The sequence below is a fragment of the Silene latifolia genome, chromosome X (genome assembly GCF_048544455.1).
Source record: "Silene latifolia isolate original U9 population chromosome X, ASM4854445v1, whole genome shotgun sequence".
NCBI lineage: Eukaryota > Viridiplantae > Streptophyta > Magnoliopsida > Caryophyllales > Caryophyllaceae > Silene > Silene latifolia.
The window spans coordinates 155,059,678-155,131,766 of NC_133537.1; the positions used below are offsets into that span (position 1 = coordinate 155,059,678).

The following is a 72,089-nucleotide window of genomic DNA, read 5'->3' on the forward strand; positions in this document are numbered from 1 at the left end:
GAAACCCCGCAAAATCAGCAAGTGTCAGAGAGTAATTGACATTAAAAAGTCGAAAAGAAATGCAAGGTTTAGTAGAATCAGCCAAGAAAGTTTCCGAGTCGAAAGCATAAGACGAAAAGAATTCAAGGGTCAAAACATAATAAGTGAACTCAGCCATGTCCACAAGACCCATCATACCCGTCCCGTTTAGCAGGGACACAACCGACTCATAACAGCCTAATTTCTCCAAGGTATCTTTATGGAGAAATCGGGTAGCTGTGACCTTAATCTTCGAAACAAACAAGGAAAATTTAGCGTGTTGCGTAGAGTCAGCAAAGATAACCTGCGGATAGTCAGGTAGACTATCCGTGGTGGCCTCTATCATCAGTGGCGGTCCCCGTTGCCGCTTAGCTGGCCCTTGGCTCGATTGTCCCTCTTGCATTGGCGCCTTTCCTTTTGTCATTTTTAATACCTGCAAATAATGCATTAGTAACAAGAATCCCCAAACAATGTAAATTGAAGAAAACCCGAATCACAATCAAAGCTGAAAGCAGATTAGGGTTTCGAAAAAAATTGGGGGAAACGGCTTTAACCACATCCTAGCTGCTTATTTGCTTTGAAAATCGAGGGGGAAAGGATAGATTAGGCAATTAAAGTATAAACAAGGCAAGAAATCATCCCAAAAGTCGATTTCCCCAAATCGATTTTTTCATCTCACAAGCATAAAACTCAGAAAGTTTCGCATAACAACCACAATAAAATCGAGAATAGAGCATGGGAATGAGATTAGAGACTTACCTTGAAGAAACTTTGAAGATTAAAGCAGGAAAAATCGAGTGAAAGACGGGATTGCAGGTGAACAATCGCTAAAAGGGATGAACTTAGGGTTTGTCTATTTTCTGAGTTTGTGAGAAAAGAAGAGTAAATGAATGAATAAGGAGAGAAAACTTCCTTAATAGAACGGTTTCTGAACCCGCGAATTGGTCGATCGACCACTTTACTTTGTCGATCGACCGGTCTGTCACTAAATCAGCTTCTGGAGTCTCCGCTTCAGTCGATCGACTGAACCACCTAGTCGATCGACTGCTAGACCTGGCAATTTAGCTCAAATTCGTCAAACTTGTTTCCCGACTTAATTTCCGTCTTTCTCACAACAACCAGTAAACCACTTACGCACTTTGCATAAAATAAATTCCTGCAGAAATTATCAAAGGCGTACAATTTTCCCAAACCAAGAAATTGCAAAATGCATGAAATTAAAAAAAACTCAAAAGAAAAGCGAATAAAATCAAAAAACAAAATAAAATTCCTAAATTACAAATAATTACAACCTGGGTTGCCTCCCGATTAAGCTGGGTTTAAGAGGTCCCGCACGACCTTTTTACCTCACTTTTCATCATCTGATAGCGGGTCGAAGTACAATACCTCGACTTTCCCAACATATGTATCTGATCCATGATAGTGCTTCACATATTGGCCATTAACCTTGAACCTTTCTCCAGAAGAGGTCTCCAATTCAACTGATCCGAACTTTGTGACAGCTGTGACCATATAGGGGCCGGTCCACCTGGATTTCAGCTTACAAGGAAATAAACGGATACGAGCGTTAAAAAGAAGTACCTTATCGCCAATATGGAACTCGCGCTTGATGATTCTCTTGTCGTGCCAGCGCTTTGATTTCTCCTTGTAGATCCTTGCATTGTCATAGGCTAGCAGCCTAAATTCTTCTAGCTCATTCAGCTGTGTCATGCGTTTCTCACGAGAGAGGTTAGGATCCAAATTCAAATCACAAATAGCCCACCAAGACTTACGTTCTAACTCAACAGGTAAATGACATGTCTTACCATAAATCAATCGGTATGGTGACATCCCGATTGGCGTTTTAAACGCAGTTCTATAAGCCCATAAGACATCATCCAACTTAAGACTCCAATCTTTCCGTGATTTAGAAACAACTTTAGCTAAGACTTCCTTCAATTCTCTGTTAGAAACCTCAACCTGACCACTAGTTTGGGGATGATACCCCAAACCTCTACGATGTTGGACACCGAATTTAGTCAATAAAGCACTAAGTTGTTTCTCTTTAAAATGCATTCCCCCATCGCTAATGACAACCCGAGGGACACCAAAATGAGGGAAAATGAACTTTTTAAACAGTTTAATCACGGCCTTTGCATCGCAATGGGGGGTAGCAATAGCTTCCACCCATTTGGATACATAATCTACAGCTACGAGGATATATTTATTACCTTGACTGCTCGGAAAAGGTCCTTGATAATCAATGCCCCAGACATCGAAAATCTCGACCTCAAGAATGCCTACCGTGGCATCTCATGTCTCTTGAAATATTCCCGATCTTTGACAAGCATCGCACTCAAGAACAAAATTGCGACATACCGCATGCAAAGTTGGCCAATAGAAACCAGATTGAGTATTTAGCTACGGTCCCGGACGGACCGTGATGACCACCATAAGCATAAGAGTGGCAAGCCTCTAGGATATCCTTCACCTCCCACTGAGGTACGCATCTCCGGATGAGACCGTCTGCGCATTCCTTGAAAACATAAGGATCATCCCAAAAATATTGTCTAGCATCATAGGCAAACCGCTTCTTTCTTCACGCCATGAAAGCTCGGGTGGTATCCTACTGTCACAAAGAAAGTTAGCAAAATCAAGCAAACCACGGAGGTGGATAAGACCCCAAGTAGTAATAGCTAACAAACTCTCATCAGAAAAGAATCATTAATAGGCAACGAATCCTCCCTTTCGTCACCGTAGACGAGATAAGTGGTCACTAATACATTCTCTCGCTCCTTTCTTGTCTTTGATCTCCAAATCAAACTCCCGCAAAAGGAGTATCCACCTCAAAAGCCCGGCTTCGCATCTTTCTTAATAAAGAGAGTCTTCAACGCCGCATGGTCGTATAAACAATAACCTTAGAACCTAACAAATAAGACCGAAATTTGTCTAAGGCAAAAAAAATAGCTAGAAACTCTTTCTCAGTGGTGAAATAATTAATTTGAGCCTCATCCGCAGTTCGGCTCGCGTAATATATGGCATTCGAGCTTTATTCTTCCATTGTCCCAAAACCGCACCGACCGCATAATCGCGGCATCACACATGATCTCAAATGGGAGGTCCCAATCAAATTTGAATGATTGGCGCCGAAACTAAGGCCTCCTTTAACCTCGTTAAAAGCGGTAAGGCACTCATCAAGTAAATTCAAAGACAAAGATCCTTAAGGAGCAAATGTGTAAGTGGTTTAGCAATTTTTGAAAAATCCTTAATGAAACGCCGATAGAAACCAGCGTGACCAAGGAAACTCCTCACTCCTTTAACGTTCACGGGAGGAGGTAATTGCTCAATCACTTGAACCTTTGCCTTATCAACATGTATACCTTTATCAGAAATCAGATGCCCTAACACAACTCCCTCATTGACCATAAACTGACACTTTTCCCAGTTTAAAACAAGATTAACATCTATACAACGCTGCATGACTTTATCAAGGTTAGCTAAACAACGATCAAAGTTACTACCATAAACTGAGAAATCATCCATGAATACTTCCATAATATTTTCTATATAGTCAGAAAAAATCCCCATCATGCACCTCTGAAAGGTAGCAGGGGCGTTACACAGTCCGAAAGGCATTCTACGATATGCAAAAACACCCTGTGGACAGGTAAAAGTAGTCTTACTCTGATCGTCCGGATGAATAGGGATCTGAAAGAACCCTGAATATCCGTCTAGAAAACAGAAAAATTTGTTAGAAGCAAGTCTTTCAGTCATTTGGTAAACAAAAGGGAGGGGGAAATGGTCTTTCTTGGTGGCGGCATTCAACTGTCTATAATCAATGCACATCCGCCACCCTGTCACTACTCGAGTTGGTATTAATTCATTTTTATCATTTTTAACCACGGTAGTCCCTCCTTTCTTCGGGATTACCTGAACTAGGCTAACCCACTTGAGTTGCCAATGTATAAATAATACCGCATCAAGTAGTTTCATCACCTCACCCATAACAACTTCCTCGCATCTTCGGGTTCAACTTGCGTTGACCCGTCTCGTAAGGCTTGTGGCCTTCTTCCACTCTATCCTATGCATACAAACATCGGGCTTATGCCCTTAATGTCATCCAAGGAATAACCCAAAGCCTTCCTATTTTTCTTAAGTACACACATCAAAGCGGCATAGTGGTCATCGTTAAGCTTAGAGCTAACAATAGCGGGTACCGCTCCGTATCATCTAGAAAAACATACTTAAGATTAGGAGGAAGTGGCTTACGCTCCGGCACCTTTACCTCTACAAAGATAGACAGAATCGCTTCAATGGTGTAGCAAGTGTTCACCAAGTTATCGTTGGCCAGGCCCAAAAGCATCTCATCTTCTTCTTCATTGAGCTCGTAGCTCTCCATTGAGGCAACCAAAGCATCCGGCTCCTCAAAGATTCTCCATCAGATTACCCGCACACTCATCTAAATGTGTTAGATCGCCTAAGGGATCCTTGGCTAAGGATTCCCTCCAATTACAAGTAACAACCCACAACAATATCAATGGAATAACACGTATCCTCATCGCAGGTTCGGTTGCCTTGTGAGCAAGATGAACTCAATGGTGTCATCCCCTACCTCTAAGGTGATGGTTCCGCATTTGACATCTATCACACCCCAGTTTGTATGTAAGAACGGTCCGCCTAAAATAATAGGTATCCGATGTCTCTCCGCAATGTCCAAAACAACGAAATCGACAGAATAAAAACTTACCCACTCGAACGGGTACATCCTCTAAAACACCTATAGGTCTCTGAGTCGATCTATTTGCCATTTGAACGGTAATATCGGTTACCTTGAGTCTACCAATGTTTAACCTTTCACAAACAGAATACGGCTCTGGGTATCTGTCAGGATGACTTGTGTCTGCTCTGTGGCAGTGCCTCTGAGTCTCATCAGCACCTGTTTGAAGAGTGTATCTACAACAAGCGTATCCTGATGGGGATGGCACAACGTTGCAAGATATCTTTGCCTACTGGTGATATTTTGCACTGGATTTGGCAGCAACCGTGGTCACAGGTTAAGAAGGCTATTCTCATTTGCTCTTTTATGGCTTGTCACTACTTTATATTGAAGCAAAGGAATAGAGTAAGGTGTGAGCACGTCCTTGAACACCCTAATATTGTCTGTAAACAGGTTTATCAGGTTGTAAAGTTGAGGATTAATGTATTTAGCAACTCCATTCTAGGTAGGGATAGGATGTGGTTGTCTAGTACTGAGTTATGTAAGTAGAACTCTTGTTCTCATAAACTGTTTGTACGAAAAAGTAGGTTGTAATAGCCTTGTTTGAGCTTAATGGAAACTTACATTTCATCAAAAAAAAAAAAACAAGCAACGTCTTAAGAAGAAAAAGCATCTACTAGGGCCTATATACACTTGTCAAGCTTGCCAAGTAGACGGTTTCGCAAAATTTTTTGAACATGCAAACTACATGCCATGATGAAACTAGCATATAAACATCCTAATGCGAATGATTCTACCAACTAATATGCTATATAAACTAAATGCAAGTCCTAAATTGACATTGTAATACCGCATCAATCAAAATAAAGCCACATAGTCATTAACATAAAGAGGAAAAAGGAGATTGGAAAGGTCATACCATGCGGTCTTCAATATCCTCATATCTCGGATGTGGCGTAGTCATTCAATGTGAACAACGATAAAGCAAATACAATAAATACAACAATATATACAAGTCTACACTACAAAGGAAATGAACTTCTTTTTGGATTTTCAAATTTTTTCAATTTTTTTGATTTTTTCGAAACTTTTTGATTTTTTTTTTGGGTTTTTGAATATAAGTTAAGTTAGAATTCCCCATCCCCACACTAATATGGGCATTGTCCTCAATGGCCAAAATGATGGGAAATTATGCAAGCATGATGCATGAATTCTACACTAAATGCAAGCAACACTAATCTACATTACATGATGCACGAGTTTTTGTTTATGACGGAGAGCGTAATTTAGATTACCTCCCATTGCGTATGGATGTACTTCCCCAAACCGAGATAGACATTATTTCTAATGTCCTAAAGTATGAGGTAGTTCATGCACACAAGATGCAATGCATGAAACTAAATTGTCATTTTGGATTTTCAAAAGTGGGAACAATGAAATAAGAACACCTCAATGGGGCCGAGGTGTTAGTCCTCTATGTTGCTAGGACTCTCCAACTATGATCAAGATAAAACTAAATAAAATAAAGAAAGAAGTAGACAAACCTCAAGAGGGTAGGAGCCTCCAAAACTTGCTAGTCTTCCACCATATCATCATTGTCATCATCTTCCTCAATAGAAGTGGACTCATCACCACTCCCCTCTTCACTTCCTTGCTCACTTCCTTCATCACTTTCTTCATCATCTTCATTAGCCTCTTCTTCTTCATTTACCTCTTCAACAATGCCCTCATCATCAACAACCTCATCACCGACAACCTCATTGTCACCCGGTCTTTGACCCCTAGATGCACTTGGAAAGAAAACTTCCCTATCCGCCCAACTAGGCAAAGGACACGAAGGATCAAGTAGTCCTTGCCTACCAAAATGAAGGAGGTGTGGATATTGGGCCAAGTATGCATCTTCCCGATCCTCATAAGCTTGTTTATGCATCCCTTGCATAAGTAGAGTCATGTAGTGATGTGAACATTATTTGCGCACATTTAGTCCCCTAATTAAGCCTATTTTGCATACTTTTATAACATTTCATGACCATTTTATCCGTCAAATCCTTCCTATTTGCTTTCCTAGTGCATTTTACATGTTTTGTAGGAAAGAAGATAATAAGGCGGAAATTCCCGTCTTTCGTGCATATTTGGAAGCTTATTGACGATATTTGATGGACTAAGTATGAAGAGGAAGCAAGAATGATGACCAAGGAAGAAGAAATAAAGAGTATATAGAGGCATCTTAGGCTTAGAAGCAAAAATAAAGGGAATAGCAGCTCAACCCGCGAGGGTCAAGCCTATCTGGAGCAGGATACTGATGAACCCTTTCGGGTCAATTTCAACCCACTCGGGTTGAGGCTCAGGACGCCCATATTTCGCTCGGGACGGGCGTATTCCTGGACAGGAAACTTTTCCTTGCTACGTGAACTACAATCCGCCCGTCTTCACCCTTGGACGCCCGGATTCGGCTCCAGCACGAATTGTCTTCTTCAAGCTCCAAAGAAAGAAGCCATTCCTTCGAAAAATACCGGCTCCTCCCTGCTCAAATCTCAAAAGTGTAATTACTAGTTTAGCCCTTAGTTAACCCTAATGCATCCACCTAATTTCCACTATAAATACCCCATTTGTAATAATCAAACCATCAAGTTTTCATTAGATTAAATCAATCCTTCCTTAGATTAGATTAGTAGTAGATTAGAATAGATTATCATTTAATCTTTCCACAAAGTATACATTAATCTTTCCTTTAATCATTGTTCAAGTTTATTATTGAGTAATTCAAGTTTATTATTGGGTAATTAGAAGATTATTGGGTTTATTGGGAGATTGACAACCTTCCATCAATCATCAAGCTCTTCTATTATTCTTTGCATTATTATTTTGGAATCTCCATAGGTATAATTCTCTTAATCCTTGTTTTAATTATTGTTAATCTTTCTTACTTGTTCATCATGTTTGGCTTTATTAGTATGATTGACAACCTTATTAACATGTTAAACTTGATCATGAGTGAGTAGTTACTTAGCTAGGATTAATGGGTAATTAGGGGAAACCAACATGGGGAATGATTCATGCTTAAATTAATATGCTTTCATGGTTTATTTGCTTGCTTGTTTTGATCTCAACTCATGCACATGTTATGTTTGATGAAATGCTAAGCCTATGAATCCTTGCATTTACTACCATCTCTTATCTTTTCAATGAGACTTGTAAGACATAAACCAACTCGAGTCTCATTAGACCATGCATGTTGTTGAGTAGGGAATATTAAGTCGACTTATAGGTGTTGTACAATCTAATCGATTCGGCTCCGGGACCCAAACTTTCCTAGGATTGTAAGATATAACCCAACTCAATCCATCACAACAATAATTGCTTGCTTATAATTTGAGAACATGTTTGTATGATCAATTCCCATGATTCCCCTATGACCCCATGATATCCTAGTGCTTTTTAATCAATTGTTTACATCTTTCCTTTTGTTGCTTGTTTATTGCCTTTATTAGATTAGAATCATCAACCCATTATAATTGTGACAACCCCAAGCATAACCATAATTAGATTGAATAATTTGAGTAACCACCGTCCCATGGATCGACCTCGACTTACCACTAGCTAGTTGTATGTTGAGTATTATAAATGTGTTTGATTGGATGAGTGACGACATCACCCACATAAAAATGGCGCCGTTGCCGGGGACGGTGTTGTTTATTTGAATTGTTCTTTTGTCTAGTTTTAGTTGTGCTTCTTCTTGAGGAATTTTGGTTCCTTGGGAATTTATTTCTTGTACTTGTTCTTTTTCACATGCTCAACATGTCTACATTCACTTTTTGGCAATATGAAAATGAATCATTTGATAAATATGTTGCAAGATTTGAAGATTATATGACTCATGCTTGGCATCATGGTTTTACTATTTCAAATTATGAAGCATGTTGTGTTGTTTATAATGGCATGAACCTTGAAACCCGCAACTTGGCATTTCACTTGAGTGGTGGTAGGATATGTAAGATGAGTTGTGAGGAATTTTGGGAATTTGTTGAGTTCATGACCACCCATTGTCTTAACCAAACTATATAGGACATCTTTGAGAATGCCAAGGAAGGTATGGAAGTGATAAAAGCCACATTTCAAAAATTCATTGAGGAAAACTATGATGAAAATGAGATTTGTGAGGATGAGAAACCTTCCTATAACCTTGAGTCAACCCACTTTGTCCACAAAATTACTCCACCTTGGGAAGATGGAGTGCTAGATGAGGAGAGTGATGATGAGGAGTAGTACATTCTTGATTGTGAAACTAATGCTTGGATGCCGTCATCCTACTCTTCTTGTGTTTCAATGAAATCAACCTCCATGGAATTTGATGTTAATGGGCAAAATGAGAATGATATGGATGTGAGCTTGAGTAAAAACTCACCCTTTGAGGATGATATATTTGAGGGAGACAATTGTGTTGAACTTGGTGAGCCTTGTTACGACAACCCCTTTGATAATGGACCTTGTTGGGATGAGGAATATTATGAGGACATTTGGGAACCTCAATTAGACACTCTTGAAATCACCTTGGATGATAATGAGAGCACTTGCATTGAATGTGGTGATTTTGACTATTTGGAGGATGAGTTGAGTGAATTGCCAACCAACTACCCATTTCATGTTCCTTCCGTCCATTTTTCTTATGATTTTTGTCATAATATTCTTGACATGCTTGTTCGGTCTTTTACTTGGGCATTATTTCATTGCATAATCTTGTGTTGCTATGCATGCCTATTCATGTCCCACTCCCAAGAATTTGACCGACTTCTACGTGCTTTGGGTGCTAGTGATAATTTTCTATGAAATTGTTAATTGATAGTCCTTGGTTTGATGGAGTTCCTCAATAACCATTAATTTGTATATATGCATTTAGTGTAGTTTTACATTCATTTAATTGCATGAGAGATGAAAGGGAGGGATCTCATATTTTTAATTGAGTTTTTGAAGGAAATTCATAAAAATGAGAAGATGAAAAATGTCAAGAAATGAAGAAAATGGAAAAATTGGGCTTACGAGTAAGTGTGTTATCAAGGGAAAGGTGTTGGGCCATAATTTCAAAAAAAGACGCCCATCCCGAGATAAATCTGGGCGGGTTGAAGTCCAAGAAAAGAAGAAAAATTCCCTGCCCAAGAATCCGAGCGGATTTTAAGAAATACGCCCTTCTTTGCTGTCAACCCGAGCGGGTTGAAACTATCTGGAGCGGGTTCCCAGCCAACCCGAGCGGGTTAATTCTGTCCCGAGCGGGTCCACCCTCTGATTGCTGAAATTTCACAGAATCACGCGCAGAATAATAATACCCCACCCGTGTTCAGCCTTTGACTCGTGAATGCATTGATTTTCAGCTATAAAATTCACTCTACACTCAAGCTCACCTACCATCTTCATCTTCTACCTTCAAACTCAACCTCAACTCACAAAACTCACCCAAATAACCATAAAAGCCAACCAAATCACCATCTAATTACTCTCTACACAATAAAAACCAACTTTCCAACCTTCTATTTGCTCAAAATCACCCATTTTCATCATTTCAAAAATTGGAGCTCCAAAAATCCGTGAGCAACAATTGATTTTCGGGTTTGATTTTTGCCTTCTAGCTTCACTACATTGCTTTTAGTGTTCTAGTAAGGCATTTTCAAGGTTGTTTGGCTCTTATTTGTGAAGATTTGTGGCATTCTTGGGTAGTGATACTTGGTGCATTTCAAGACTACAACAATGAATTTTTGGGGCAAGAGTAAGGCTACTACTTCTAAGGGATCAAAAAGAAGAAAAGGAAGCAATTCTAATGCTCCACCGGAGTACCAAATGCAAGAAGAGGAGTTAGTGCCGGAGATTGAGCAACTTGATGATTTCCCGGAGGTAGTATTCATCAAAAATGAGCATAGGAGGCGATTTTTGAAACTACTTGGTAAGGAGTTCGAACCCACTCGTTTCATTTGTCGTCAGACTTTGGATAAACTTGGTATTGAAGGACGAACCGAGTCCTTATTTAGAGAAATGGGTCTTGAGACTTTATTTAATATGCATGAGGAAACATACCTTAGCCTCACCTTGGAATTCTTGTCTAGTCTCAAAGTATTTGAAGGAGAGACATATGGGGTGTCTTTGGAATTTAGGTTGTGTAATGAGACCCATCAAATGCATTTGGGTACCTTTGGTGAAATCTTTGGGCTTGCGATACCCGAGACCGACCTTGAAAAGCCCGTGGGGTTCACGGAGTCACATTTGTGGAGAGCAATCATCGGGTTGGAATCAGAGGGTTTTAAGAGGTGTCATGCCTTTTGCATTCATCACCCGGTTATTAGGATGTGGCATCAATTTATAGCGGGGACTATTCATGGTAGAAGTGACACGGGATGTGTGAGTCAACTTGACATGACTTTTCTTGAGTCATATTTGAATGTCCAAGGTTTGCCAAAGTACAACTTTAATCCCGTTCTTGAATTACTTGTCCGATTTCGAAATCTATCAAGGGGTGCGACAAAATCAAAGGGAATTGTGATGGGTGGTCTTGTGACTAGGATGGCCGATGCTTTATGTCCGGGGTTTAATGATGATGGGAGATATGAGCCTCTACCCGGAGATACTTTACTTAATGAGAGGGTCATCTTTAGGCATCACAAATGTTGCAAACATAATGATTTGGGAGGTATTGATTGGTACACCAAGGGAAGCACTACATTCACCCTTCCTTGTTGGGACCTTCCTCCTATCACACCTAGGTCGAGTTACCTTCACCCATGCCGAGCTACCTCCTCCCCATTGAGGGGATTAGGGTTCCACCACCTAGGAGACGTGAGGAGGCACCTTCTACTCCTTCCCATGCACCACCACCGTCCCAAGGTCCAACCCTTGGATTTCCACCATTCCTTCGTGATGTTCGGCCCTCATATGCGGAGATACCTACATACCCCCATGTCTACCGACCCTTTTCACGTTCTCCCCCTCGCCCGAGTAGCCCACCATCGGCCATGGATATATTGATGGGTATGATAAGCAACATGGATGTTAGGATGCACCGAGGGCAAGAAGATAACTATTTGGCCCTCTATCCTCAATATTATCATATGGCACAACAAGGGTTTATTGATCCTAATGGTCCTAGGCCTTCTTGGTTGCAACCGCACCTTGTGTTCCCAAACCAAGGCTTGAATGAAGATGACCAAAGAGGAGGAGAGGAAGAAGAAGAAGAAAGTAATGAAGATGATGATAGCCTTAATGATAGAGGCTTTGATTGAGATCGTGATTGTGAGACCTTTATTTCCCTATTTCTCATGTATAGTTTGCATTGTATTATACCTCACATGATTAGATTAGTTTGCATTGTATTTATCCCACCTGATTCATGTAGATAGTTGCATATAGACTAGAATTCATGCTTAGTTACTAATGGCCAAACCTATTCATTTCTACACTAGAAATAGTGTTTAAATCGGTTTGGGGAGGTTTGATCATAGGTGACTTAATCATTTATCATGCATCATATAGTATAGTTTAGATTGCATTCACTTGTTATATATGTCATATAGAATTGCATTTAGTTAGAGCATGCATTCATTCATATCATATCATTGCATTTGTACTTCAATTTCCATAAAATCAAAATTCCAAAAACATGTATTTCCTTTTTATTCCTACTCCTACATGTACATTGAGGACAATGTCCAAAATAAAGTGGGGGATGGGAATTTATATTCCAAAAAATGAATAAAATTGAAATTTTTTGAAAAATCCCAAAAATATGTCTTTTAATTTCATAAAAACAAAACCCATAAAAATTTGAAAAATTTAAAAATCCAAAAACAAGTTCATTTCCTTTGTAGTGTAGTCATGTATATATTATTGTATATATTGTGTTTGTTCATCCTTATTCGCATTGATTGACTACACCACATCCGAGACATGAGGATATTGAAGACCGCATGGTATGATCTTTCCAATCTCCTTTTTCCTCTTTATGTTAATGACTATGTGGCTTTATTTTGATTGATGCGGTAAAAACAATGTGAATTTAGGATTGCATTTAGTTTATTTGGCATATTAGTTGGTAGAATCATATGCATTAGGATGTTTATATGTTAGTTGCATCATGGCATGTAGTTGCATGTTAAAAAAATTTTGCGAAACCGTCTACTTGGGAAGCTTGACAAGTGTATATAGGCCCTAGTAGATGCTTTTTCGTCTTAAGACTTTGCTTGTTAGAATACTTGTAAAACACCCTAGGATGTGTCATGCTAGTATCCTTTGACCCATGGATTAAGGCCTAGTCAAGAGTACCTTGTGGTGTGATAACTCCTTGGCTACCGTTTATTCTAAGGTGACCCTTGAAACCATGCATCCATCATTCATCCATGTTCTACCATACATTTTGTCATCAAAAAGGGAATGGGCACAAAAAAAGAAATCAATTTGAGTTCAATGAAATGAAAAATGAAAGAAAGTTTGCAAAATTGCATCAAATGAAAAGAGGAGCAAAAATAGACTCCTAAAAGCTTCAAATATAAGGCACCCTCACTACATATGGGGTGACTTTGAAAATGTTCAAAAGAAAATGCAAAAAGTTGAAAGTTGTCAAGTGTTGAAATGCCAAAAATCAAAAAGAAATGGCAAAGAAAGTGTTCTCAAATGTCAAATGCCACAAGAAATTGGGGGGAAAAACAAAAACAAACGCAAACTCCCAAAGTGAAACTCAAATATCTATTGATCCCTTTATCCATCGTATCCATTTTTGTGCACGGTAGAGAGGGGACGACCCTTCTTCTTGTCTAGGCAAGAGGGGGAATTCCGCGATCCTCCAGTGTTTCTAACACCATAGGGAGTCTACTCTTGACAAAAGCATTTAACGATTGAGGACAAAGGTACCCTAGCTTGACACATTTTGGAGGTGATTTATTGGTATCCTTCTAGGCTTAGTAGTTTGAACAAATTGCATCTATGAAGGATTGTGTACCCTTGAATTGCTTCCCTTGTAGATAATTTCCGCCACTTAGATGAGGAAAGTGACTATTCTTTTGTAGATGCATCCATTACTTGATTTTGTGTGCTTAATGTTTGGATGTGTCGCCATTTTGGCAAGACCCATCTTGCCTTGCAAGAAGGCATCCTAACTCATGGTTGTCTTGTTGTGAGTTGAAGAGGCGGAGTGAGACCCGCTAATTGTCTCATATCGGCTTTGTTATTAGGATAGTTTAAATAAAGGTCTAGTTTTTGTCACCTCTTTACTCGGGACGAGTAAAGGTTCGGTTTGGGGATATTTGATGTGAACATTATTTGCGCACATTTAGTCCCCTATCTAAGCCTATTTTGCATACTTTTATAACATTTCATGACCATTTTATCCGTCAAATCCTTCCTATTTGCTTTCCTAGTGCATTTTACATGATTTGTAGGAAAGAAGATAATAAGGCAGAAATTCCCGTCTTTCGTGCATATTTGGAAGCTTATTGACGATATTTGATGGACTAAGTATGAAGAGGAAGCAAGAATGATGACCAAGGAAGAAGAAATAAAGAGTATATAGAGGCATCTTAGGCTTAGAAGCAAAAAGAAAGGGAATAGAAGCTCAACCCGCGCGGGTCAAGCCTATCTGGAGCAAGATACTGATGAACCCGCTCGGGTCAATTTCAACCCGCTCGGGTTGAGGCTCTGGACGCCCATATTTCGCTCGGGACGGGCGTATTCCTGGACAGGAAACTTTTCCTTGCTACGTGAACTACAATCCGCCCGTCTTCACCCTTGGACGCCCGGATTCGGCACCAGCACGAATTGTCTTCTTCAAGCTCCAAAGAAAGAAGCCCTTCCTTCGAAAAATAGCGGCTCCTCCCTGCTCAAATCTCAAAAGTGTAATTACTAGTTTAGCCCTTAGTTAACCCTAATGCATCCACCAAATTTCCACTATAAATACCCCATTTGTAATAATCAAACCATTAAATTTTCATTAGATTAAATTAATCCTTCCTTAGATTAGATTAGTAGTAGATTAGAATAGATTATCATTTAATCTTTCCACAAATTATACATTAATCTTTCCTTTAATCATTGTTCAAGTTTATTATTGAGTAATTCATGTTTATTATTGGGTAATTAGAAGATTATTGGGTTTATTGGGAGATTGACAACCTTCCATCAATCATCAAGTTCTTCTATTATTCTTTGCATTATTATTTTGGAATCTCCATAGGTATAATTCTCTTAATCCTTGTTTTAATTATTGTTAATCTTTCTTACTTGTTCATCATGTTTGGCTTTGTTAGTATGATTGACAACCTTATTAACATGTTGATCGGAGCCATTTCGTGTTCACAATTAAGCATATGTGGTCGTTGGTCAATGGTCGATACAAAACACAATTTATACTTCACAAACAACTCTACAATTAGTAAAGAGGCAAGTAAAGGTCGGATCCCAAAGGACGGGTATTGAAATGAAGATTCTATTGTAACTAGCGGTGTCTAGGGGTGTCACAAATTGGGTTGATGTAGAAGGTTACTAAACTAAGATAGCAATGAAAATAAACTAACAAGATAAATAAAATAAGGGTGTAAACAATTGATTAAAAGCACTAGGGTGTCATGGGTTCATAGGGGAATCATGGGATATGATCATACAAACATGTTCTCAAATTATAAGCAAGCAATTATTGTTGTGATGGATTGAGTTGGGTTATATCTTACAATCCTAGGAAAGTTTGGGTCCCGGAGCCGAATCTCTTGGATTGTACAACACCTACAAGTCGACTTAATCTTCCCTACTTAACACATGCATGGTCTAACAAGACTCGAGTTGGGTTATGTCTTACAAGTCAAGTTGAAAGGATAGAAGATGATAGTAAATGCAAGGATTCATAGGCTTAGCATTTCATCAAATATAACATGTGCATGTATTAAGATCAAAACAAGCAAGCAAATAAGATATGAAAGCATATTAATTTAAGCATGAATCATTCCCATGTTGGTTTCCCCTAATCACCCATTAAACCCTAGCTAAGAGACTACTCACTCATTATCATATTGATCATGCTAGAAAGGTTGTCAATCATACTAACATAATGAAACATGATGAATAAATGAAAGTAATTAGCAATAATTAAAAAGGGATTAAGAGATTATACCTACTAATGATTCCAATAATAAAGCAAGAATAATAGAAGTACTTGAATCCTAGATTGAGAGGTTGTCAATCTCCCAATAATAACCCAAATAATCTTCAATTACCCAAAATAAAGTAAGAACAAGAGAGAGATTAAAGAACTAAAACTTGGATTAAAACTTGATTAATATTTGATTACAATATTGAAGAGAGATTTGATTGATATTAACTACACTCATTATTGATAAGAAGAACATGCTCCTCTAATTAGACTAATGGGGTATTTATAGTGAAAATTAGGAAGGATGCATTAGGGTTAACTAAGGGCTAAACTAGTAATTACACTTTTTAAGTTGAGCAAGGAGCCTCCGGGATTATCCGAGAGAAGGGCTTCTCTTATCGATGCTTGAGGAATGAAAACGTCTTTGTCTTTGCGATCCGTGCGGATGGGAGTCGGGACGGCCGGATCTGGACTGAGGGATCCGAGCGGATTCTTGGGCAAGACGCTCGGATCGGGCGAGGGGGAATCCGAGCGGATTCCTTTGCGGGGACGCTCGGATTGGCGAGGACGGACGGATTCTCTACAATCCGTTCGGATTGTAGTTCAAAGAACTTTCCTTCTTCTTTTTCTTCCCTTTTCTTCATGAATTCCTTGGGGATTTCCTTGGGGACTCAAGGATCCTTTTCTCAACAATGCTCTTCTACTATGCTATGTACAAAGGCCTTCTAGTCTTGTCTCTCCTTGATGCTTGGTCATTGAATATGATCAATTTAGCCTTGTTTTGCCATGAAAATGCAAGATTCTTACTCCTTTCCTACCAAGGGATCAAAATCTCAAAGAATATGCAAAACAAAGAACTAAAGATAAGAAATGACCCAAATAGGCACTAAAAAGCATAGAAACAATGGTAATTCGGGGGCTAAATATGCGCCAATTATGGTCACATCAAATATCCCCAAATCGAACCTTTGCTCGTCCCGAGTAAAGAGGTGACAAAGACTAGGACCAAAACTAACCTAACCTAATAATAATAGCCGATATGAGACAATTAGCGGGTCTCACTCCGCCCCTTCAACTCACAACAAGACAACCATGAGGTAGGATGCCTTCTTGCAAGGCAAGGTGGGTCTTGCCAAAATGGCGACACATCCAATCATTAAGCACACAAAAACACATAATGGATGCATCTACAAAAAGAATAGCCACTTTCCTCATCTAAGTGGCGGAAATTATCTACAAGGGAAGCAATTCAAGGGTACACAATCCTTCATAGATGCAATTTGTTCAAACTACTAAGCCTAGAAGGATACCAATAAATCACCTCCAAAATGTGTCAAGCTAGGGTACCTTTGTCCTCAATCGTTAAATGCTTTTGTCAAGAGTAGACTCCCTATGGTGTTAGAAACACTGGAGGATCGCGGAATTCCCCCTCTTGCCTAGACAAGAAGAAGGGTCGTCCCCTCTCTACCATGCACAAAAATGGATACGGTGGATAAAGGGATCAATAGATATTTGAGTTTCATTTTGGGAGTTTGCTTTCATTTTTGTTTTCCCCCCAATTTCGTTGGCATTTGACTTTTGAGAACACTTTCTTTGCCATTTCTTTTGATTTTTGGCATTTCAATACTTGACAACTTTTTGCATTTCTTTTGAACATTTTCAAAGTCACCCCAATTAGTAACGAGGGTGCCTTGTATTTGAAGTTTTAGGAGTTCTATTTTTGCTCCTCTTTTCATTTGATGCATTTTTGCAAACTTTCTTTCACTTTTCATTTCTTTGAACTCAAATTGATTTCTTTTTTTGTGCCCATTCCCTTTGATGACAAAAATATGGTAGAACATGGATGAATTGGTAGAAGTATGCATGGTTTCAAGGGTCACCTTGGAATAAACGGTAGCCAAGGAGTTATCACACCACAAGGTACTCTTGACTAGGCCTTAAACCATGGGTCAAAGGATACTAGCATGACACATCCTAGGGTGTTTTACAAGTATTCTAACAAGCAAAGTCTTAAGAATAAAAAAGCATCTACTAGGGCCTATATACATTTGTCAAGCTTCCCAAATAGACGGTTTCGCAAAATTTTTCTATCATGCAACTAAATGCCATGATGCAACTAACATATAAACATCCTAATGCATATGATTCTACCAACTAATATGCCAAATAATTCTAAATGCAATCCTAAGTTCACATTGTTTTACCGCATCGATCAAAATAAAGCCACATAGTCATTAACATAAAGAGGAAAAAGGAGATTGGAAAGATCATACCATGCGGTCTTCAATATCCTCATGTCTCGGATGTGGCGTAGTCAATCAAAGTGAACAAGGATGAACAAACACAATATATACAAGACAATATATACAAATGAAATGAACTTGTTTTTGGTTTTTCAATTTTTCAAATTTTTATGATTTTTGAAATTTTTCAATTTTTATGGTTTTTGAATAAAAGTTAAGTGTTAGAATTCCCATCCCCACACTAATATGGGCATTGTCCTCAATGGCCAAAATGATGGAAATTATGCAAAGATGATGCATGATTTCTATACTAAATGCAATTCTACACTAAGCTATACTACATGATGCATGGTTTTTGTTATGACGGAGAGGATAATTTAAATTACCTCCCGTTGCGTATGCATTAACTTCCCCAAACCAAGTAAGACATTATTGCTAATGTCAAAGCATGGGGGAGTTCATGCACACACTATGTTATGCATGAAACTAGATTGTCATTTTGGATTTTCAAAAATGGGAACAATAAAGAACACCTCAAAGGAACCGAGGTGTGAGTCCTTTGATGTTGCTAGGACTAAACCAACAATGATCAAAATGAAATAAAATACAAAGAGATATAGACAAACCGTGGGAGTGTAGGAGTCTCCAAGGCTAGTCTTCCATCAAGCTATTATCATCACCACTTCCCTCATGAGAAGTGGTCACATTGCCACTTTCCTTGGCACTTTCTTCTTTGCTTTCTTCACCATCATCTTCCTCATCATTATCTTCACCATCTCTTTCTTCATCTCCACTTGCTTCTTCCTCAATGTTGTCATCAATCTCCTCATCATTTCCAACAACCTCATTGTCTTCCACCACGTCCCTTGATGCACCCGGAAATAAGGCTTCTCTATCCGCCCAACTAGGCAAAGGACAAGATGGATCGAGGAGTCCTTGCCTAGCTAGATGTAGGAGGGGAGGATATTGAGCCAAATATGCATTCTTCCGATCTTCATAAGCTTGCTTGTGCATGGCTTGCATAAGAAGAGTTACATAGTCTTTCCCAATTTCAACTCCTTGCGGTTTGAACTCTTCATAATCATAGGGGTAAGGTGGTATAACAATGGAAGAGGAGGGAGTTTCATGATCACCCTTTTGTTGTTGAATGATGTACTCGGCTTCCTTGGATAGGGGAAGTAAATAGTTGGTCCGGTGGACACTAAGACGGCAAATCTTTGCGGGTAGAGTGAATGATCGAGCCTCACTTGTAAGCCACCCATACTTGGTATCAAGGGGATTGTGAGCAACCCACTTAAACTTGTTAATCAAGATGGACATATCAATAAGATGGCCACCATCCTTAGCCGTGTACTTGCTATACTTATTGAAATTAGGATCAAAGTGCTTGGCTAGGACCGTGACAAGGCCGCCATTAACAATTACGGTTTGACCCTTCTTCCCACTATCTACATGGAGCCATCTATCAACCAATAGCCTCAAAGAATTGTAAGGCTTGGTGTGAATTCTTCCAATATTCAAAGTTGATTCAAGGAGAATAAAATCGAGTCCCGTGAAATGATTGGTGTCTTTCCTAGCAATTATGGTATTTCCCACAACTTTGTGCCATATTCTTATGCCCGGATGATGGACCAAAAGAGCACGACAAGCTTTAAAATCTTCAAATTTCTTCCCGGAGATTGCCTCCCAAAGAGGCTCGGGATCATACTTCCCATATTGCTTATAAAATTTATATGTTCATCGCTAAGACCCAAAATTGCACCCAATTCCGGAAAGGTAATGCGTCTACTAGTGTTAGCTAGACGAAACTCAATATTTTCCCTATTCTCAACTTTTGTCACTTTTAAAGAACTTAAGAATTCCAAGACAAGGGAGGGGTATGTTACTTCCTTCATTTCAAACAATTTCTTTAAACCCATGGCATTGAAAAAGACTCTTGTTTGTTCAAGAACACCCAACTTCTCTAAAGCATCTTGGCATATGAATTTGGTGGATTGAATTTGTTTCATAGCAAACTTGACAAATGTATTTCTATGGGAATCGGAAATGAATGTTACCTCCGGATAATGCAAGAGTTGATTAATTACCGGAGTAGAGGGTGATGCTTCCATAGAAATTTGTTGAGGTTGTTGCACTTCCAAGCTTGGTGTTGATACCACCATTGCCAAAGCCTTCTTCATTTGTAGAGCTTTTTGCCTTTGAGAGAGAGTTGTAGCCTTTGGTGCCTTTGTTGCCTTTGCTTTTGCTTTTGTTGCTCCCTTTGTTCTTGCCATTTGATGAGATAACCAAGAAAAAGATCAAAAATCTTCAATTTGTAGAATGCCCAAATCGATTTTGAAGGTGAAAGGCTTTGCCTTTATGAGAACAAAAATCGATTCAAAGGTGAAGATTTTGTTCTTGGTTTTGATTGTTAATGAAGATGGAGTGATTGATTTGTTATTTGAAAGATGGTTTGATTTGATTTTGGTGAGTTTTGTTGAGGGTTTTTGTTTTTGAGATGGAGAGGATGAGGGTTTTGATGTTGTGGGTAGTGTTTATGAGTGAATGAATGAATGAATGAAGGTGGGATGGGTATTTAAAGAACTCGACAATATTAGGACGCAGGGGCAATCCGTGCGGATTAGGCGCAATCCGCTCGGATTCTTCAGCTTCAAATTTTCAAAAATCACGCCTAGAGACGGGCTGATTCTGGGGAATCCGCTCGGATTCTTCTGAGATGAGACGGGCGGAGTTCGTGCAGGACGGACGGATTCTTGTCCAGAGATTTTTCTTTGTTTTTCTTCAGCTGCAAGACGGGCGTCTTTTTCAAAAGACGGACGGATTCTGTGAGACGGGCGTCTTTCCAGGAATCCGCTCGGATTCTTCAACAGTCAAGAATTTTTGCAATTTCAGCTCAGCCCAAGACGGGCGTCTTCTCAGCAGGACGCTCGGATCCTCTGCAGACGGGCGGATTCTCAGGAATCCGCTCGGATTGGTCCTTGTGTACACGGATTCAGTTCCATCCGTGCACCAACGCATTCCCTTATCATTCTTTCTTTCTTTCTAATCTTGTGTTCTTCATTCATGGGGCACTACTAAGGCATGAATAGCCTAGGCAATTGCCATCCCCACACTAAGGTAAAGCACTACACATCAATTAAAATCATTAGTCCCTCCCTCACTTCTCTCTTACATGACAATTATTTTGATCAAAGTAAAAATAAATCCAAAAATGACAAAAATGCAATACAAAAATTGAAAAGTAAGTTAGGGAGTTAGAAATATTTACAAGCGGTGGTTTAGGGAGGACTCCACCAAACTCTCATTCTTGATGAGATGTCAAGGAGGCATGTTCAAGGTGTTGTTGATGTTGCTCAACACCTTGAAGAAGTAATCAAAAGCTTGTTCATTGTTATGGTAGAGGTCCTCAATAGACCGTGGCCCTTGTTGTTGATCATGATCGATGGCATGCCCAATGTAGGGATTAAAGATCCCTTCAAATTCGTCGTCCCAAAGACCACAAACTTCATTGAGTTGATCATTGAAAATCTCTTGCTTGGATGGAGACAACTCTCCCAATTTCTTTTCTTGGCCAATGAGGCCATCATCTTCTTCCTTGGTTGATTTTGATGAGCCTTGTAAGCTTTCCTTGTCAAAATTCACTTGCTCTTTGAATGGAGCATCTTCAACTTTCTTCCTCCATTGGAATTCCGATTTCTTCTTCTCATCTTTCCGGCTATAATGATCAATCATGAAACATGGCTCATGCAAACGAGGAGCTCTCATGGTCTTGTCAAGATTAAAAGTTATACTTTCATCTCCCACTTCTAGAGTGAGCTCTCCATGTTTCACATCAATCACCGCACCCGCGGTGTGTAGGAAAGGTCTTCCTTAGATGATTGGAATGTTGGAATCTTCCTCCATATCAACAATGACAAAGTCCACCGGGATGAAAAACTTCCCAATTCGCACGGGGACATCTTCCCATATCCCTAGCGGTGTCTTCGTCGATCTATCGGCCATTTGAAGAGTGATATTGGTACATTTAAGCTCTCCCATTCCCAACCTTTTACTTACCGAGTACGGCATGACACTCACACTAGCCCCTAGATCACATAAGGCTTTGTTGATCGTTGTGTCGCCAATGGTACACGGTATTGAGAAGCTTCCCGGATCCTTTAACTTTGGAGGTGAACTCCCTTGAAGTATTGCACTACTCACCTTAGTGAAGGCGATAGTCTCAAGTTTCCGGATCGACTTCTTCTTTGTGAGGATATCTTTCATGTACTTTGCATAGGCCGGAACGTGATTGATTAATTCCGTGAAAGGAATTGAGACTTCTAAGTTCTTCACAATCTCCATGAACTTCCCAAGTTGATCATCAAATTTAGGCTTGGCTTGACGACTTGGAAAAGGAAGTCTAATCACAATGGGCTCCTTTTCTTTGGCTTTGTCTTCATTTTTCTTTGAGCTTTCTTCTTTTGATGATTCCCCTTCTTTGGGACCTTGCACCACAACTTCATTCTCACTAGCTCTCACAACTTCATCCTCAACTTGCTCCTTCGGTGCTTCATACCTTGTACCACTTCTCAAGTGAATGGCCCTAACCGTTTCATGTCTAGGGGATTACTTTGAGGTGGTAATTGCCCCTTTTGTCTTTGTGAGCTCGAAGATGCTAGTTGGGTCAATTGTGTTTCCAACATCTTGGTGTGAGCTAGAATGTTGTTGATGGTGGTGTCTTTTGCTTGGCTATATTTTTGCATTTGGGTGAAAAATTCTTGTTGATTCTTTTGCATTTGGAGGACCGCTTTTTGGACATCAAAACTTTGGTCATTGTGGTGATTATATGGATTTTGATTTTGGTAACCTTGGTTTTGATTGTAAAAGGGTCTTTGATTTTGATTTCTTATGGGTGGTGAAGTGTATGTTGTTTGAGGGTTTTGAACATTTTGGCTTTTGTATGAGAGATTTGGATGGAACTTGGTGTTTTCATTGTAAAAATTTGAATAAGGGGTACCACTTTTGTAAGCTTGGAAAGCATTAACTTGTTCGGTTGTTCCCCTACACTCACTTGAGTCATGACCCAAGGTTCCACAATTCTCACATATCCCGCTTGGGATTGATGAGGATGCCGTCATGGCATTGACATGATGCTTTGATGATTTTGAGTTTTCCTCAAGTCTAGCCATAGCTTGTTCAAATTTCAAGTTGATTGTGTCAATGTGAGCACTAAGTTGAGCACCCAATTGAGTAACGGTGTCCACTTCATACTTTCCTCCTCTAGTAGCCTTGCGAGGCCTACTATATTGCGAATTATGGACCGCCATTTCCTCAATCTTGTTCCATGTTTGATTGTCATCAACTTCGGTGAACATTCCATTTGATCCCATATTGAGAATGTTCCTTGAATCTTCATATAAACCATTCCAAAATTGTTGCACTAAAAACCATTCGCTAAGTCCATGGTGAGGACATGAGCGACAAATACCTTTGAACCGCTCCCAAGCTTCATACAAAGACTCTTCATCCCTTTGCTTAAAACCCGTAATTTGAGCTCTTAGCATATTGGTCTTTTCCGGTGGGTAGAATTTTTTGTAGAAAGCTAGAGCTAGCTTCTTCCAAGAATCTATTCCAAGGGTGGCCTTATCAAGGCCCTTTAACCATTGCTTTGCGGTGCCGATTAACGAAAAAGGAAATAAGACCCATCTTATTTGGTCTTGAGTCACGCCCGTTTGAGAGATAGCTTCACAATAATCACAAAATGTTTCCATATGAGAATGAGGGTCCTCACTAGGCATTCCCCCGAATTGGCTCCTCTCAACTAGTTGGATGAAGGCGGACTTGGCAATAAAGTTTCCGGTAAGATGTTGTGGGGTAGGAGTACCATTTGGTAGATCCTCCTCGGTGGGTATAGAGTGTGACGAGAATTTAGGCATTGTAGGTGAATTTTGTGTGGTATTGTTTAATGGGTTTTCTTCTCCTTCTATTGCGAAAGGATTGACAAACTCACTAGTGGGTTGAACAACTTCACCAACACCTCCCAAATTCCTCCTAACAAGTCTCCTATTATTCGTCAAGGTTCTTTCGATTTCACGGTCAAAAGGTAACAAATCTCTTTGTAACCTTCTAGACATGCAAAATATCAAACAACTAGAAAACAATTAGAACAAACCTTGAGGAGTTTTACTTCCCAAGGTGAAAAAGACACAACTAAAAACAATAAAAGAAATCTTAAATCAATTAAACACCGTCCCCGGCAACGGCGCCATTTTTGATCGGAGCCATTTCGTGTTCACAATTAAGCATATGTGGTCGTTGGTCAATGGTCGATACAAAACACAATTTATACTTCACAAACAACTCTACAATTAGTAAAGAGGCAAGTAAAGGTCGGATCCCAAGGGACGGGTATTGAAATGAAGATTCTATTGTAACTAGCGGTGTCTAGGGGTGTCACAAATTGGGTTGATGTAGAAGGTTACTAAACTAAGATAGCAATGAAAATAAACTAACAAGATAAATAAAATAAGGGTGTAAACAATTGATTAAAAGCACTAGGGTGTCATGGGTTCATAGGGGAATCATGGGATATGATCATACAAACATGTTCTCAAATTATAAGCAAGCAATTATTGTTGTGATGGATTGAGTTGGGTTATATCTTACAATCCTAGGAAAGTTTGGGTCCCGAGCCGAATCGATTAGAATGTACAACACCTACAAGTCGACTTAATCTTCCCTACTTAACACATGCATGGTCTAACAAGACTCGAGTTGGGTTATGTCTTACAAGTCAAGTTGAAAGGATAGAAGATGATAGTAAATGCAAGGATTCATAGGCTTAGCATTTCATCAAATATAACATGTGCATGTATTAAGATCAAAACAAGCAAGCAAATAAGATATGAAAGCATATTAATTTAAGCATGAATCATTCCCCATGTTGGTTTCCCCTAATCACCCATTAAACCCTAGCTAAGAGACTACTCACTCATTATCATATTGATCATGCTAGAGAGGTTGTCAATCATACTAACATAATGAAACATGATGAATAAATGAAAGTAATTAGCAATAATTAAAAAGGGATTAAGAGATTATACCTACTAATGATTCCAATAATAAAGCAAGAATAATAGAAGTACTTGAATCCTAGATTGAGAGGTTGTCAATCTCCCAATAATAACCCAAATAATCTTCAATTACCCAAAATAAAGTAAGAACAAGAGAGAGATTAAAGAACTAAAACTTGGATTAAAACTTGATTAATATTTGATTACAATATTGAAGAGAGATTTGATTGATATTAACTACACTCATTATTGATAAGAAGAACATGCTCCTCTAATTAGACTAATGGGGTATTTATAGTGAAAATTAGGGAGGATGCATTAGGGTTAACTAAGGGCTAAACTAGTAATTACACTTTTTAAGTTGAGCAAGGAGCCTCCGGAATTATCCGAGAGAAGGGCTTCTCTTATCGATGCTTGAGGAATGAAAACGTTTGCGGCCGCGATCCGTGCGGATGGGAGTCGGGACGGCCGGATCTGGCTGAGGAATCCGAGCGGATTCTTGGGCAAGACGCTCGGATGGCGAGGGGAATCCGAGCGGATTCCTTTGCGGGACGCTCGGATTGGCGAGGACGGACGGATTCTCTACAATCCGTTCGGATTGTAGTTCAGCAACTTTCCTTCTTCTTTTTCTTCCCTTTTCTTCATGAATTCCTTGGGGATTTCCTTGGGGACTCAAGGATCCTTTTCTCAACAATGCTCTTCTACTATGCTATGTACAAAGGCCTTCTAGTCTTGTCTCTCCTTGATGCTTGGTCATTGAATATGATCAATTTAGCCTTGTTTTGCCATGAAAATGCAAGATTCTTACTCCTTTCCTACCAAGGGATCAAAATCTCAAAGAATATGCAAAACAAAGAACTAAAGATAAGAAATGACCCAAATAGGCACTAAAAAGCATAGAAACAATGGTAATTCGGGGGCTAAATATGCGCCAATTATGGTCACATCACATGTTAAACTTGATCATGAGTGAGTAGTTACTTAGCTAGGATTAATGGGTAATTAGGGGAAACCAACATGGGGAATGATTCATGCTTAAATTAATATGCTTTCATGGTTTATTTGCTTGCTTGTTTTGATCTCAACTCATGCACATGTTATGTTTGATGAAATGCTAAGCCTATGAATCCTTGCATTTACTACCATCTCTTATCTTTTCAATGAGACTTGTAAGACATAAACCAACTCGAGTCTCATTAGACCATGCATGTTGTTGAGTAGGGAAGATTAAGTCGACTTGTAGGTGTTGTATAATCTAATCTATTCGGCTCCGGGACCCAAACTTTCCTAGGATTGTAAGATATAACCCAACTCAATCCATCACAACAATAATTGCTTGCTTATAATTTGAGAACATGTTTGTATGATCAATTCCCATGATTCCCCTATGACCCCATGATATCCTAGTGCTTTTTAATAAATTGTTTACATCTTTCCTTTTGTTGCTTGTTTATTGCCTTTATTAGATTAGAATCATCAACCCATTATAATTGTGAAAACCCCAAGCATAACCATAATTAGATTGAATAATTTGAGTAACCGCCGTCCCATGGATCGACCTCGACTTACCACTAGCTAGTTGTATGTTGAGTATTATAAATGTGTTTGATTGGATGAGTGACGACATCACCCACATCATGTAGTCATTGCCCACTTCAACACCTTCGGGTTTGAACTCTTGATATTTGAATGGATAGCGTGGTGTGACAATGGAGGATGAGGGCATTTCAATTTCACCCCTTTGTTGACGGATGATGTACTCGGCTTCCTTTGAGAGGGGAAGAAGGTAGTTTGTTCTATGAACACTCAAGCGGCTTATCTTGGAAGGCAAAGTAACAGATCTATCATCATTGGTGAGCCACCCATATTTGGTGTCAAGAGGATTATGCTTGACCCACTTGTACTTGTTAATCATGGCATCCATGTCAATGAGATGACCCCCTCTTTTCGCCACATAGTTGCTATCCTTGTTGAAATTCGGATCAAAGTACTTGGCCAAGAGAGTAACTAGACCTCCATTTACGATAAAAGCGGTGCCTTCCTTTCCACAATCAACATTGAGCCATCGTTCCACCAAAAGCCTTATAGCATTGTAAGGCTTGGTGAATTCCCGTCCAATATTTAAGGCCGACTCAAGTAGAACACAATCGAGGTTGGTAAAGTGGTTAGTGTCTTTTCTTGCAATGATAGTATTCCCGATGACCTTGTGCCACACTTTAATGCCCGGATGGTGGACTAATAGAGCGCGACAAGCATGAAAGTTCTCAAATTTCTTCCCGGAAATTGCCTCCCAAAGAGGAGTGGGGTCATATTTTTCGGGCTTCTTATAATAACGAGGTGTATCACTAAGACCTAATGCTTTACTCAAAACATCAAAGGTGATGCGCCTATTCACATTGGCAAGGCGAAACTCGGTGTATTCTCTAGTCTCTACCTTAGTCACTTTCAATGAACTTAAGAATTCCAAGGTAAGGGAGGGGTATGGCAATTCTCTTGTAGCAAACAATTTTCCCAACCCCATGGCTTCAAAGAAGGCTTTTGTTTGTTCAAGGACACCCAATTTGTTCAACGCATCCTCACATATGAATTTGGTGGGTAGAATGGATTTCTTAGCATACTTGGCAAATGTATCCCTATGGGAGTTAGAAATGAAAATTACCTCTGGATAGTTTGATAATTGAGCAATTTCCGTAGTTGTTGTTGTTATTGCTTCCAAGGGAGGATTTTGTTGTTGTTGAACTTCCAACTTTGCACTAGCAACCACCATAGCCATTGAGGCTTTCTTTGCTTGAAGGCATTGTTGCCTTTTTTAGAGTACCTTTGCCTTGAGTGCCTTTGTTGATCCTTTTGTTCTTGCCATTGATGATTATACCAAGAAAAGATTGAAAATCTTCAATTTCCTATTATACCCAAATCGATTTTAAGATGAAAGGATTTGCCTTTGTAATTCAAAAGTTGACTCAAAGGTTGAAGATTTTGGTGCTTGGATTGATTATTATTGGAAAAGGAGTGATTAATTGTTGTTGAAAGAAAGTTTGGATTTGATTTTGTTGAATTTGTTTGAGGAAATCTTGTTTTGGTGATGGAGAGGATGAGGGTTTTGGGGTTTTTGGTAGTGTTTTGAATGTATGAATGAAGGAATGAATGTGGGAGGGGTATTTAAAAACACCCGAAAATTTCGAACTGTAGGGGGAAGACGAGCGTTTTTCCTTCGGGACGCTCGGATTACGCCTAACTGTTCGTGAATTCTCGCCTAAAGACGAGCGTCTTTCAGCTGGGACGCTCGGATTCTTCAGTTGCGGGACGAGCGGATTCCAATAAAGACGGGCGGATTCTGTTACAGCAAGTTTTCTTATTTTGCACTGGCAAAAAGACGGGCGTCTTTCTGCAAAGACGAGCGGATTCTTCCAGACGAGCGTCTTCTCTGTTGGGACACTCAGATTCTTCAATAGTCCCAATTTTTTAATTTTTCAGTTCAATTGGACGGACGGAATCTGCAACAGATGCCCGGATTCCCATAAGACGAGCGAATGCCCCTTAAGGACGCTCGGGTTCTTCCTAGTCTACTCGGATTCAGTTCCATCCGTGCACTTGCATATCCCGTGTCATTTTCATTCTTCAAATCCCGTGTTCTTCATTGTAGGGGCCCTACTAAGGCATGAATAGCCTAGGCAATTGCTATCCCCACACTAAGCTAAAGTACTACACATCAATAAAATCATTAGTCCCTCCCTCACTTCTCTCAAAAATGATAAATATCTTGATCAAAGCATAAAAAATCCAAAAAAAAATGACAAAAATGCAATGTAAGAATTAAAATGCGAGTTAGGGAGTTAGAAATATTTACAAATGGTGGTTTGGAGAGGACTCCACCAAACTCTCATCCTTAGTGAGATGTCATGGGGGCATGTCCAAGGTGTTGTTGATGTTGCTCAACACCTTGAAGAAGTAGTCAAAAGCATGTTCATTGTCATGATAAAGATCTTCAATAGATCTTTGCCCTTATTGTCCTTCATGTTGGTCTTTATCGATAGCATTACCAATGTAGGGATTAAAAATCCCTTTAAACTCATCGTCCCAAAGACCACAAACTTCATCTACTTGGTCACTAAAGATCTCTTGAGTTGATAGAGACGACTCTCCCACTTTCTTGTCTTGGCCAATGAGGCCATCCTCTTCATTGCTTGACTTTGGTGAGCTTTTCAAGCTCTCTTTGTTACAATTCACTTGCTCTTTGAATGGAGCATCATCAACTTTATTCTTCCATTGGAATTCCGACTTCTTCCTATCATCCTTCCGGCTATAATGATCAACCATAAAACATGGTTCATGCAAACGGGGAGCTCTCATGGTCTTGTCAAGATTGAAAGTTATGCTCTCATCTCCTACTTCTAGAGTGAGCTCTCCATGCTTCACATCAATCACCGCACCCGCGGTGTTCAAAAAAGGTCTACCTATAGTGATTGGAATATTGGAGTCTTCTTCCATGTCAACAATGACAAAGTCCACCGGGATGAAAAATTTCCCAACTCTTACGGGAACATCTTCCCATATCCCTAATGGTGTCTTTATTGATCTATCGGCCATTTGGAGTGTGATATTGGTGCATTTAAGCTCTCCCATCCCTAACCTTTTACTCACCGAGTATGGCATAACACTCACACTAGCCCCTAGATCACATAAGGCTTTGTTGATCGTGGTGTCGCCAATGGTACACGGTATTGAGAAGCTTCCCGGATCTTTAAGTTTTGGAGGTGAACTCCTTTGAAGTATTGCACTACTCACCTTAGTGAAGGCGATAGTTTCAAGCTTCCGGATCGACTTCTTCTTCGTAAGGATGTCTTTCATGTATTTTGCATAGGCCGGCACGTGATTAATTAATTCCGTGAAAGAAATCGAGACTTCCAAATTCTTCACAATCTCCATAAATTTTCCAAAGTGGTCATCAAATTTGGGCTTGGCTTGACGACTTGGAAAAGGAAGTCTTATCACAATGGGCTCCTTCTCCTTGGCCTTGTCTTCATTTTTCCTTGAAACTTCTTCTTTTGATGGTTCTCCATCCTTGGAGTTTTGCACAAATTCTTCTTTGTCACTAGCTTCCACAACTTCATCCTCAACTTGCTTCTTCGGTGCTTCATACCTTGTACCACTCCTCAAGTGAATGGCACTAACCGTTTTATGTCTTGGGGGATTACTTTGAGGTGGTAATTGCCCCTTTTGTCTTTGTGAGCTTGAAGATACTAGTTGAGTCAACAGGGTTTCCAATATTTTGGTGTGGGCTAGGATGTTGTTGATGGTGATTTCCTTTGCTTGACTATCCTTTTGCATTTGAGTGAAAAACTCTTGTTGATTCTTTTGCATTTGGAGGACCGCTTTTTGAACATCAAAACCTTGGTCATTTTGTTCATTGTATGAAGTTTGATTTTGGTAACCTTGGTTTTGGTTGTAAAAGGGTCTTTGATTTTGGTTTCTCATGGGAGGTGGGGTGTATGTTGGTTGAGGGTTTGGAACATTTTGGCTTTTGTATGAGAGATTTGGGTGGAATTTGGTGTTCTCATTGTAATAGTTGGAATAAGGGGTACCACTCTTGTATGCTTGAAAAGCATTTACTTTTTCATTTGTTCCCCTACATTCACTTTGGTCATGTCCCAAAGTTCCACAATTCTCACATACCCACTTGGGATTGATGAAGATGCCGTCATGGCATTAACATGATGCATTGGTGATTTTGAGGCTTCTTCAAGCCTAGACATAGCGTTTTCAAACTTCAAATTGATGGTATCAATGTGAGCACTAAGTTGAGCACCCAATTGAGTAATAGAGTCCACTTTATGCTTTCCTCCTCTAGTAGCCTTGCGAGGTCTACTATATTGTGAATTATGGACCGCCATTTCCTTAATTTTGTTCCAAGTTTGATTGTCGTCAACTTCGGTGAACATTCCATTTGTTCCCATGTTGAGAATGTTTCTTGAGTCTTCATAAAGACCGTTCCAAAATTGTTGTATCAAGAACCACTCGCTAAGTCCATGGTGAGGACATGAGCGACAAATTCCCTTGAATCGCTCCCAAGCTTCATACAAAGATTCTTCATCTCTTTGCTTAAAGCCCGTAATTTGAGCTCTTAGCATGTTAGTCTTTTCCGGTGGATAGAACTTTTTGTAGAAAGCTAGAGCCAATTTCTTCCAAGAATCAATTCCGAGAGTAGCCTTATCAAGGCCTTTCAACCATTGTTTTGCGGTGCCAATTAGAGAAAAAGGAAATAAGACCCATCGAATTTGGTCTTGAGTTACACCGGTTTGTGATATCGCATCACAATAGTCACAAAAAGTCTCCATGTGAGAGTGAGGGTCTTCACTAGGCATCCCCCCAAATTGGCATCTTTCGACTAATTGGATAAATGCGGATTTGTCAATAAAATTTTCGGTTAAGTGTTGTGGTGTGGGAGTACCATTGGGTAGGTTCTCCTCGGTTGGTACGGAATGTGATGAAAATTTGGGCATTGTGGGTTGATTTTGTGTTGGATTTTGTGTTGGGTTCTCCTCACCTTCTCTTGCAAAAGGGTTGATGAACTCAATAGTGTTTGGTTGAATATCTACAACCTCACCAATACCTCTCAAAGTTCTCCTAGCAAGTCTTCTATTGGTTGTGAAAGTTCTTTCAATTTCGTGATCAAAGGGTAACAAGTTACCTTGTGATCTTCTAGACATGCAAAATATCAAACAACTCGAAAATAATTAGAACAAACCTTGAGGAGTTTTACTTCCCCAAGGCAAAGAAAGACACAACTAATAACAATATAAGAAAATCTAAATCAAGTTAACACCGTCCCCGGCAACGGCGCCATTTTTGGTCGGACTCTCGAGGAGGTTTAGTTATCGGTACTTGTCGTTAGGAACACCTAGAGCAAAACACAATTTATAAATTCACAAACAACTCTACAATTAGTAAAGATGCAAGTAATGGTCGGATCCCAAGGGACGGGAATTGAGATGAGATTTTCTATTGCAACTAGTGGTGTCTAAGGGTGTCACAATTTGGAGTTTGAAGTAGAAGATCACTAAACTAAATAGCAATAAAAGTAAACAAGCAAGATGAATTGAAAGGGATGTAAACAATTGATAAAAGGCACTAGGGTGTCATGGGGTCATAGGAGATTCATGGGAATTGATCATACAAACATATTCTTAAGTTAAAATCAAGCAATTATTGTTGTGATGGATCGAGTTGGTTTATATCTTACAACCCTAGGAAAGTTTGGGTCCCGGAGCCGAATCGATTAGATTGTACAACACCTACAAGTCGACTTAATCTTCCCTACTCAACTATATGCATGGTCTAATGAGACTCGAGTTGGTTTATGTCTTACAAGTCTCATTGAAAAGATAGGTGATGGGTAAAAAATGCAAGGATTCACAGGCTCGCATTTCATCAAACATAACATGTGCATAAGTTGATATCACAACAAGCAAGCAAATAAACTATGAAAACATATTAATTTAAGCATGAATCATCCCCCATGTTGGTTTCCCCTAATTACCCATTAACCCTAGCTAAGGAAACTACTCACTCATTATCATGTTGAACATGCTAGCAAGGTTGTCAATCATACCAACAAAGTGAAACATGATAAATAAATGAAGATAATTAGCAATAATTAAAAAGGGATTAAGAGAATTATACCTACTAATGATTCCAATAATAAAGCAAAAAATAATAGAAGTACTTGATGATAGATTGGAAGGTTGTCAATCTCCCAATAATAACCCAAATAATCTTCAATTACCCAAAACAAAGGATGAACAAAAGAGAGATTAGGGAAATGAAACTTGTATTAAAACTTGATTAAATGTTGATTACAAAATTAAATAGAGATTTGATTGATATTAACTACACTAGAGATTGCTAAGAAGAACATGCTCTTCTAATTAGTCTAATGGGGTATTGATAGTGGGGATTAGTTACATAGATTAGGGTCTACTAAGGGCTTAAATGACGATTAAGTCATTGAGGAATCGTCGGTCTCTAGGGAGACTCCGGTCTCCTTTTCGCCGGTCTTAGAAAAATATGCACATCCTTCCTTGAAGCTTGTACAAGACGAAATAGCTGTTAGAGAATCTGGGCGTCCAGGGCGGGACGGGCGGATTCTGGTGATTCTGGACAGGCGTCCAGATGGGGAAGACGGGCGGATTGGGCGTATTTTGGACGGGCGTCCACAGGGTGAAGACGCTCGGATTGTGGCTGCTGGACGGGCGTCTTGTGGACAATCCGCTCAGATTGTCTTACAGCTTCTTTCTTTCTTCTTTTCTTACTTTTTCTTCATAAAATCCTTGAGGATCCTCGGGGATGCAAGGATCTTTTCTCATCATTGCCCACCTACTATAATATGTACAAAGGCCTTCTAATCTTGTCTTCTCTTTGATGCTTGGTCATTGAATTCAATCAATTTAGCTCTATTTTGCCATGAAAATGCAAGGTTTGCACTCCTTTCCTACCAAGGACACAAAACCTCAAAGAATATGCAAAACAAAGGACTAAAAACAATAAATGACCCAAATATGCACTAAAAAGCATGGGAACAAGGCTAATTCCGGGACTAAATATGCTCTAATTATGGTCACATTATCTCTTCGTACCACTAGCTCCGCTTGTCACCCTACCACGGCCGAAACCACCTCCACTCTTGGCTCTACTGGTAGAAAACGCACGGTGTTGATTGAAATTCTGCTTCTTGTTTCCTCCAGTCCCTTCACTTGTAGCCTCAACCTTTCTATTTTCTCCCTTGTGTTTCTTCTCCTCCTTCACCATGTCGGCAATTCTCTCAGCATGTCCCGCTCTTTGGTATACTTCATCTACGGTACTTGGCTCTCTAGCTGCCAACCTCATATTGATACGCGTAGCTAAACCCTTCTCAAACCTTAAAGCCAACTGTTGGAGCATGTTTCCTCCACAGTTAGTGCGACTACATACTAAATCTCTTAAGGGATAACAAAGGGATACTTTGTATATAAATCAACTAATTAACGTAAATCAGTAACGGTTGGCTTGCTAGAAGTTTGACGTTACTGTTATATGATGGCGGTAATCAGTTGATCCCTATCGGTCACACCAATAGGATGGTTCTAAGAGATGTGATTATATATTGATATAATTACATTGATGCCTAAATGACTAAATGTTAGTCATGGAAATAATAAGAATGCTTATTTAATACGATTAAATGATTATTAGGAGAAATGAATTAAATGTTAATTCTAAATAAGTATAAATGTTATATTTATAAGTAGTATGTATTTATGAATATATAATATTCATAAATAATATAAGTTTTAATATCTGATATTAAAATTAATTGATTATACGATAATTAATTATATTCTCCTAAAATATTTATATATATATGTTAAATTATAATATTGGACTAGTCTCGGAAAAACGTTTCCCGACTTGACTGAAATAAATCGAACCACATGGTTCATGTATGTGGTTATTTTTCGGTTTTGTGAAACATTTTTTCACACTTATCCATTCATTATTATTTAAAATTAAAATATATTAATATATATTATGGATAACCATAACATGGACCAACATATAAAAAGACAAAAAATCGGTTTTTTGATATGTGTTTGCCGTGAGAATTGAGAGAAGAGCAAGAAAATGTTCTTGTTCATTTTCTCTTAAGTTACATATTATTTCCATATTAATATATATTAATTGTAATATATTATATACAATCGATCTAGCAACGATTAAGGCATATCGAAGATCATCTTGGGTGCAATCGGTTGGAGGATTTCTACATTGAAATCTGATTGAATTAGGTTGTTCTTAGGCCTTTATAACGAAGATATAAAGGTTATTTCTATACTTTTTATGTCGATTTAATTACGTATATTGCATTTATATTAAAGTATATTTTGATATAATCCTAAAGATGACATTAATATGATTAATGTAATAGCGAAATATATGATGTTTCCTATAAGTGGTATCAGAGCATGGTCTCAAAATTATTTTAATATGAATGTTGTTTATATCCGGTTTTATACATGATATTAAATCGAGTTTTGACATTGATTAAATCAAATTATTTATGTCTTGGCCATTTTCTTATAATTGTTGGTTTAAATGTTGTATTAACATGATTAAAGAGTTTAATTGTTGAAATAATATAGATCAGAATTAACATGTATTAAATAGGTCTTTTTGTGATAAATATCCTCTCGGCAAATCTTGTTCATTACATTTCTTATATGATAATTAATGCATTAATAAAACTTGTATGATTTAATTTATTATATGATACTAAATATATATGAAAAGGAAAAAAATTCTGCCGTTTTTTGTTCTTTTCACGGCAGCAGCAAATTTTTTTTCTTCCTGCCAAGTCTTTTTTCACGGCAAGTTTTTATTATTTTGCCCGAATTCTATTATCATTGTTCAACTAAAAATTTGCCATTTCATTTATATCGTAAGATGTTTACGATATTTATATGGATGATACCTTATTATTTTAAAATGTTTAGAATAATGGTGAATTAATTCATTGTATATGATATTTTTGGATTAATTATGGATTATAAAACATGTATGATTAGATTTGTGAGAATTTACGGAAATTTTCACATATTCTAATTTGTGTAACAGGTGATTTGGATAAATTTATTGCATTACGAATGTTTTATATTTATATTGTTGATGATTGCATTATTTTTCGATGAATGGTTTAATATTTTCAAGCATTGAAATATTATGTAATCTAGTGTGACCTTATTTTTGATTACTTTTTCGTAATGATGGAAAAGTAATCTGTGATGTAAATAATGAGATCTTGTATCTCCTTTTTTCCAATTTTATATTTCGTTATATTTTGTTTTTTAGAATGTAAATAGGATTTACGGACATGTAATGTAATTTATTTTGAAAGGAGAAATTTGAAGAAATTTAAAGCCGTTCATCCCACTACATTGATGCATCACAAGTATGGAGATTCCACCAAGCTTCTCGGGTCCAATACGATTGGATTCCAAAGTTGTATACTCTAGATAGTTCGGATCTAAGCTTGTTCTTCATTACTACGGTATTATTATTAATCTTTCCTCAATTATCATTTAATTCATTATTTATCTTTATTATTTTTCATCATGTTCTTAATTATGATTTATTATATCGTTATTATTGTTATTGTTATTAGTATGAGTAGCAAAACTTACCATCTAGGGTGAAGGGGAATCTAGGTTGTTAGAAGGGGATTAATATTGATGAATTGATAGTTAAAATTGCTTATTGGTTGTTGTTCATGTTATTGTTCTTCATCTAGTAGATTAATTACTAGCCAGGATTAATTAACTAGTATAGCGAATTGAGACTTTCACCGACTGGGTTAGAATCAATATAGGCTACGATAACTGAATAGAGATAATTTAATGATAGCGATTGCATGTTAAATTAGATCTAAAGTGAATATTAAATCAGCCGATCATATAACCTTAAACAACATAATTAGCTCTATCAATGAATTAAATCCTACCGCATATGACTACACTACTACAAATCCAGGCAACTACAACGCCCCTTTAACAACGATTATTCACGAAAATCACAATAGACGTTGTAGAATGTATGGCGCGAATTTTACTAAAATCAATTACAACGGGTATGGTTATAAAAACCGTTGTTATTAGTTTTAACAACGGGTCACACATGCACAACCGTTGTTAATAATTTGGCGCAAAATTGGCGCAAAGTTAGTGAAAAGTAATCACAACGGTTATTTTTGAAACCCGTTGTTAAAACTTATTTAACAACGGGTGTTTTTTACAACCGTTGTTAAAACATATTTCACAACGGTTGTTGTTTAATAACCGTTGTCAATACCTTCCATACTATAAACCACACAAAACAAGTCTTCTCAGCCCACAAAACACAACCCTTAATACACAAACACAAACACAGCAGACAAACAAACACAAAACACATACACACTCTCTTTCTCTATTTCTCTATTTCTCTCTTTCTCATCGTCGCTTTATCTTCTCGCCGTCACTGTGATTTCATCGTCTATTACGTTCTGTATTTATCAGGTAAATCTCGCCGTCACTGTTAGTTTCATCGTCATTATTTTCTTTTTCTATTTATTTCTTTTGCATGTATGTGTTTTTATCGACCATTATGTTATTTGTTTAAGTATTGTTCGCATAATTAGTTACTAAAACAATGAAGAAGCAAGATGAAGAAGTAAGATAAAAATAATTAATATATATATATATATATATATATATATATATATATATAAATACATAAATTAAAAAAAAAAAATTACATATGTAAAAATGCAATTCTTATATTTTCATGGAGGATCTTATTGTGCTCTATCGTATCCGTCCTCTCCTCCTTGGCTATTTGGAGGTTCCGTTCAGCAGTTGCTATATCGTCATATAGCCGCAATCGCCGCCGCTCTCCGTCAGGCCATTTTCTTTGGCGTGCTTCGGTGCGGATCGAGCTTCCGCAAGGTAGCTCTGAAACTTTCCTCAATATGGAGGAACCGGCGGATGAAGTTGTTGTTGTTCTCGATCATGGTAAGAGTCTTTAGGATGAAATCATTCATTTTGTTAGAGTTTTTTGAGTTTGATTTGAAAGATTAAGTAGAGTTTGTTTTAACAGTTAGAGTTTGGAGATGAATATATGAGATAATGGAAATGTTAGTTGAGATATGCAATGTATTTATACTAAGCAATGTGTGGGTTGAGTTAATTGCTTTTTAATTAATATATAATGTTAGGAAGTTGTGCCATAATAATCATCATCATATCTCTCAATAATGCTGCTTCAAATCCTATTACTAACCCTTCTCATTCCATATTATCCGTTCATATGTACAGTGATGTCAGTAATAATGCATGCATCGGAATTCTAACAGGCCGTAATTATGCATGCATCTAGTAATATTTAATTTAATTTTTTTTTATTTTTTAAGAACAAACAACAACGGTTATTGCGAAACAACCCGTTGTCTTTAGTTATAACAACGGTTTTGTATATTACAACCCGTTGTTATAACTTTCCCCCCAAAATTGAGTCACACTTTCCACAACTGGTTTTTATACATAAAACCGTTGTTAATAGTTTTAACAACGGTTTTGTTAAGTAAACCAACCGTTGTTAAAACCTTCTACAACGGACGCTTTAACAACGTCCGCTTTTTTATATAACAACGGTTTTTGACCGTTGTTATAGCCTGTATCTGTAGTAGTGCTACCTACTGAACCCGACTCCCTAGACTTCTTAATATTATTATTATTCATCTTTTATTACACTTGCAATTAGTTTATAGAAATCAACTCAAAAACCCCCAAAAATTGGTTAATTTAAGACAAGCTAAATATAAACAAACTAGATAAATTAACTAGCCTCCCTGTGGATTCGACCCTGACTTGCCGCTAGCTATCTTGTTAGTAGTAGTTTAGGATTTATTTTGACTAAGGCAAACGACTGAAAATAACCTTATCAAATTTGGCGCAGTTGCCGGGGAGGCAACAATTTTCTGTTTGTTTTTAATTTAGTTTGTCTTTTGTTTCAGGAAACTTCAGTTCCTTGAGACAATTTTATCTTTTCTTGTTGTTTTCGTGTATGACCAGGTCTAACAGGTTAGTGATTATACCTTTTGATCCCGAGCCAGAAAAGACTTTTCGGTACAGACGAAAATTTCAAAGAGAAGTAAGTCAAGTGGAAGACTTGAGTACACTTGGCTACGAGCGGTATACATTCGCAGAAGACTCGTCCTTAGAAGAGGACACTCTTATTTCTGCACCTGTGACTTCTACAACATCAAAGATGCCAACATTGTCAAGTCACTCCGAACCCATGGTTGCTTCTATTCCTAAAGGCTTCAAGCTCTCTACCGCTGATAAGAGAACTTTTGAGATCAAGCCCTCATACATAAGCCTAGTATAGAGGAATTTGTTTGAAGGAAAAGCTGTAGAGGACCCCGCAAAGCACATTGAGAAGTTTGTCACTTATTGTTGCTTTATTTCTTTCACAACTGGGGTGACTCAAGATCAGATGAAACAAACTCTCTTTCCTTTCTCTTTAAGAGACGATGCAACTGAGTGGTTAAGGGACTTGGATACGGAGACCGACGCAGTTAGTGATTGGACTTCTCTAGCTCTTGCATTCTACAAGAGGTATTTTCCACCACAGAAAACCAATGCTCTTAGAAGTCAGATTACAAGTTTTAAACAAGGTCCTACTGAGGATTTTAATGAAGCTTGGATACGGTTCAAACGTCTAGTGTGTTGGAGTATGTGTTCTCGACAATAATGCGATCACATGTTTAAATCTCAAATTAAGAATGCAAAAGGGAAAGTAATATTTTATTGTCAACTGATCCACATTAATCGGTAATGATTGGCTGACTAGAGTTTGACATTTCTGTCGTATGACGGTGGTGATCAGTTGATCCCTTAAGGTCATACCTCTAGGGAAACATTCTTAATTGATTAATTAATTAACTGTATGACGATACAAGTTAATTAATTCCTTAAAATTGAACAAGTGATTTTGAGAGTAATAATACATATCTTATTGTAATTTGATTAAATGAGATTCGTACTAAGTAATTAAATTGTTTTATTACTTAAGGTTTGTCTATTGTTTATGAAGCAATTAAAATAAAAAAGGAATTATTTATTATAAATACAAGTAGTTGTGATTTATAATTCTATGACCCATTTTAAGAAATTGTAATTGTGAATTACTAAGTTAATTTTGTATGTGATTTATTTCATTTATATAATGATTTTTAATAAGTTAAAAATGCATTAATTAAATTACATGTCTAGTAACATGACCAATATGTCACACTATACAAATTGACATTTGACAAACTTAAAATGGACCCATTTTAAATGGGTGAGCCGTGTATATGGGGTTATAAGGTTTAATTGTGCTTTGTTATTTTATTTAAGTGGAAGGCATAATCATAACCAACTAATGATAGGTTTGCATGCCTAAAACTCTTGAGAAGAGAAACAAGAAAAGGCATTGGGCACTCTTCCCCCTTCAAGCTACCCAGCCACCCTATGACAAAAGAGAGAGTTTTCTCTTGTTATTATATACAATTTATTCTTATAAGTTTATCACTTGGTGAAGAACTTATCTCTCTAGTTTTTGTTTTGAACTCACTAGAAAATTCTCACATAATCTCTAATATTATTTCTAAATTACTAGAAGTAGTAATGTCATAATATTAGTATTTTTAAGAACACAAATATGAATTTCTAGTAAGTAAAATAATATTTGTATTAAGAGTGTTTCCTTGGTACAAATCCTTAAGGAGTAGATCCCATTTTGGATCGGTTTTTGGGGCATTTAGATTTTTCTTTAAGAAGACTAATTTGGTAGGAGACCAAATTAGTATAAACCACTCGGCCCTCATTGTAAGAATAATCGATTTTTTTTTCTTACTTTGTATTTTTGTTATGCATGCATAAGTTCCTTTTAGTTCATGATTTAACTAATAATCACTTAGTTATTAGAGGTGTCTAATAAGAGATTAATGAATCTTTTAATTGGTATCAGAGCAAGAGTTGTTGCATGTATAATCGGTTCTGTTTTTTCGAGTTAATATGTTAACATATAAAACTAAAAATTTTTGATTTATGAAGATAAATGCCACGAAAATTTTGCATGTGAAACATTCTGGTCCTAAATGGATTTTAGGTCATTTTGATGATTTATGGTAATTTATTGCTCTTTAAAATGATTATTACTTCCTCCCAATGTCTATGTTTACCCCATTGTCCTAATATTTGTGAGGTGTATTTTAATGAAATGGGGCAAACATAGACATTAGGAGGAAGTAGTATTTTTATTACATTTTATTGTATAAAATGACACTTAAAATGCTAAAATTAGTTAGACTATGATTCTGACCTTGAATTTTTTACACGGCCTCACATGCATATTTTACACATTGTATGTAATATTTCGTATAAAATGGTTTTATATAGCATGATTTATGATTTTTACATGATGAAAATCGATTAAATAGAGGTATTTTGGTTAAAAATGGTTAGACTTCGTTAATGACCATGAAATTTTAGTATGTTGTCACATGCAATATTTACACACTGTATGTAAATTTTGAATAAATCACCTGGTCTATATTATCCTTTCAATATGTCTCGAGTAAATCACCATTAAGTTGATATGTGATAAGTTTTTCCTTCTTTACCATCATTATTTGTGGCTCAAAAGCTATATTTGGAGAAAAAGGGCATTTTTCCTAAAGATAGAGCGGGAGTAAATTTAGCCACAAACTCTTCACATTGAGGAGACCAAAAGAAGATGTTCTTGAGGAAACTACGTGAGGAGACCAAAAGAAGATGTTCTTGAGGAAACTACGTGAGGAGACCAAAAGAAGACGTTCTTTAAGGAACTACGTCAGGAAACCAAAAGAAGATGTTCTTGCAATGTAAAATTTTGATCTATGAAGGGATATAACCAGAGATTTTAAAATTCGATATTTTACTTAAGAGCCTTATGAAACCAAAATGGTGTCTATGCAAGTAATTGGAGTTATTTGGGATTGTTGAGACAAATCCAAATAAATAGAAATTTATAATTAAGAGTTGCATAGAGAGGCATGTCGATGTCTACGAAAGGTATGTTAATTGTTAACTATGCTAAAGATTCAAATATATTGCTCTACCTCATTATGAATGTTGAGTTTATCGATCCGGTACTTAAGAGGGGGAAGGGGTGAATTAAGTACTCTTTTTAAAATTCAAACTAAATTAAAGCGCTACGCCGTTCACGAATTTCCTTCTAAAACAATACACAGGCAAATTGAACAGTCTCGGCGACTGTTCAAACAATCAAAGTTGTACTGTATTGTTCGTTTAAGTGAATACGTGAATCAAAAAGGAAAACTAATAAAAACAAAGGCAAACGAAACAAAATAAAGCAAGAGACACACGATTTTTAACGTGGTTCGACCTACTCTCTAAAGGTCTACGTCCACCCTCTCTCTTATTATTATTTCCTTTATAACCAAACTCGATTACAAAGAAAACCCCCACGATCAACCCCGATCGTGCGACTCGAGTACAACCCCGTACCCCAAAAAACACTCACTCACAAAGAAAAAATTACAACACAAATTGTCTCCTTATATGGTTCAACGATTGGAATGATGGAGACAAAATATTCTTATGAGTATAAGAACTTGTGTACTCAAGAACGATCTTATAAAACACGGCTTTAAAAACTATTTTGCAAATTCAAAAACAAAAGACGTTTTAATCAGATTTGCAAAATTTACTTTCAAGAACAAGTGCGACAAAGTGGATCTTAGCTGTAACCTTTTTGGACTCTTAGGCTCTTCGTAAGTTTTTCGTTGAAAAAAATCTTAAGGTCAACTCTTTCTTTTATATATGAGGTTTCATGAGAAAAACCCCTTTTACACGTTAAGCATCAGCAAGATTTCCTTGATAAAATAATTTCCAAAACATTTGACCAAATCATATCTTTTTGTTAGGCAACAAACGCCACTTAACAAAAAACTTTATACGTTATCTTTTTGTTTAACGAAACAAATTTTTCAACAGAATATTTTTGGTCAAAACTATATGGAAAAAATATATTTAAAAATCCTTTTTCGAAAAAAGATAAGCCGAGATTTATTGGACCGAACAAAAGAGTAAACACACATTTTATACTCTTACATATTTCTAGACCCAATCCAAGACATGATCCAAGTATCGTCCATCTTTTCTTCCGAGCAAATACAATCTACTTGTGGACCTGTCATACACACGTCTAGCACACACCATTAAGTTAGAGGGATAAAAGTGAAGGACTTGTCATCGTCAACAAACTAGATGCAACAATGAAAATGAATAAGTTAGATATCAAAACCTCTTTCTAAATGGGTATTTTGAAAGGAATATGTGAATGACATATATGGTTTTATCTAAATACTTAGTAAAGCAATGATCATTTCAATTCATGAAATGTTTTGAATGAGTTGTCAAAAACAAAACAAGTGGAATTGAGTGGGAGTTGGTGACAGTCATGCTTAGACATAAAGTTTAGTGGGAGCAATCATCCTTCATGAATTGCATAACATATTACTCATTGGGAATGACGAGCATATACTGTCTTTTATAAAGAAGTATTTAGGTTTTCAATTCTGGATGATATTGGACATCATGTGAATCTGTTAAAACATGGGATGTTGGATTAGCACTTAGATAGGTATCTTATGTTGATAATGATCCTTCATTTTAAGGAAATCAATCAGTTAAGTAGGTTATTCATGTCGATGAATATAGAATTACCATGATAGAGTCATGGTTAATTACTGAACCAAAGAACTGTTGTCTGAATAAATTCGATAACCAATGTTTCCGCCATTGATATAATCTTGAAATGCCATTATACACATGTTCTAGATGAATCATATGCTTGGAGCATGATAAGTCGATAACAAGTTAACCCATATAAGAGTCATTGGTATGCCTCAAGGAACCGTCATGAATTCTCAAGAAGAACTAGTGGTCTGTTCTGAAGTTTGGAAGGATACTTAGTTGTGTGTTAAGAGTTTACACAAACTCACGTTTTCGAACTCATTAGGATTTATGAGAATCCTAGGCTGATTTTATTGAACTAAGAAGTAAATGACTAGAAAGAGTGTTTTATTGTCATTCATTGCAAGATTCTACGATATGAACCTAAGTACGTTGTGATTAGGTGGTGTACTTTAAAACTACAAGTAGTGTTGTCCACCGAAACCCACATCACAAGTTATGTTGTGTTGTGATCTAGTAAAGTAGTTTTGAGTAAGTTTTCTTGTTCGGAAAGTTATACTGAGTCAGTGTTTATGGGAATTGTAGGTGGTTGTGATGTCTATCGATGTGTTTGTTGTGCCTCGGGTGGTGATTCGGGCATGGTACTTCGTGTTATGATGCGGGTATTTTCGCGCTGCGGTGCGGCTGTTAATGGCGGTGTTGCGATGCCGTCATTGGTTGTGGTAGAGTAGGCGGGATGATTACGATTTGAGTTTCGAAAGTACATACTAGTTATACATAGATTGTTGTTTTGTTTACTGCTGTTTCCCGTGAGTTTCAATTTGGACAGATAGACGGTTGTTTTGTTTATTGATGTTTCTTACCGGTTTCAGTTTGGGAGTAAGGCTAGAGTATGATATGGAAGAGAGTTGTGTATGCTTTCGTTGTTGTCATGGTATAGTGATATCCTGTTGATGAGACACAGTTGTGAGAGGCTGTTGGAGTACTTGTGATGTTCTTTTAGAGGAGGCGTTGGTTGACTTAGTAATGGCAAGTGATTCGTGGAACATGTGTTGTACAGATCTGAAAGCTGCATATGGTCCATAATCTTTTGTTGAGACAATGAGTATAATGTGTTGGACATTAGTATCATGGTAAGTTGTGGATGAGTTTGTGGTAATAAAAGGGAGAACTTGAGGACCTAGTGTGAGTGTGTGTAATAATTGTGGACCGTGAGCTTTGAGTATGGAGATAGGTGCATGCATAGAGGACTATGTCATTTTGGCCGTAATAGGGAACAGTTGAAGTTTTGGTTAAGCTAAAGATTTTGTGGTATAGGTTAGGTGGTGTGCCGAGTGAATTGAGGTATGAGAACTGTTAAGTAAGGGAGCCTTAGGTATAGGAATGGTGCGTGTTTAGATTATAGGCGGCTATCTTTGACATACGGTGGTGATGAGGATAATGAGAAGATATAGCTAAGGATTTAGTATTAGTGAGTTACGAGGACATAACATTTATCTTAAGAGGAGTAGGATGCTATAAAAGAGAGTTTGATGGTTGTGCATGTTGTAGTATAATTGGAAGTAGAGCGTTGATGTAGCATAAAGGATGGATTTGTATTGTGGTTGAGATTGTTAAAAAGGTCATGGCCGTGCTTGTAGTAGTGTGATGTTTAGGAGCGTGAGAATACTTCGATAGTGTTGACAGTTGGATGATGATGTTTATGAGTTCAATAGTTTTGGCAGTTGGATGATGATGTTTATGAGTGTGAGTAAACTTCGAGGATGAAGTTCCTTTTAAGGGTGGTAGAATATAACATTCCGTTTGATCTTTATGAGTGTCTTGATATTGGATTTTTCTAGTGGATAATATGTTAGTGAAACGGAGCTAACAGCGTTTGTGGATGGTAGTTGGTAGTGTATGGAGTTAGTGTCGAGAGAGGCTATGATGTAGTTGATACGATTTCGTGAGCCATGTTGTGGAGGTAGGAATAGTTGGTGGAGTTGGTGTTAGGAGTTCATGTGTTATAGGTTGGGGTTTTGTTTTGAGTTCGTAGTTGCGTTGTTGTGTCTTAATCGAGTTAGTATGTTTGTTTTTATATATGGGTTGAACTTCGGGGACGAAGTTCCTTTGAAGGAGGGAAGACTATAATAATACGGTTTTTTATGTCTAAGGGTACTCTATAGAGTGGTACTTACTCTGTCGAGTGAGTATGTTTTTATACGAAACAGTAGTCTGCCTGATGGGTACTCGATCGAGTACGTGTGGCACTCGATCGAGTATGTCATTTACTCGATCAAGTAAGTGTGTTTTACGGGTGATTTTGACGGGTTTTGTTAATAAAGCGGGATTAGTATATAAAGTCTCTGCCATCTTTCTTAATCTATTTTATCATTCTAAAAACCCCTTTTGAGAAGAAAAGAAGTTACGTAAGTATGTTCCTCGCATTGTTAACAAATCCCTAAGGCTAGGAGTGTCGGATCATCTTGTCCTTTACGCCGTTGTGATCCTTGTGTCGAGGGTAAGCTTTTTATATAATTTTTATATTGTTTTGTTAAAGTTGGTTGAAACCCTAATTGGGGAATTTGGGGGTTTTGGGGAGTATTGTTGATGTTAGATTGTGATTGTATGATTGTATGTTTGATAGGAAGTAATTTCAGTGAAGGGCGATGTTGATTAGCTAATTGTGACGATCTTGTTGATTGTTGTTCCAGGTAGGGTTTTCCCTACTCAGTATTTATTACATAAGTGTGGTTGGTGATTACTGTTGTTGTATATTGTATTGGCATTGGATTCTGATTTGGTGGTTGTTGATAGTGTAGTACAATTGTTGTTGTATAGCTGTCTGCGATCTTCGGGGCGCGTCCCTGGCTGAGTGGAGTCACTTGCGGGAGTGACTTCACGCCCTTGGTTCGCCCTCTGTGGAACCCGCCACAGGTGGGGATGTGCACATTAAGGAAACTTGGGTTTATCGCTCGATGGAGATGAGCGGGGATTTGGTGGGTACGGCTGCGGTCCCCCACTGGCGACGTGGAGTACTTGTTGCGATGGGTACTCTGACAGGGCTACACACTTTAGTGTGTAGTCAGTTGTGTGGAGATTGGAGATGGAGTGTGGAGATTGGTTTGAGCTGTTTGTGTTCTTGTTTCATTGTGGCTATTGTTTTTGTGTAATCAGTACTGACCCCGTTTAAATGTTTTAAAAAATATGGTGATCCATTCGGGGGTGGTGAGCAGTTATTGAGCAGGTATGAGACGATGCGCATGGGATAGCTGGGATGAGGCATCACGTTGCAGTGTTAGAAGTCTTTCGCTGTGTCGAACATTTTGTAGTTGTTTAGTAGTTGTCAGTTTTGAGAACCTTGTATTTCCTTTTAACAGTTTTTGGAGTTTGGCTTGTATCACTTAAACTTTATTATCATTTAAATACGTTTCGTTATTGTCTATTTGAGTATCATTGCCTCGAGTAACCGAGATGGTGACGTTCTCATACCTTAAGTGGTCGTGGTAAGGCACTTGGAGTATGGGGGTGTCACACTATGGCTCGAGGCCATGCAATCCGAAATAGATTCCATGTACGAAAACCAGGTATTGGACCTGGTTCAGTTACCTAAAGATGTTTGACCTCTTCAGTGTGAGTGGATATTTAAGATTAAAATCGGCATGGATGGACATAAAGATATCTACAAAGCTAGATTGGCGGCAAAAGGTTTCACCCAGGTTCATGGTTTACACTATGATGAAACTTTTGGACCAGTTGCTATGCTTAGATCTGTTCGGATAATGTTAGCGATTGCGGCAATTTATGATTATGAGATATGACAAATGGATGTCAAAACTGCTTTCTTGAATGGGTTTCTGGAAGAGGAAGTGTTCATGACACAACCTGAAGGTTTTGTGGATCCTAAAAATCCTAATAAAGTATGCAAACTTAAGAGATCCATTTATGGTCTTAAGCAAGCGTCAAGGAGTTGGAATCATCGTTTTGATCATGTTATTAAACAGAATGGTTTTTCTCGAAGTGTTGAGGAACCATGTTTATAAATGAAGTTTAGTGGGAGTAAAGTTGTTTTGTTACTTCTTTATGTGGACGACATATTACTCATTGGGAATGATGTAGATATGCTTGCTTCTGTCAAGAAGTGGTTAGGAAATCACTTCCAAATGAATGATTTGGGAGAAGCTCAGCGCATCTTGGGTATCCGGATCTATAAGGATAGATCCAAAAGGATATTAGCTTTGAGAAAGAAGCCTATATCGATAAGATTCTTGACCGATTCAATATGAAAAACTCCAAGAGAAGTTTTCTACCTATAGGCAATGGGATTACTTTGAGTAAGTCACAGTGTCCAACTGAGCCTAAGGATATTGAACGCATGAAATCGATTCCCTATGCTCCCGCTGTTGGATTGATCATGTATGTTATGATGTGTTCTCGTCCTGACGTCTCGTATGCTTTGAGTATGACGAGTCGTTATCAGAAAACTCCAGGTGAGAGTCACTTGATTGCCATCAAGAATATTCTAAAGTACTTGAGAAGGACTAAGGATTCATTCTTAGTGTTTGGAGGAGAATCTGAATTAAGTATAAGAGGTTATACGGATGCCAGTTTCCAAACCGATAGAGATGATTTGAAATCCCAGGCTGGTTTTGTCTTTTTGTTGAACGGAGGGGCGGTTTGATGGAGAAGTTTTCAGGAGTCTGTGACTGCTGATTCTACAATGGAAGCTGAGTACATTGCCGCCTCTGAAGCTGCAAAGGAAGCTGTTTGGATTAGGCAATTTTTAGAAGGACTGAAAGTAGTTCCGACCGCCAAGGATCCTATCACTTTATATTGTGATAACAGCGGGGCAATTTTTCAAGCAGAAGAGCCCAAATCTAGTAACAAGTCTAGACACGTACTTAGGAAATTTCATGTAATTAGAGATTTAATTGAAAGGAAAGAAATTACAGTCTGTAAGGTTGGGACAACTGACAACATCACTGATCCTTTAACCAAGCCATTGTCTCAAGCTAAACATGATAGTCATGTAGTTTCGATGGGATTGAGACGAATGCCAGAATTGTTGTGAATTGTATGATATGTAATAACAAAGATATGTACTTATTATTTCATATATGATAATTACATTTATCGTTGTATTCAGTTTTATATCTGAATTTAAATACTTTGTTTTATCCAAATAGGTTGTAGTGACAACGTCGAACCCTATTAAACTGAACTGGATAAACATCGTATTTTTGTCCCTAGTTACTTAATGAGGTGACGTCTCGAAGTGACTAGATTGTAAGGCGATATATGACAAGTTCGACTGTCATATGGTCATAGTGATGGCTGGTTGATTACATAGGCAGATTGTGAGACAATTTGTTGGGCAGTGACTGTTTATAGAGTCCTTTTGTTGCTGGGTCGTGGCGAGGATTTCTATTTATTCCTACGAATCAATTATTTAAACTGGTGACTATTTGTCTGAGTTGGTGCAGTTCTCAAGTGGTTTAGGTTTTTGTTCTAGGTCGCGCCGTAAAAGGAGCCCAATGGGCATTTACTGGGTCATTGTGATCTGTATCGAACAAAGAAAATAGGTCAACAAGATTATCCATTTAAGTCATATTTTACCTCAAGGCCACTCGAAGAGAGGTGACTGGAAATGCGTGGCCACGCTCGAATGAGATATATAGTAGATTATCCGGTCAGACAGTCATTCTCCTGATCGAGGAAACCACTTTATGATATGATCACGTGCAAGAACAACCTGAAAGATATCTTGCATTGAGTGGGAGATATTATTGGACAAGAGAATTGGTAACGCACACTTGTGTCGGACAAGTGGGAGATTGTTGGAGTAGTCCCCTCCACAATAAGTGCGTTTACATATTAAATCTCGTTAAAGGAATATCAGGGATTTATTTATTTATTTGTCAGCTGGTCATCGTTAATCGGTAATGATTGGCTGACTAGAGTTTGACATTACCGTCATGTGACAGCGGTGATCAGCTGATCCCTTTAGGTCACACCTATAGGATGATGCCCAAAAGGAATGAATTAATTGTTTGTATGAGATACGAGATAATTAATTCCTTGTATTATTTGACTTTTAATTTGTCGCGTAAATGTATTATTTGATGACGGGTTACGAACCCATGCCAAGGAGATTTATTATTTAATTATATGATATTTAATTAATAAATAAATAAATTAGAATTTATTAATTAATTGTTAATTAATTAATTTTATACGATATGTGTATATGTTTTGAGGTGGAATTAATTAGCTATTTAAATTTTACAAAAGGTTGTAAAATTAGCTAAATGGGATAATATTGACACATTGTATGTTGATAAAATGGTCTTATGATTACTTAATAGTTAAGTAGTCATTGGTAGTTAATTTGTATTATTTAAGTGTTAAATAATTGAACTAATATTTAATTATGTAAAATAATTAAATATAAGACTTATAAGCATTTGTGGGGCAAATATCGGAAACCAAAATGGACCCAATTAAGTCCACAATCACCAGTTTTTTAAGGGGATAACAAGTGTCCATTAAGTGGATTTTTCCACTCCTTTTTGTCTCCCATTTTTTGCCTAGAAATTGTGAGCCATGTCGGAAGATGGTTTCACCTTCTTGTTTTGCCTCTTGTGACTCCCGTCGCAAGGGGGATGTGCACATTATTGAGCTTGGGTTCACTCATTACGATGAGCGGGATTTGATGACCACACTGCGGTTTAGCATCAGTGGGGGTGAGTTACCTGTTGCGATGGAAACCCGGCTACTCGTTACGATGAAAGCCATTTGTGACTATGGAGTTTGAAGGATGATTGGAGTATTGATTGTATATCTTAAGTTGCTTATTCTTGTGTGTGGTTGTGGTTAATTGTTTAGTTATACTGACCCTTCAATGTTTTCAAATCTGTCGTGATTCATTTGATATTTTCGGGAAATGGTGAGCAGTGAGTCTAGCAAGTAATGATGTTTGAGATTGCTTTCGGGGTTGGAAGGGACGCTATCGAGACTTACACTTTAGCTTTCGCTGTTGTTTTATAGACTATCATTTGCCTACTTGAGATGAGTTGTATTTTAATTTCATTTGAGGTTTTAGTTGTATAACTTTGGTTAAACATTATTACTTACATTTCTTGTTTCATTATGGTATCTTTGATGCATACTACCTCGGGTAACCGATATGGTAGCACTCTCATGTGTTAAGTAGTCCTTAAGTAAGGCACTTTAGCAGATAGAGGTGTTACCTAGGTCCTAGTGTCAACATCTCCGCATCTTGTGACAACCGAGTTTTCCAGCAAGATATGCATGAACAGGTTGGGGTCTCCGAGACCTCTATCCTTAGACAGCTACATAAAGCTAAAGCCGAGATGTATGTCCATCTGGAAATGGATCGCTTGCTCTTTCGAGCATCGTCAAGCCTTACTCCAAGCTCTGGTAAATTGACTATACCATCCAGTTCGACTCCCGAGGATGTGGTATTACATGTTATGCAAGACACACTAGAGCTCAGTAACTTTATCACTTTGTCTGATGAAGATGTCCCTCCTTTTTTGGCATTATACATAACTGTCCAATGTCTTCAGAAGAAAGTGCCCGTACTACTAATAGATGAAGGATCCACCGTTAATGTCATCCCTCTCAAAAGTGATCACATGATCGGAATGAAAGAAGCTGCTTTTGTTCCATGCCATCAAGGAGTCGGTATCTACGACGGTACCCGTCGCAAGGTTATGGGTCTTACCACCCTATTCATTACCCTTCACTAATGGAAAAAACCTCTATTGCGTCAGTTGTAAAGGGCCTTTTGCGTCGATTTTTGACTGACGTATATCGAGGGGTCGTATTTGTTATGCGTCAGTTGTGGAACCGACGCAAAAAGTTCAACATTTGCGTCAGTTGTGTCTTAAAAACCGACGCAAAAAAGCACCATTTGCGTCAGTTCTAACCTTACTAAACGTTTGTTGAAGAATATTGCTGAAATGAAAAACTGTAACACCCGCGAATTTCTCTTTTTGACATTTATAATTTATTTAACCGTTTAATTATTTTGGTTTATATTTTTGAATTTTTAATTTTATTAATTTTATTTTAAACATGTTTTTTTATAAATAGTAATGTTTTAAAGCTTAATTTATATAAAAATACGTATTTTAGTCGGATAGTAATGACAGTGACAATAATAATAGTAAACTTCCGTCTTAAATTATAGTAGGTTTAAGACGAATTTCCGTCTAACTAAAGACCGTCACTTTTTCTCATGTGAGCGGAATCTATTCTCGACCTATCCCGAGTCGACAACTCAGCTCTCTATTTCATCACCTAACTAAAAATAATAAATTATTTAATACTCTCTCACTTTTTGTTTTGGCCAATCCCAATCCACTGATTCCCCTTTTTTTTCATTTACCTGGTAAACAACAAAAAGGGAAGCAGCGCACTGCATTTTCGAATATGATAAACCAAGCAAAGCTCAGGAAAACGCCATTTTCGTTCACATAAAAACCCAGATTTCGGCCCCATTTCTTCACCATTCCTCTTAATTTTTATACCATTCTTCTCCTTACTTCCTCCTTCATCTTTCAAGGTAAGAAAGTTTCGTTTTTGTGGTGGTTTCGTTTTTCGCCGTCTTATAAAAGTGTCGTCTTTTAGCTTCTTTATCCCGTTTTGTTTCTTTTTGATGAAGGATTTGAAGACCCAGAGTGAGACTCGTGCCTTTTGGACCTTTTATTCGAAGAATAAGGACCGTTTAAGGTAACTGTGATAGTTTACTCGACAAAATGTCGAAATTTGCACCCTATATGTCGTTTTAGCTTTCATATGTGATAAAGTTTAGTTCTTTACGTTTTTATTGCGTTTGTGGGGTTAAATATGCTCTTTGTTGGTCCTCTTGTGTACCTATTTGAAGTAATTTAGTAGCTTACACTCATATTAGATTTGTGCCTTTTTTTGGTGCGGTTTGAAGCCGTGAAAGACTGATTTTCTGTGCCGAAATTTGGACGATTTTATGTACTCTTTCGGGATTGTTTTGGGCTTGCCTTCTTACATGTGTTTTCCCGTCTTGGCGCATGAATCTTACCAACAGTTATCATATCATAAACAAAGTATAAAACCAATCCATTAGAAGGAATATGGAAGCCAATTAGGACATTGTTTCCTGATTACCTCTTCTCTCTTGTAACATGTTTTGATGTCCCATATATAACATTAATGCATCGCAGTACATTCAACTAAGAGTCAAGGACATTGAAGTCACACCAATAGGACCTCTTAGCTTCATCTCGCTAGCATGGAGTTTAAGAAAATGCTTCTTGCCATTAAGGTGCACAGTAAAAGCATTAGTAATAGAAATTGAAAAGTGAAACATGAACTGTTTTGGGTGTTTTTGGACGCGATTTATGAGCTGAAATTGTTGTTGGTTCGAGTCAATTTGATTACTCACGTCTTGTGTGCATATACATGAATGAATATGGTCTTTTGTTTGGATGAATTCGGCCTTGTAACATGCTTAAAAACTTGTCTTAAGACGGCCTCATGAATTTGCTAGAAAAACCATGTATATATAAGTTGTTGATGGGTGACTTTTGTGGACTGTTTTCGAGTCGATCTCACGGATGATTTGAACTAAATAGTTGATTCCCGCCTCCTTTGTATATCCAAGTATGTAATGGGTTGGTGATATGTGAGAAATTTCACCCCTTTTCATGCTTAAAATTTTGTCTTAAGACGGTCACAAAAGAACTTTATAAATTGTAAAAATGGACTTTGTAGAGCAGTTTTCGTGGGCTGTTTTGACAGGTTTCTTTATGATAAATTGAACCAACTTTTTTGCTATTGACTCAAGTACAGGTAAATGTTTGGATTGGGTCTTTTGTTTGGGTGAAATCCATCTTGGTTTGGCCTAGAAAACCGTCCCAAGACGGCTGGACAGGAGGGAATTGTTGCGTTGTTGACTGTGATCAAGCGCATATCCTCTACATGCTTTCCTTTTTTGTCTTTTTGTGCTTTGCTTGTTCATTTTGGTGGTTTAATGGTTGGGCTCACTCTTGTTGTTTTTTCGGACTCATTTTCTTGTTGTGGTTTGGGCTCACCACCCTCTTAATTTTGGGCTAACCACAAGTATGTTTTTGGGCTCACCATATTTACTTTGTTGGACCTATGCGATTAAATTGTTTGGACCTTACATAAGCTTAGGTTCGGTCGTGTCTAAATTTTCGGGCTTGAGTGATTAATTCCTGACTCGTATTTTATATATTGTGACTCGTTAAATATCGTTCTTTTGTATACCCACTATGTTGGGCTCAATCGGTTTTACTCGTTGGGTTCCTTTGGTCTTATTTATTGGGCTAGTTATGTGAGTTAGTTAAATTTGTGTAGTTTACTTGATTGGACTTGGTACGCTTCGCTTATTGGATTTCACGTTTTATTCCGTAAATTTCACATAACGTAAATTATTCATTATCGCTTATTTTATTTTATTTAACCGGCATGTTAATTTATGAAGTGGAATACTTATTAATATAACACATGTATGAAATATTTATTATAGGTAGTTACTTGTAGTGAGTCGTACTCTAGATAATGTCTAGTATTGTTCGGTTGTGAGAGTTTTGGTTCTACCGGAATACTAGGGGTGAGCCAGAGGCCCTCTAGTTGCGGTATGAACGTCGGGAGTGATGTTCCCATCTGTACTTATGGTGCTGCAAGCCATAAGTATGAATGTGACATTTATAATCCCGACCCTGAGTCTTGATCCTATCGGATACTAGGGGTGAGCCAGAGGCCCTCTAGTTGCGATATGATTCGTCGGGTGTGATGTTCCCATCCGTACTCATGGTGATGCAGACCGTAAGTATGAATGTGACATTAATCATCCCGTCCCTGAGTCACGGTCATATCGGATTCTAGGGGTGAGCCTTAGGCCCTCTAGTTGCGGTAAGGTCGTCGGGATTGATGTTCCCATCCGTACTTATGGTGAGATGCAAGCCATGAGTATGAGTGTGACATTAATAATCCCGTTCTATGTGCTTGTTTGTTGTATTTGTCCATGTTTTAAAGGTAACCGCTGAGCCAGATACTTGTTTGTTGTGTCTCGGACATGTTTTAAAGGTAACCTCTGAGCCGGGCACTTGTTTGTTGTATTTGGCCATGTTTTAAAGGTAACCGCTGAGCCAGATACTTGTTTATTGTACCTCGGACATGTTTTAAAGGTAACCTCTGAGCCGGGTACTTGTTTGTAGTATTTGGACATGTTTTAAAGGTAACCGCTGAGCCAGATACTTTATATGTTGTGTCTCGGACATGTTTTAAAGGTAACCTCTGAGTCGGACACTTGTTTGCAGTATTTGGACATGTTTTAAAGGTAACCGCTGAGCCATATACTTTATGTGTTGTGCCTCGGACATGTTTTAAAGGTAACCTCTGAGTCGGGCACTTGTTTGTAGTATTTGGACATGTTTTAAAGGTAACCGCTGAGCCAGATACTTTAGAGGTCGTGCCTTGGACATGTTTTAAAGGTAACCGCTGAGTCAAGGTACTTAAGGATTTGTATCTCGGACATGCTTTAAAGGTAGCCTCTTTGCCGGATGCTTTGCTTATTATGTGATGTTAGTAGTCCCATTTCGTGTATTGTATGTTATTTGGTTTTCAAAGTTCATGGCTAAGGTTTCCATTCACATGTATTATGATGTTAATCTTATTTATCCGTGACATATGATATTCTATCGTGTTTATAGCTGAATTATCATTTATGACATTTTGGTTGGATTGTCTCTTATGTATGTATCATATGCCTTATCTATGATTGACTACGCATGTTTTGAATATTAGTCTCATGTTTCAATACTTGAATCAAATGGTTATATTCATGATGTTCTAATATGTTCTTGTTTATCTGTGTTTCGACATTTTGTGGCTGGGAGAACCTTGAGTTACTCCCCACTGACTGTGGCGTTCATGTTTACATGAATGACAGGTTGTGAAGATGCTTACGTGGGGAAGACGTGTGGGCTAGCGAGAACTAAACCTTGGACTAGTAGTTGGTTTATTAGGATTGTTTAGACTCCCCTTTTTTCGTTTGTCTTTCGAGGGATATATTTTCCCTCACCTTTGACTATCGCGTTTGTATAATTTAATCTTATTTCCACATTCTTTATTTGTCTTTTAGATTTTTTTATGAACCCGCGCTTTATAAACCTTAAAAATTTCAAAAATTTCCTAAAATTCCGCATTCTATAAGTTATATTTTCCGCGTTATTGCGGGGGTTCACAAAAACAACGGTTGTTCTGACTGTTGGTTGTTTGTCTTAGAAAAATGGATTGAGGCTACAGACCAAAGCAACAGTATTCAGGACCGTTGCTAAAGAAATAAAAATACGAATGAAGTAGAAGAAAAATAAATGCAGCGGAATCTAAAGTCACGAGAGATCAACACAATGTTTTTGAATTGGTTCGGCCAACTATCTAAAGGCCTACGTCCAATCTTCTTTTTATTGATTATTTAAGTGACCTACTCCGACTACTTAAACCCTTACAATAAAAAGGTCAACAACCTACTCCAGTTGCGACAAGAGTTCAAAGAGTATTCCGTCTAAGAACTCGACACTCTACCTTCGAATGTTTACACGATCGAGTTTCCTCAAACTGATTCAAAAGAATTAATAAGGACAACTTATCTATCAAACGATTCTAGGTGAGATAATATGATACTCAAAACAACGGTTGTAGGGACTGTTGCACTTGAAGACTTAGAATATTTTGCAAACAAGAAAAAGCTTTTAAGTTCTTTAAAACACTTTGCAAAACGCTTTGAAATTCTCAGAAAAGGTCTTAAGAAATGAAGGAGAGGAGTGCTCCTTTTATAGGGGAGCAAACTAGGGTTTTGAGGTAAAGACATTTGATAGAAAACAAATATTTTTGACCTTACCAAGTTTGCATAAAAGGGAGCATTCTTCCAAAGGTTAAAAAAGGAAAGAAGCTATGTTATTATCTTTAAAAGGCTTTTGAAAATTAGTCAAAACAAGATTGACAACCAAGTGAAGACATTCTTAGAGAAACAATTTTGGAATGAAAGAAGTTAAACTTTCCAAAAGTCATGATAAAAGAAATTGCCAATTTGAGTAAAGCCCTTTTGAAAGATGCCTTTGGAATATTTTTTTCTTCATAAAACCCTTTCTTTATATTTGATAAATCAAGGGTGAAAACTTCTCAGATAAAAGAGAATACTTTGAAAGTAAGAGTATTTTGAAATCAAAGACTTCTTATATCTTCAAGTGTCACAGACTTTGAGCAACAGTCTTGTTTACTGTTGCATGATAAGTAGACTGTTGTTGAACAACGGTCTTACTCACTGTTGCATTAATAAACAGACCGTTGCTTATAACTGTTGCTTAGTACCATACTCTTTCACATTTACATTAATGACTCTATTACAACACAAGTCTTGGGTAGGCTTCATCAACACTTTGCCTTCAACGTTGATTAATTCTTGATTAGGGAGATGGACTTAATCCTGAAATGGAACACTTGAAATACAATTAAAATGGACATGTCATCATCAACAAATAGGTTCTAACAAGAACTCTCAATAAGTTATTGAACACTTCTTTCGTACCCCTTTATCGATTATTCATAACCCTTATTCGTAATCTTATATCATTATGACCGTTCTTACTTCTAACTCATGTACTCTACGTACATGTTTGATGAAATATGTGATTGATTTGTTACATGTTTCATTGTTTGTTTACGCATATCTATAAGATCGAGAGCCTTAAATCGTGCTAGGAGTTGTATGATGTTAGTACACCCACCTTGTGTACGCGAGAGCTAGCTCGTGTTAGCCTATGGTAGGGTTGTTAAACTCAAAGAATTAACCTATTTGCCTAAGTAAGACTACCTATCAACAAGTGACCCAACCTATTAGATTCCCTAGTCACCCATATGAATCCATTCATCCTAATTTTTTCCTTTATTGATTTATTTTAGTTGTCATTCTAGCTTGCACTTTACTTTGTTGTTTCATTTACATTTCATTAGTTTAGATTACAAATCCAAATATAATAGTGACATTTGCCCCTCTAGATTTAGACTTATACTTGAAAAATTGTAGGCACCCCTGTCCTTGTGGTTCAACCTCGACTTATCATGTGCTAGGTTGAGTTTAAAAATGTGTTTGGTAGGCAAAAATGACAACCTATCAATTCATATCCTTCCTCATATTTGAACATTTGGCCTTCCCTGGTAGTGACTTTGAGAATGCGTCCACGATGATCTGTCCATTTCATGGTCTTCCTCCAGCCTTCGACACTCTTCTATGGCTCAGCATTTGAAAGTAGCACGGTTGGATCAAAGTTGTTGTCTTGAGTATCATCAAGACGAGCTCTTCATCACTAGCAAGCATAATGTTATTGATGGAAAATAAGGACATACTTTAATGCGGAAGCGATCAGAGCATTGTGCTCGCTAACTGCACACTATCATACATCGTACCTCCGGCGGTACTAGAGTCCCGGAATATGTTCACACCCTAAATCCGAAGTCCCATGTAAATGATGGACTTAGCCTCTAAAGCTTGTATCTTTTGTGTATGTATTGTGTATATGGATGCTTGTACATGTCCATAAAATTAGTCTTACTAATCTTATTTGACCCATATTATATGCTCACAAAGTGACCATTAGTATGAGAGTTAAACCCGTATTTAACTCACAATTTAATGGGGTCATTAAATGGAGACATGAATGTAGTAACTCCCACAATTAATGTGGCCGTTACAACATAAAATTCAATACTCCCACCCAGCCACACAACCGAGTATACAATGCTCCCACTTGGCCACTGAACCAATGCATTATAATACGTCGGTACTCAACCAAGTAAACTTTATTCCTCAATCATAAAGATAAAGAAACGCATCAACTTGATCACACAATCAAGTTTTTCACAACACAATACTCCATAAACAATCTCGCATGCTTCATACAGGAAATGAGACTTGCGACCAAAAACGTAACAAAGTAATGTTATATTAAGTTACCATCAAAACTAACATAACACTTTCACATTATCAATACTCTAAATCATTCAAATATCACCGTTAGCGTACACAGTCCCCATATGCTATCATAATCGTATTAGTTATATACACAATATAACCCCTGACCAGGAAATTATGGTAAAGTTGAATCGATCATTCCTTAGACACTCATAATAATCCATCTCAACTTAACTGGTTTCCTAACATTATCCATTGAGCCTTAATCGTTTAGGCCTTTAGAATTCATATTAAAGTAGGAATATCAAGAATTAACTTCATACCGTAGCTCCACGTCAAAAGGCATCGAACAAAGTTAGACAACAGAGTCCATAGGATCACACAGTGACAAAGTAGGGAATCATCTGTCACTCCTAACGGTCGACTTACTAACACACATAGTATGATATATGTGTCACAAGATAGCTCCCACTGCGATGGGCATATCACGCTTCTATGTCGTGCGAATCATAAGTCTAGATACAACTCAAGTATCTAACCCAATCCACTAGATTGATATACACAATATAAATTTGACACTTGTGATCCGGTTTAAAGCTTTTGTATGAAAATAGGGTGTATTCTCATAATTCAACTACAAAAGTCTCATCTTAGACTTACTAAGGTGACTACATAACGAGTCAATATATTTTCCGTACAACTAATGTACTAAGATAATCTCCAACAATCACTAAGTGTCAAGGCAATTACCTGTGTGATTAGTCAATCTAGAAGCTTGGTGATGTCTTATGTTCCTCATCATGAAACAAATGCATACTAACATTTCCAAACGATACAAAAAAAATCGTTATCCAAAAACGTAATCAAACACATCCACTACTCAACAAGATTAAAACTTAAGTTGACTTTTTCGCACAATTAGCTCAACACATGAACTAATTAAGAACACATCTTATAAAATAATGCGTCAGCCATCTTGTTAGTTAATCTTACTTGATGACAATTCTTAGTCCTACACAAGAACTAATTTACACTTGTCACAAAGACAAATGTGAAAAACACTTGATTAATCATTTTGTGTGTAGAGGATTGATTAGGTAACAAATACTTATCAATCAAAAATTAACCATGTACTAAATAAGGTATGCAACAAAATACCATTTACAATAGAACAAGAAACAATACTCAAATCGTTTCTTACTCTTGAGCATAGGTTAAACATTAAAACTTTATTATTCTTCTAAATATCAATATGTCACCATTAACAAAAAAAAAGGAAATTATTTTTCTCTATAATTTTGACATAAAAAAATTTATTCCACCATTCCAATTAAATCATCACACAAAGAATTCATGGAATTTGAAATAAATATGGAAGATCATTCAACACATAAATAACGTTGAAGAGTCTATTGATCCGAAATACTCAAGGGAGGGGGGGGGGGGGTGAATTGAGTATAAAAAAAGTATGCCCACTATTTCGATTGTCCGTATGTAGCGTGTATGTATATAATTGTTAGTGTGAATTTATTTATTCCATTCAACTAACTCGACTTCACGTGATATGTAAATAAACAAAACAAAAACGAAAAGAAAAGATGTAAGGGACACATGATATTTGAAGTGGTTTAACACGTCGAAGCCTACGCCCACTATTCTCGATTAATTTTTTTAGTGCCTTTCTACGGATTACAAAATAACTAACCCACTGGTACAACTAACTCTAGTTGTAACTCACTTTGAGTCCCGTTAAATACTCGATTTGACTAACTTACGTTAATAAGAAAGTACATGACTTTTCTTCTAATGTTCAGACAATTGAACAAGTGAGAAACAATATTAAGCACTATTATCCAATAAGTTAATTTCAAAAATAATTGCAATAAAGAACACGACTTTTCAAAAAGAATTTTCGAATGCAAAACAAAGTTTTCTCAATTTGATTATAATGCTTTACTAGATTTGTTTGCAAACGAATTTTATGGCTCAAGGTTGAAAAGTTCGTTTACAATGATGAAGTACTTGTGTATTTATAGTAGAGGATGAGATATAGGTTTAAATTAAAACCTATATGTGCCGTGTGGATCTCTTGTATGGCAAGAAAGAGATTAGGTCAAATCTTCCTTAATCTGGGAGAATAAGAAAGAATAAGATAAGAATAATATAAGGAGATAAGAAATCTCTAACAAATATTATTTTGATATACTTAAATTCTTATCCAAGCAATAAAGAGATCTTAATCTTTTTATTTAATCTAATAATATCTTAGTAAAAGATATGGAATAAATCTAAATATATATAAACAGATAAAATATCCCTAACAGTTACTTAGTTTAGATTTACCCTAATTTCTTACTTGCACAAGGAGTTTTACACGAGTGATAGACGGCTCATAAGCCCACTTCCTTAGGTGTTAAACCCTAGTTAAGATATTAGGTTAGAAAGATTAGATTAGGGTTTAGATATGAACAATTATGAAACCCTAGATAGCATGACAACTCATAAGTAGTTTTACTAATCAATTGGATAATCACAAACTCATTCGATCTTATTAGACTCAAACCTCTTTCTATTATAATTACTTTTCCTTTAAACATTTTAAACTTAAATCATGGAAAAATCGATTTATAACGTAAAATCGTGTTCTGTATATTGTAGCTCAAAGTTATAGCAGAATCACCTATAACTTTGAGTTCAACTAGTAAAGTTATAACTAAAACAGCTATAACATTACTTGTCAAAAATACTTCTAAAAATACCTGTTATCGAATGATTGAAGGAAATGTAGATTCATATACATACTAACATACTCATATATGTTATAAATTAATTTGTCATAAAATTAAAGGTGGATTTTATGCATGCAAACATATGATAAAATAGAGGAGAAATCATATTCTTACATTGGATTTCGATTTAATGGGCACAAGAGAGATCACCTTTCTCTCTTGTTCTTGAGCTTTCCAAATGGAAGAACAAGGATTCAAGTGTAGAATCCCTCCCAAAAGCATATACCCAAGGAATACATCTTAATAAACCAATACTATTTAGATCTAGTAATAATAATGGTTTTACAATAAAATTGATACAAATAAATTGTATTTTTACTCTTGAGAATTTCGGTCAAGAGATGGTAATATTTGTGAGTTTTATTTCTCTAGAATTATCATAAATTGTAGAGAGTATTGATGAATTTTCTTACACTAGAAAAATTTGATGGGAAGAATGAATAATAATCAAAGAGAAAAGCTCTTTTCTCTTTTCATTTGGAGTGGCCGAAAAATATGCTTGGGTAGGATGCCCAATACCTTTTCATTTTGCTCTTCACAAGAGACTAGGCATGCAAGCCTACTAGTTAGCTTTTATCATTGTGTCTACCACTAAACAATTAACACAATTTTATTCCACTAACTCCTTATAATTTCGGTACATACAAAATAAAATGGATGGTCCATTTTATTTTGTCATTTGTCAATTGTAACATATGTGACATGTTACTTGACATATGAAATTGTAATGTATTTTTAACATATTAAAAATCAACATACTCATAAAATATGTCATATACAAAATCGACTAGTAATTCGTAATTACTTGTACTAAAATGGTTTCCAAATTATAAACTACAACATTCTGTATTTATAATAATTTATTCATTCCGTTTTAATTGTTTCTTTAAACAATAATTTCATCCAAGTAATAAAATAGTTCGATTACTTAGACCGTGTCTTATTTAATCATATTTACAATAAGATACGTAAATTATACTCACAAAATCATCCGTCAATTTTAAGCAATTTAATTAACTCGTATCGGTATACGATTAATTAAATAATCAATTAAGAGTATTTCCCTATAGGTATGACCTAAGGGGATCAATGGATCACCACCGTCGCACGCGACGGTAATGTCAAACTCTAGTCAGCCAATCATTACCGATATGTGTGGACCAGTTGACTTGTAAAATATTACATCCCACATGTATTCTTAAAATGAGATTTAATAATGATATTTAAATCATGTGATCGCACTATTGTTGAGGACACATTTCCCAACAATGATGACCTATACTACCTAGAGATCTTCAGTATGAGGTTCATCTCTTCCATCTTGATCATATGCTCTTCATCTTGAGCTTATATTGAGCTTTATTTCCATCTTGATGCTCTTCATCACGAGCTTATCTTGAGCTTTATTTAACATTCATCACTTGTAAATTGTACATTCAACCATCATTACTTGGAACTTGTTCTTTTATTGTCATGAGCTCAAATGAATCTTGAAGTTAGAGGTAAAAAAACCTATAACATTAGTTCACAAATCATCTTGTCAAAGTGTAACTATGTTAAATCTATCAAAACTAAACAAACGATTACAAGCAACAAGTATATATATATATATATATTATAAAGCACACTTGACATTATCAAAACATATCATATAATTATATGATCCAAAAAATTCTCCCTTTTTGATGATGACAAGCCTCTATGATTTGTAATTAAGGTTAAGTTCACCCTCAACATAATAATAGCAAAGTTATAGTAAGTGGAACACAAGAACAAGACACTTATATTCAAAGTTATAACACCTGTGGACATGGCCCACCCGCGACGCCCAGCAGATCTGTGGGACGCGGCAGCGGTCTTTTTAAAAGCCACGCTCGGCGGCGTAAAAATGCTTTTGACCGGATCGTTTTAGATCGGTCGGTTTCATCTCGGCAAGGGTCTCGAAACGATGCAAGAGATGTTCGGAGTCGCCACCAAGCATTTGTGGGATGCTTTGAACCCGTTCGAATCCACTTTATACCTAGGTCAACCAAGGCAAAAAGCGGTGTTTGACATAGGTACTAAAGATAAGGAATCGTCCCTCTTTAGCATCCTATCTATAAAATGACCCTCGTACGCCCTGGATAAGGTCGTCTACTATCCAATGTTTCTAAGTAAGAGGTGAAGGTATGTATTGGGAAGCCCTTTAATCGGACACCCAATCCCGCCCATGGTAGGGTCCTCTACTGATCAATCTTGGTTGGTTAAATGCAAAAGTTGATAAAACGGGAATGAATGCGCATCCACGAGTTTGAACCTAACATGTGAGCTTTCTATGTCGGTTGCTTTATCCAAGTATCAAGTATTTGATGTCGGGTTAGATTTAATGTTGATTTGCATGCAAGACGGAAATTAAATATCCATTTACAGAGTTAGGTTTATGGTGCTTAACGTGATCCATTTGTCTTAGTAAGGCGTTTTGCAAATTTGATGTGAAATGAGCAAATTTGTCATCTGATCCATCCTGTATTCGAGTTAACCGAAGTCGGGACTATCCTAGAGAAATGCTGGAAGGAAACATACCCTGGATCAGGCAGCCTATATAGGCGCGAGCTATCAGCCGATGCAAGCGGGTCTACCCTGGTTTGAAAATGAAAAAAGAGTGGCCTGTTTAGACGCGGGTAAATAGACGATTGAAGGACGTCTTCTGACCATTGAAAAAGTTCAAAAAGTGTATTGAAAATAGGGTTTTTGAACCCGTCTTGATTTTAAAAGGTCGTTTTAGACCGTTTTTGTATTGATGTGAAGAACGGGACTTGAATAATCATAATTATTTTGACAATATTCGACGTCGGATTCGGTTTTGCAAGCCTGACATGAATAGTTTGGAAAATGATTATGAAATAATTGTTTTAAGTCCATTTGATTGTAATTAGTCAATATTTATCATTGTATTCGGGTTAAAATCCGACATTGTATGTAGAACTAAGGATGATTTTGTATTTATAACTAATACATTTGTTTTAAAAATTTAAAGAAATGAAATAAAAGCCTTTAAAATACCTTTTAAAATGTAATTAACCAAATATTATCACCGAAACACGGATTAAACCGTCATGGTATTAGGAACCAAGTGTGAAAAATGTTTCATGGTTAAAAGTTTGTTATAAAAAAAAAGAGATTTGAAATATTTGAAATGGTAAAAACCGATTACAAATATGAAATGAAAACGAGAGGGGAAGAAGAGACCAAACACGTTTGAATTTAGGTTGAGAGGGGCTTTAGGCGCGAGCCTGGTTGCTATACAAGCAACCCCTGCCTCAACCAAAAATCCAGTTTTGGCTCATTTATCCCATGTTTGGACCATGTTATGCATGTTTTAGCATGTTATAGTCATGAAACAAATAAAAGACTTGATAGAAGAGGATTTTTACACCCTCATACTTACATGCTAGGCTTGAGACGAGAAATCGACGAAAGTGTAGCAACTTGTTTGGTGGGAGAACTCGGGTTGAAAACCGTTTTAGCAATGTAAAAGTGTGTTTTAAGTTTAGTGATGGTGTAGTTGGTCGAGATGGTCGGTCAAGTGATTTAATGCACGATGACGGTACCAAACAATGTGTAAGGCTTGTGTTTTCGATCGATAGGTCGAAAACACGTGTCGGTTTGTGACTTGAAAAGTCGAGTCTAGAATTTTAAGGGAGAGATGAGGGGGCGGACACTCGCGTAAGGATTATGGGCTACTCGAAGAGGCGCAAGCCATTTCGCGGGTCTTCGAGCTGTCTTGTCACTATCACGTAATTGAAATCATGATTTGTTCTATCTTATATTTTGGATGACATGATTTGTACTTGACCATGAAGCATTCCGGGAATACATAACATAGAAGCTTTAAGAACTTTGTTTTTTGTGTTTGACTCGGTTTGACTCGTTGTTGGAGTCGAGATTTGAATTTTTAAGTCGGTTTTTGGCCGATGTCGGTTTTGACTCTAGTTAGTGTCATTGCAACCTCGTCGTCGTGCATTAAACGCTCCAGGTACTTTTGAAAAGTTTTGAAATGTTTTGTTTTCGAAATCGTTTTGCGTTTTCCGACGTATAGTTATACAAAACTGTCGATTAAACGCTGCGATTTAGACGGAGACTTAGACGGAGCTAAAGTCAAAGTATAGCCCCAAGGTCAATCGAAGATTACAACCTTGAGACCGAAGCGACATCGAGGCGGCTCAAAAGGGTTAGGGCCAAGGACCTGCCGTCGGGAAGGGCGACGCCGAGGCGACTCGAGGATAAGAGTCAAGGCCCTGTCATCGGGAATATTTTAGAGTCTGTCGACCGTCCGTGTGGGTTGTTTAAGGTGTGTTAAACTACGTACGAAGGCTCGTCAGCCATAAAAAGGAGTCGTACCTGAGGCATCATCGGGATATGTCCTTGAAATGTTTCTTGTTTGCGGGCAAAGGCTCGCCAGCCGTGCTGCGGATATGATGGGGCTCATCAGCCGTGTCGAGGCTCGCCAGCCATGTTGAATGTGATGCATTTTGAGGCTAGCCAGCCATGTCGAATGTGGTGCGTTTTGAGGCTCGCCAGCCATGTTAAATGTGCGTCATGAGGCTCGCCAGCCATGTTGGAGGTCTGCTGTTAGGCTCGACATCCATGTTGAATGTGCATTGTGAGGCTCGCCAGCCATGTTGAATGATCGACCGCGGGAAATAGCCGTGTCGGACGGGTCTATTTCGAGAGGTCGTTGAGTTTAGCGGGCTCCATGGGGAGGCCTCTGATATCCTGCTTGGGAATCTCAGTGTTTATATTGGATGTTTGCAGTGCCGGAAAGAGATGGGCTTGTGAGCCTGGCTCCTGTGGACGGCAGTGATTTTGAATCTCGAAGAGAGGTAACGGTTTTTAATGCCGTTTGTTTGTTTAAATCTGTTGAAATAGACGATGTGAATTCTACCGTCCAATGTTTGTTTGGGGAGATAACAGTTTTAGTTCCGTCTTCTCGTGCTTTGAAATTTGTAAGGAGTAGTGAATTTAAATTTCACCATCTTGTTCGAAGGTGAAATTTGTGGAAATTGCGAATTTGAATTTCACTATTTGTTTTAGTGATTTTGAAAACGACGTTGAAAATTTTGTGAAAATAGCGAATCTGAATTTCACTATTTTGCATTTGTATTTGAAAAATGACAGGTTTTAATTCCGTCGTTTGAAAATTATGATAATAACGAATTTGAATTTCACCATTTTGTTTCTGTATTTGAGAAATGACGGTTTTTAATTCCGTCGTTTGAAAATTGTGAAAATGGCGAATTTGAATATCACTATTTTGTTTTTGTATTTGAAAAATGACGGTTTTTTTTAATTCTGCCGTTGAGATTTCGAAGTGGTGTGGGAATTGGGCCAAAGCCCAAAACTTCGCTGAACAAGCAGGGAACACCTTATTAATGTGCGAGCCTTCCTGCGAGGGAACGAGGCTCCCCTTTTTCCTTTAAAAAGACGCGAGGTGGCCAAGCAACCCATAGTTTTCGTCTTCCTCGACACAAAACCACAAAAAACCACGAAAAATCGCGATTTTTCGGCTTGGCTGCTTGCTTGATTTCGTGCCATTGCCTTTATGTCATCTCAAGGTTATAAATCCTTTCGGATCCATTTGAATTTGTTTGTCTTTTTGTTAATTGAATTAGGCGAATCCCTAACCCTTCGAAAAATGGATTTGGGAGTTTTTGTTTAGCCCATTTTTGAGTGAAATTGATGATTACATTAGGTTAGAAACCTGTTTAGGAGTATAGGGGTGCTTTTAGTTTGCATTTTGGTCCCCGTTCCCGCTCCCTAGGCTCGAAAAACGTGATTGAGACGGAAATCCATCTTATTTCACAATGGCGTGTTTGCTTGCTTGAGTTGTGTGCCCCACTAGGTTTCATTGTGGTCGGGGAAGACCGTCTTTACTATATTGAACCTTCGTTGGGCGTTGTGGGCAAAATTTGATTTTTTGCCTTTGTGAGACGGTCTTATGTTGACGAAATAAGCGTCTGTTTGGGCTCACACTGAGCCGGTTTGTCTTGAAATAGACCTTAACGGTATTTTAGGTCACTTTGAGACGTGATTAAATCACGTTCTTTTGTTGTGGTCGTATTTTGAATTTTTGACATGTCTGTGCCCAAATTGGCGTAAAATTGCCTTTTTTGAGCTGTGAAAAATAACCAGTTGTGTCGGGAATTTTTATTGTTTATTTTGCGGGCCTCGTGTGGGCCTCGAGGTGTTGGGTGATTTTTGTGCTTTTGTCGTTGTTTTGACTCGTCTTTTGCTTGAAAAGAAGGGAGAGTCGCTTTTTTCTGTGCGATTTTTGAGAAGCGTTTTTGTTGGATGGGTATGGGCGGGTTTGCCCTTGTTGTTGTTTTTTGGATTTGCAGGTGGTTTATTTTTTTGAATTTGTCCATTTTGTACCGTCATAATGCCGAAATTTCGGCTGATGTTTTTTGTTTTGTCCTAATTGCAGGTGAGGGTTCTGGGCCCACTAGGCCCGTTGCTGAGACTTTAGAGGACGTGGATGATCCAAGAGGAGGAGAGATGGTTGTTGTCTTGTCCTTGTCGAGTTCTGTTTCTCCCTGGTGGCCTTTGTCCAGCCTTTGATCAAGTATTGATCATTGGCTATTGTCAGCGAAGATTCGGACGTCCGATGATTGTGGTCAACACCAGTGCATCATTCTACAATACCGTCTTCGATCCTCGTTGAATTCTGATGATTGGGGTTCAACATCGGGGTAGCACCCTATGTCGTGGCTCCTTTTCATCGCCGAATTCCAACGATTAGGGGAAAAAGTTGGGGCGATGCACTTAGTCAAAATTCCTGATCGTCATGTTGTCCGAAGTCTGCCGGGCATTTTTTTCCTTTTTTGTTACGGAGTAGGAATGAGGTATTACCATTATGGTAACCACCTCTTCTTCCGCTGTTACTCCATTGTTTTCCATGTTGCTTCTTTTCTTTTCCGATCAGAAGGATAGGGAGCGCTTAGTTTGGTCGGTGGCGTATAGCCCCCAGTTTGTTGTTTTAGGCCAGTGTATGTATGATAAATACTTGTACCGGATCCTGTTCGTATGGTCGGTCGTTTGTATCAAACGTGTGTTGATGTATTTTACGTGAGGCGGTTTGTATATATATGTTTTTGGTTTGTAGTTTATCTTATTTGGCTTTTTTTGTGTTGTGTTTCGGAGAAGTACAGTCAGTGGTTGATTCCCCTTAGCTTTGCATTTGTTCTTGCATCGTTAGTGTAGAAAACAGGCAACAGGTAGCACCTACGCATAAACGTAAACACGCAAAATCGTTTGATGAGAACAAAAATAACCACGATGACTCAAAGTTATAAAATGAAATCGAAAAGAAATTTTGAAAATTCTGTGACCCGCCGTCACGTTTGGATTTTTCAAGTAAAATTGATTTGAAATTTTGAGCAATTAACTCGTGTTTGAATTAAATTGCATCGAATTTTGCCGAAAATTAATTTGCGACTCGAAAAACCTAAAACTCAAACTGTCATTGATGTATTTCAAAAGAGATTTTCCGAGTGTTTTTTATTTGATCAAAACTCGGATTTGTAGGAGTTTGAATTTTGAAGAAAATTAACGTTGTGTTATCAATTCTCGATTTTTGTGGAAAATGCGAAAAAGCAAAAACAAATCGGAATTTTCGACTGACATGGAAACGATCCATCGCGGATCGGGCCGACTAGCCCTTCCCCCCTAAAAAAAGAGAAATATTCATATGTTTAAAGCTGCATCATGAAAACCGTGCCGGATTTCGTAAAACGCAAAAACAAAGAAATGTGAGTGTGAGAAAACACACAAATTCCGGGTAAGCCCATTGAGGCGCGAGCCTTGAGGCGAGAGAATCTAGGTGTCAGGAAGAAAAACAACTTGATAGGGACAAATCAAGGTACGGATCCTGAGGACCAGCCCAAAGAGGCGCGACGCCATTGGCGACTGAAGTGAGCTCCCCCCTTTTTCGGAAAAAAGCGCTAATTTTTTTGTATAAATAGGGACGTTTGTGTTTTATTGTTTCATCATCCAAAACACGAAAAACATCTTTACGAAAACCATTCTTCTTCTTTCACGAAAAAATGCATGGATGCTTTCGAAAATAGGTTGCGACATTGCTGTCGGGATTTGTCTCCTCCCGAGAAGTATCAACTCGTTGTAATGGGAGTTGGTCAATTGTTGGTGCTTCGTCAAGTCATGGTGAAATCCTCGTTCCTTGAAGCATGTTCTCGGTTTTGGAATTTGAAACTTCATGTTTTCGTTTTCCCGAAAGGTGAAATTTGCCCTCTTGCCGAAGAAGTGGGCGCCATTGGTGGATGGCCGGGTTGTACTCCGGTGCTTCCTCCGACTCGGTTGTGCTACAAAGATAAGTTCCGTACAATGTCGGGCTTATCGATAAGTCAAGTGAACTCTATCCTTGCTCCCCATGGTGTGGATATGTTGGCTCTTATCAACATTTTCTCAAATCGGTTGGATGTTAATGTCTCGGAGGTGGCTAAGAGAAGGGCTCTTGCCTTTTGCATAGTGCATGTGTACCTCCTTATCGATTCCTTGAAGAATGAGGGGTCAAGATGGTATGGTAGTATGACCCTTGTGCATATAGTTGAGCAAATGGAGCACGGTTGGGATCCATCATGGTTGGTGCTTGGCGAGATCATCCAAGCTTTGGATAAGAAGGGCTCTTGTAGAGAAGCTCCCTCGTTTGAATCTCTGAGGATCCTCCAAGTGTGGCTCTTGGAGAGGCTAAGGTACGTAGAGCCTCCGACCCATTCTTCTTCCTACTCCTTTCGTCACCTTACTATGAGGAAGAAGTTGTACTCGGATAGTTTTGCATCCACCGAGGCCTATTGGACCTCGAGATTGGTGGAGGAGGGTGGTCCTCATATCCGTTGGGTGGTGCCATGATGGCACTTGAGGTCCTTCACGAGGTTGCCCTCTTCGGCCCCTAGTTCTTGCTCTTTGATGGTGGTGGGCTTGAAGGTAGCCTCCTTCATTTATCCCGAAAGGCTTATGAGGCAAATAAGGAATCAACAAAAGGTGCCCGCTGAAGATACTCTCTTCCAAGGGAGTGTTTTCCGGAACTCCGAGCTTATGGAGGTCTTCGAAAGGTGGTGCGCCAATCGGCTGACTTGGGAGGTACGAAACCCCGTTGCCACGACATGGGTGACAACCGCTTATATCAAGTGGTCAACAGCTCAAACCTTGGAGGAAAGGTCCAAGTCTCGTAAGGACGAGGTCGTCGACTTGAAGTATTGAGAGGTTGGCAAGGCCAACCATGCCTTCTTTTATGATTTTGTCGATGACGTTAGCCCGGATGTAGTGAGGCCACTAAAGAGGAGAAGCTCAGATATCAAAGAGATGGTGGGCCGCGTATGGGCACGGCTTGGAATAGATTCGTGCAAGAGACCGGAGGCCGTCAACGTCGTAGATCCGTTGAGGATCCGTTCCAAAGAGGAAATCCATGCTAGGCGGGCCAACAAGAAAAACAAGGGGAAGATGTACCTCGAGGGAAAAGGCAATGGTAGGATGGAAGAGTGAAGACCTCCATTACCCGTGTTACTATTATGTTGTAATAGTGTTGTGAGTTTTTATTATGTTGTACTAGCTAGGTATTGTGCATTTTGTTCTAGTTTTACTATGTGAGATGTCTCAATCAACATTCTAGCTTTAACAAGTTGTAGACTTGCTTAGCTTTATTTGTTGTCAAGTTTGTAATCCTTCTCAATATTAATTAAATAAGAGGATTGTTTGTGTTAAAATAAATTGTGAACGCTTGCGGTTTCTTCCCTCCATTTTGTAAAGGCAACTCGGTTTGAATTATCCTAAATTTTGCACTTGTGAAAGGGGATTTTTGTGGGAAGGGAGAAAGGCTTCTTTTTTGTATTTTTGTGGAAAAGGGAATGTTTTTCCCTTTTCTTTTCTTTTTTGAAGTTGATATGGGCGGTGTTTCTTTATGTGGGGATGGTTGTATCCTTCTTGTATAAGAAAGGACTGCCTACGTATCCACCCGAAGCGCTGAAATCAAACCATGATCGTAATTCGAAAAGTTTTATAAATTTTATTTGAGTTTTGTGGTTGTATCCTTCTTGTGTAAGAAAGGACTGCTTACGTATCCACCTGAAAAGGTGAAATCAAACCATGCTCGTAGTTCAGGTGTTTTGGTTTAATTTGTTTGAGTGCAAATGGATGTTTCCTTTGATAGATCAAAGGACGTTTGAAATGTGGCAAGGTGCCGCAACTTAGACTCGATAAAACGTGCAATTTCAAATGAGAACGCGTTTAGGAACTTGACTTGAAAGGGATATTGTTGGTCGCTAGTTTGTGAAACTAGGGTGAGGTTTGCTAGTTGCTAGGTCAAGGGCAGTATTTCTTGAGTTGGTCTAGGTTGGTCGGGTTTGTGAAATCCTCCCCCTCTAGGTCACTCAGTCTCACTGCGCCCCCCGAAAGTATTTTCTTGACCAGGTACGGCCTGCCCAATTGGGTTTGAATTTCCCCCTCGGATCGACGGGTAGTGATGTTCCTGGGTTTGACATTTTTTGTTGAATGCCCGTTGTATACGTCGTTGGTATAGCTGGACATTGTGCAAGGCGTTGAGTTGTCGTTCGTCTAGAAGCGTGAGCTGTTCGAACCTTCGACGGGTCTATTCCGCCTTAGGAACTTGACTCTCCAGTAGGATGCATAGAGATGGGACTTCCAACTCTACTGGTTGAACCGCCTCCATGCCGTACTCTAGGTAGAAGGGTGTGGCTCCTGTTGGTGTTCGAATGGAGGTTCGGTATCCCCAGAGTGCGAATGGGAGTTTGCCCGGCCAATCGCGGTAATTATCTTGCATCTTCTTGATGATGGTGACAAGAGTTTTGTTTGCTGCCTCTACCGATTCGTTGGTTTAGG

At 37.9% G+C, this 72,089-nt stretch overlaps 2 long non-coding RNA genes and 2 other non-coding genes across 4 annotated transcripts; all 4 read left to right on the top strand.

Annotated features, from left to right (window-relative positions):
- Positions 1–23,506: 23,506 nt before the first annotated feature.
- Positions 23,507–23,613, top strand: LOC141624180 (small nucleolar RNA R71). The gene has a single exon (XR_012533991.1). It is a non-coding gene; the product is annotated as a small nucleolar RNA R71 (small nucleolar RNA).
- A 7,530-nt stretch (positions 23,614–31,143) lies between these two features.
- On the top strand, positions 31,144–31,250 carry LOC141624043 (small nucleolar RNA R71). Its single transcript, XR_012533854.1, has one exon. It is a non-coding gene; the product is annotated as a small nucleolar RNA R71 (small nucleolar RNA).
- Positions 31,251–34,744: 3,494 nt separating this feature from the next.
- LOC141621628 (uncharacterized) lies at positions 34,745–39,708 on the top strand. Its single transcript, XR_012532514.1, has 3 exons — positions 34,745–34,977; positions 36,050–36,202; positions 38,760–39,708. It is a non-coding gene; the product is annotated as an uncharacterized LOC141621628 (long non-coding RNA).
- A 12,077-nt stretch (positions 39,709–51,785) lies between these two features.
- LOC141623690 (uncharacterized) lies at positions 51,786–55,594 on the top strand. The gene is made up of 3 exons (XR_012533519.1): positions 51,786–52,002; positions 52,102–52,169; positions 55,390–55,594. It is a non-coding gene; the product is annotated as an uncharacterized LOC141623690 (long non-coding RNA).
- The last annotated feature ends 16,495 nt before the right edge of the window (positions 55,595–72,089 follow it).